Source organism: Mercenaria mercenaria, chromosome 14 (genome assembly GCF_021730395.1).
Source record: "Mercenaria mercenaria strain notata chromosome 14, MADL_Memer_1, whole genome shotgun sequence".
Taxonomy (NCBI): Eukaryota; Metazoa; Mollusca; class Bivalvia; order Venerida; family Veneridae; genus Mercenaria; species Mercenaria mercenaria.
The window spans coordinates 73,236,488-73,308,576 of record NC_069374.1 but is presented as its reverse complement, the minus strand read 5'-3'; the positions used below and the strand labels follow the sequence as shown (position 1 = coordinate 73,308,576).

The 72,089-nt window shown below is 33.9% G+C and overlaps 3 protein-coding genes across 3 annotated transcripts; all 3 read left to right on the top strand.

The window, feature by feature from the left end:
* The first annotated feature begins 1,274 nt into the window (after positions 1-1,274).
* On the top strand, positions 1,275-13,088 carry LOC123527620 (protein draper-like). Its single transcript, XM_045307223.2, has 9 exons — positions 1,275-1,372; positions 2,673-2,730; positions 3,815-5,170; positions 5,529-5,661; positions 6,362-6,435; positions 6,696-6,752; positions 8,060-8,119; positions 8,958-9,005; positions 9,705-13,088. The coding sequence occupies exons 1-8, from the start codon at positions 1,328-1,330 to the stop codon at positions 8,996-8,998; spliced, it is 1,824 nt and encodes a 607-aa protein (XP_045163158.2). The 5' UTR covers positions 1,275-1,327; the 3' UTR covers positions 8,999-9,005; positions 9,705-13,088.
* Positions 13,089-17,246: 4,158 nt separating this feature from the next.
* LOC123527615 (receptor-type tyrosine-protein phosphatase alpha-like) lies at positions 17,247-44,189 on the top strand. The gene is made up of 21 exons (XM_053522715.1): positions 17,247-17,330; positions 30,259-30,316; positions 31,253-32,614; positions 33,036-33,153; positions 34,533-34,621; positions 34,909-35,135; positions 35,772-35,865; positions 36,188-36,252; positions 37,305-37,341; positions 37,586-37,689; positions 37,958-38,083; positions 38,267-38,415; positions 39,158-39,293; positions 39,407-39,535; positions 39,822-39,927; positions 40,155-40,231; positions 40,860-40,994; positions 41,369-41,494; positions 42,073-42,230; positions 42,449-42,584; positions 43,010-44,189. Exons 1-21 carry the CDS (start codon positions 17,247-17,249, stop codon positions 43,085-43,087), a joined length of 3,594 nt encoding a protein of 1,197 aa, XP_053378690.1. The 3' UTR covers positions 43,088-44,189.
* Positions 44,190-60,289: 16,100 nt separating this feature from the next.
* Positions 60,290-70,791, top strand: LOC123527618 (cell death abnormality protein 1-like). The gene is made up of 8 exons (XM_053523885.1): positions 60,290-60,357; positions 63,245-63,304; positions 64,647-66,317; positions 67,828-67,960; positions 68,430-68,503; positions 68,952-69,008; positions 69,690-69,749; positions 70,254-70,791. Exons 3-8 carry the CDS (start codon positions 65,534-65,536, stop codon positions 70,457-70,459), a joined length of 1,314 nt encoding a protein of 437 aa, XP_053379860.1. The 5' UTR covers positions 60,290-60,357; positions 63,245-63,304; positions 64,647-65,533; the 3' UTR covers positions 70,460-70,791.
* The last annotated feature ends 1,298 nt before the right edge of the window (positions 70,792-72,089 follow it).

Sequence of the window (72,089 nt, the reverse complement as noted above, 5' to 3'; positions counted from 1 at the left end):
GATGTCGATCGCTCGAGATAAGATGTCGTGCGCGCGAGATAAGATGTCGAGCGCACGAGATAAGATGTCGAGCGCTCGAGGTAAGATATCAAGCGCTCTAGACAAGATGTCGTGCGCTCGAGATAAGATGTCGAACGCTCGAGATAAGATGTCATGAGCACGAGATAATTTAATCTAAAAAAATAAATGCATATCCTAAACATACCAACCTATTATGACAATATCATACATACCTAAATTTATGACAAGAGGGACAACTTGAATTTTGGTATAATAATTGTAAATTTCCCCCATTTGGATGGGGATATATCCTAGTCAACATCTTATGGGATAAATATTTCTCAATTAATTCGAATTGCCAGAGCGCGCAGTCTGAGCATTCAATGAATGTAATCAATATATTACAAATAAGGTTTTTCAGCAAGGCTACCGTTACTTTGATCCAACTGTTTAAGAACACAACGCATGTTTAGTGTTCAACCCTAAACAGTTAGTCGCGACCATTTCCTTACGGAACATGTGGAGACTGTATGATAGGAAGTTCTTAAATCCTAACGGGACTGAGTTATTTTGATTTCTGTATTCCGGCCTGTTTCGTCGGGCTCTTAAGGGTAAATCCATGTTGCTCTGTCTTCTGCAAAGGCATTGTGAATATGCGTTTTTTTGGTTCTTAAGAATTGCTTTACATATAAATATACACGAGAATTTTTGTGTTTTACATACTAGCATGCCTTCTGTTGACTTTGCATGTTTTAGCGATTTACCCGACGGGGATACATTTAATTGACACTGTCTTGTGACTTTGGAACATGGTGGGGGTAAGAGTGAGGTTAGGTGCACCATAAACCGGTTTAAGCCCTTCAGTGGTGTTTTGACACTGACCGTTCAAAGGAGGTGCCCCACTGTGTTCCTTTATTTGTTAGTTTTGTCCTTGTGTGATTGTTTTATGTAAGTGTGTCGGTTGGTCGTGTTCACGTTGATTACGGTTTGGGGAGGCTGCGCTTTTGGAACGTGACTTTCCCATTTTGCATACTTATCATTTTTATTTTTCATGGAAGGTCGGTGGTCGCCATGCCTGAAACAATGCCTATGAGCCCGTTTGTCCTTCTTCGAAACCGAAAGGTTGAAAAATCGTCATATGGCCTTAACTATGTCGACGTAACAATAACAAAAATCATACGCTTTTAGTCAGTTATATATGTATGATATACAGCTGCATATTTAACACGCCTTAGTGAATCCTACTTTACTTCCTGTTATACGATATATATGTACACAACTTTAGACCTAAACGATCGTAAACTTCCATGACTGTGATTGTGATCAAATGATTTATATGTACGCTTTAAAAATGAATTGGATTTTGAAAACGGTAGGTGCAAATGCTTTTTTTCGCTTATAAACCATCAGTTAAAATAAACATCCTTTGTGGATGATTACTAATTATGTATGGTTGAAATGATCTTTTTCCAATTCGCAGCACTAGAAATTTGATAAGTACGTATATGTGTTCAGCCAACCGTGCTCAAATTATATAAGTGATACATGTAGCGCTGTTACATTGATGAAACAATTTAATGTGAAAGTGGAATATTGAGCATGGCTTTCCAAGTAGAAAATATAAGATTAGATGATGCGTATACGGTAATGTTTAAGGGCATGCATTTATTCCGTTTCATGCACGTCAGTCTAAAATTAATAGCCTGATTTATAATTGCTCTGTACTAGTATCTGGCATCATTACGCTGTTAAGTTTATGTGACGTATTGGTATTAAATATCAAAATATACAGATGGTTTGCGACTGGTTTGTGACAGTTCAGTCGGTTCTATAAGCTTTTCTTACAAAGATCAAAATATTTACTATGATTCAAACTAAGCTTTTAACTGCTATTGGATGGTTTTAATTGTGATGTTTGACGAATGAAGACATCCATGTACGTTTTAAGGTACCCGTTCCTGCCTATTAACAAGGGCTAGCTCGGAAGAAATAATGGTATATTTACTGATTACAGTCACACATTCTGAAAATAAGCTAGACAAAAGTTGTGTCAAGAAACGTTAAGAGCGAAAACTGTACCTTAAAATCAACAAATGACACTTCAAACATAAAGTAAATACACTCAATCGTGGCACTCACATTTTGAGACGGTAAGAACATGCAAATGAAGCTACTATATGTCTTATTTATAACTATTGCAATTTGTATTACTTAATAAAAAATTGTTGAACAATAATTGTGTTTCTATCAGATGGGTAATATTCTTTAATATATGAGCGATACATTTTGCTTCTGTTAACGTTATAGTCCCCATGCTCTATGAGTTACGCCAATAGCTAATTTGCATTTCTCGAGAGGTGGCATCAAAATATAATAACGTGCTAATAATTTATGGTAATTAATGGTTTCTGAACCGATGTCGACCAAATTTTCAATCAAATTTAAATATGTTAAAAAACGTCTATGTACAGTAACTCTAACACCCTAGTTCCGTTACAAAAGGTACCGACCATTTCCAGGCTGTGTCCATAGTTTCAACTTGTTTTTGTTTGCATTGCTATATATATTATGTATGATGTCTTGTTTGGTTTTTGTGTTACTTCTTTTCCCATTTTACACCCCTTCTACTGTTTTACATTTGGATGAAATAAATTACGTAACTTTATTTTCAGATTTTAACAGTGTGGATTTATCAACGGATATTTCTGGAAGAATTCATGGTATATGGAGGTAACGAGTTAGATAATACAAAAAAAAAATAAATAGCTAGAATTATGTCTACTTGTTATAAGCTTAAAAGCAACCCATCGTTCAAAAAGTTTGTATTTATCGTATGCTGATAAGTTTTGTAGTCTATTGAAACAAGGAAAAAGCGTCTCCCTGAAAAAAAAAAGTTAAACACTCAGTGCACGTGCAGGAAGGATACATTATTTTACTTGATAGTAAAGTTTCATTTGCTATCTCGCATGTTATCAATCCCATCTTTTATCGCTTGGCGACGAAAACCGACTTGGATCGATTCGCTATTAGACTAAGTGTAGAAAACAATAAATATGTTTTAAATCCAATTTTAATAAGAAAATAGAATGCTTTTCAACCGTCAAAAAAAAAAAAAAGAGATTTAACTCATATACAATACTTTTTTTCATTTATCAAATTTTCAAACATTTTAAGAATGGACGAAATAAAGTATATAATAGAAGATTCTGAGAAAAATCAGTCGCTGTTACCACTATTGCACTGTACATTTGGAAATACATCTAAACACATGTATTTCTATTTATTTATTTATTTATTTTGTTGGGTTTAATGTCGCACCGACACAATTTAGCTCATATGGCGACATTCCAGCTTTGATGGTGGAGGAAGACCCCAGGTGCCCCTCCGTGCATTATTTCATCACGAGCGGGCACCCGGGTAGAACCACCGACCTTCCGTAAGCCAGCTGGATGGCTTCCTCACATGAAGAATTCGACGCCCCGAGAGAGGCTTGAGCCCACATCGGTGAGGGGCAAGTGATTTGAAGTCAGGGACCTTAACCACTCGGCCACGGACATGTATTTCTAAGTCAAGTTACATATACAGTCATTTTGTACGGGTACTTTTAATCTATTTTATTTGCTGACTATTTCAAAATGTTATAAAACTCGTAGTATCAAAATTATTGTAAAGATAAATCTTAGTAAAAATTAAATTACTTTCTTTTAATTTAACATGTTAACGGACGCATTTGCTAACTACCTTAAGATAAAGAAATAAACATAAAATATAATTTAACCATAGTTGTGTAGTAAATAAACATGGCATATTTCAGATGGTATTGAAATTGCGGAATGTAAAATCAACTGCGCATGTTGTAAAGATCAAGACTGTGGGCCAGGTAACATCTTGTCAGAAGGTACGTGTTACAAAGGCTGCATTGATGGGTACTATGGTGTTCGGTGCTATCAAAAATGCACTTATAACTGCACAAAATGTGATCCTGTTGACACATGTACTTCCTGCTACGATGGATATTACCCCGGTGCAAATAAGGACTGCACAGAAAAATGTCCCACTGGTTGTAAATCATGTAGATCAAGTAAGCATTGCACAGAATGCAAGGAAGACTTTTACAACGCAAATGGATCAACAGACTGTCAATTTCGTAGTTGTCCGTTACACTGTCAATGTGAGCAGGGTAAGTGTGTGTCATGTGAACCTGGTTACTATGATGCAAGTTCAGAATGCACCAAGAAATGTCCGTCAAATTGTGTCACGTGTTCATCAAGGGATACCTGTGAAGTGTGTAAAGACGGAAATTACAATGGCCACGAATTTGACAACAACAATAATGTACTTTTGAATAACTGTACACACGGATGCCGAACAAATTGCACCAGCTGTTCATCTTTTGATGAATGCCTACAATGTGAGTCTGGTAAATATGGCATAATTTGCAAAAACGAATGCTCAGCCGGGTGTAAAAGCAGGGTTTGCCTGAAGGAAAATGGCAAATGTGAAGACTGCTTGAAAGGAAAATATGGAGAAACATGTAGCCATCCATGTCCCTACAATTGTAATGATAATAAATGTGACAAAGAATCTGGATATTGTTTGGCATGCAGTGGAAACTATGACGGAAACGAATGTAACCACTGTAAAGCAGGATTTTTTGGGCAGTCATGTAATGAAAATTGCTCTAGTCAATGTTTGAATTCTACTTGTGATAGAGCTACAGGACAGTGTGATTTGGGTTGTAAAAGTAATTATTCTGGAGATAGATGCTGTGTAAAGAATGCTAATTGTCTTAATTGTTCGTCAAACACTGAATGCAGCAATTGTAAACCGGGATATTTTAGCGAGGGGTGTAACAAATCATGTTCTCCAAATTGTGCAGATACCTGTGAAATAAGTGAAGGCTTTTGTGCGTCTTGTAAAGTTGACTTTCATGGTCTGTTTTGCAATTTACATTGTCCAAAATCTTGTAAAGCACCACAATACAACATCAGTAGATGTGAGCAGAAAAATGGAAACTGTTCCTATGGGTGTCTTAGTGGTCGTTTTGGTCTAAAATGTAGCAGGACGTGCTACAGCGGTTGTATTGATAATATATGCATGCAAGATACGGGAATATGCAAAAGAGGATGTGAGAAACCATTTAAAGATCCTGCGTGCTATTTAACGTCAGGTAATTAGTATTTTATATTGCAAAAATGCTGATGTTTAAATTGATCACATACATTGTCACATATTACATGTTTTCTGCTTTTTAAAGAAATGCAACATTTATTTTAACAAAAAAATAGGAATGTGTAATTTTTGCTAACTCAAATTATCAAATGTAATTCATGTCATAGTCTATTACTGCACAGCAAACACTGTGTTTCAGTACAAATGGATCATTCTTCGAAATCGATATATGGAAATTACTTTCGGATTTTTATTCACTTGAAGACACATAAGTTTAGCTGCTTTGATTAATGTACCTGTACATTTCTGTCACATGCATATCTAAAACTTAAATTCTTCTCATGCACTGTTTACAGAAAGTCAGAAATCAGAGGACAAATGCCAGACAGTTATTATAGTAATGGGTGTTATCATAGCACTTCTAGTTGTGCTGGTCATTAGTTTGATTGCGTCTAAAATTGTCGTCTGGAAAAGACAATATACACAAAGGTAAGTTAAAGTTGTTGTTTAGAAAACTGTAAATGAATATCGTTTACTGTTATGAACTGATCTCTTATAATTCATGATGATGGTATTTATATTCACTGTCAATTTTACATCAATTGAAAACAAAATGCACGTACTTAAACTGATCTTCTAATTAGTATAATATTTGAACGTTTTGCATCAAAATATTTGCATAAAATATACAAAAAATAGAGTTTATATATAATTTGATATCTTAGCACATTTTTGAACGCAAACATTGCTATTCTGCAGAAAGTGTTACAATAATTAACGGGAGTTTTGATATTTTACATTCTATATTCTTCCATTGCAAGACCCTAACGTTTTAATAGTCGCAGAAATAAAACAGTGAAATTGATAAACGAGTTGAACAAACACACGCAGAGTATTTAATCTTTGTTAAATAGTTGATACTATTTTAGTGAGAAAGCTATATAATATCGACTTCTATCTATTCATGCGCATTGTTGTGACCTATATCTTTCTATTTTTACATTCAATTGTTAAAATGTGTTTTGGTAAAATGGAATATTATGTTAACAAGTTTTGTAACGACTTTTGATTTATGATTAGTGTATGAGGCTATTTACGTCATTGAGTAAACAGACGTCAATGAAATTTCTTAACATAAATAATTGATACCGATTTGTTATGATACAAAACATAACTGCTCGAGTTTCAGAAACAGTAAAGACGCAAGAGTAGCTTTCGAACATGCGACCTCATATGCAAATATTGAACAGAAGGGAGGAAACGGTTTGTTTTCAATTAAATTAACCAGATTTATTTTCAGTTTCTTTTGATAAATCTATCAAAAATTAAAAATTAACAAACGTTGAAATAATAAACATCTACTTAAGCAACATTTACTAGATGATATCAATATTGAGGTTACATTTCTAATCAAATTCGTACCGTAAAAATTGTATAAAACAAAATTGGAATTATTCTTTGGGAAACAAATATTCATATCTCTAGTTTATCCTTGATCACGAGGATGTAACATTTTATTGCAGAAGATATGTCCACTAGGAAAGATCATGTTTACTATAATACAAAGGATGGCCATCATGGTAAATATCTCTAATTGTTTTAATTTAAATGGTATTGATTGATTTCATACATTGAAGTCAGTGTTCCCTTTTAATAAGTTTTGTTTAAAAGAAACACATATTCACTGTAAATTTTGTTATAGTACAAAAGGGAAGTACTAGATTACAAAATACTTATCTTTAGTAAGCAAATCTGTTAAAGATATGAAAAAATAAATATTCAACAGGGAAAATCTCTATTTGTTTTGATTTTTCAGCCATTTGCATGTAGTATTAAACTAAAATACACAGTTTATTGACATTTCATCGACGCTGCAAGTTGTACACATACTTTTAACTATTATGTGCCATCTAAATATAAAATAACAAAAGAACAGTTTGTAAAACACATTATCCTCTACCTTCTTGGTCTGCCGGAGCGAAAGCAGGTGGGTATGTAAGTTTTGTAAGCTTTGAACTTACCAAGTGACCTCTAAAGATTTGTAGGGCACCTACTATATACTTTCTGTTATCTTCTACGAAGTTTGAAAGTCGTAAGCTTAAGACGTTCTCCAGTAAAAGGCCTAATTGATCAGAAACCGTTTTCAATTTCAATGTCACCATGATAGAGACCACTGAGGTACTAACACTATAAACTAAAGTGGTCATATCCAGATTCAAAAGTGCTCAAGATATTGATCGGAAGGGAAGCCATTTTCAGTTTCAAAGTCACTGTGACCTTGACCTCTGACGTCAAAAGCAGTAGGGATCAAAATGTGCGCACTTGTAATAATTCAATGAAGTCAACAAAAACAGCAAGTACAAGCATTATTCAATATCCAGACACCACTGGCCAATACATTTATTCACTGACGACTGGCGACCATAGTACGAAGGCAGTAAACCACGGATTCTTTCTATACCGAGCAGAAAGCATTTTCAGTATCAAGGTCACTGTCAACTTGACCCTCTTAATCCAAAGCCGAAGAGGTTATCTATTAACACAGGCAAACGCCTTATGAAATTTTACTACTGTAGGCAAAAGGCGTTCTTTAGTTATTGAGCGGAAATTGTTTTCAGTATCAATGTCATTTGTGACCCGCAGACCCCTGGACAGTAGGGCCATTTACTGACCACATGTTATCGTCCTATAGATAAATGTAGCACGCTGCCGACGGGCCGGCTCACGGACAGAGGGTCTGATGATAAATATATAACAAGGTTGTTCTGTTATCCATTAAGGTGATCATAAAAAAACTATAAGAATACTTAGAAATACATTTAAATGTATAATGCCCTGTTGTTCTCAGATGCACTTCCAGTTAAAATAAACATACACATATTTTCAGATTCCTTAACTGCGGGTAGTTCACAGCAAAGTGAATATGAGAAAGTGAATTCAGTAGAAGGTATTGTCATTTCAGACGTGTTTTAATTCTCTTTGCTCATTTTTAAAGATGTTTAACGATTATTTATGAGACTTTAGGTAGTTCTGAATGTTTGGATCGAAAAAACTACAGTGTATAATTTGATTAAATCCTCATTTTTCCAAACTTATAGGGCCTTGTGCTTAATTTTTTTGCTAGACTGATTTGAAAACTTTGTACCTCACGCAACTTTTTATATTGGTTGTCTATGGGAAAATCATATTAACTTTCATAACATTTTCGCGAATAGAAAATTTTCTAAAATATATATTTTAATGAAAGTTCTCACAGTTGTAAATAAACATTTGGCCTATAATGTGGTGAATTAAAATGTATAGGTCCGTGTACTTATTTTCAAGATATTTGACATGATTAAAGTGCACATTTCACACTAGTTTTAAGACTTTATTTTGAATTATTTAACGTGTCAGATGTTTTAAGATCATATTTTAACTTTAGAAAGATAGAAACAATGCCATTGTAATAAATTTACTCACAGTTTTCGATTAATTTATAAAATGATTTTCATTTCCGTACGCCGAATCCAGTCTTTATTCTACATTTTCCGGAAAAATGACGTTACGCCATAACTTCCGGTTTATCAAACGTACAGAACTACCTTAATGTCCAGAGAGTGGATTTGAGTATTATACTGTTTTGTTTTAGGATCATCTTAACGTCATAAAAATGATTATAATTTATATCAAATAAGGATCGTCTTCCATATTTTGTTTAAAGGCAAAACGAACTTTGACTCTACCTTGCTCTACCGTACAGCAAATGGTTTGAAATAGATGTAATCATTATATAACTATTCTAGTTTCAGAACACGAATATGAACATATATCGTCTGCTGTTTGATCACCAAGTAAGTATTCTGAATGTAAATCAATCCGAGAACATTTTCGATCTATCCTCTTTGAACCGAAAACTGACTTTTAAATCAAATAATACTGCTCTCTGTTTGGAAGGAAGAGGACGCATATATTCTTTGCTATGCACAGGGTACATTAAAAATCAGGATGTCTTTTTGGAAAGACCAGGGCTAAGATTTCTGTCTTTCTGGTTTAGTGAGATCAATTATGGTAGATGCTGAATTTGGCACCTTAAGTGGCTGCCTTTGTATTTAAAGCATATTTGAACATGTTAATTATGGAATCCACTATAATAATAATTTTACATATCAGCATCTGACACATTTTTACCTTGCTCAGTTTAGACAGGAAGTCAAGGAAATCATAAACAATGACAAATGTTCTAGCGATTTATCTTAAAGAGTATTTGTTTAGTTTCCCAGTTAATTAGGATGTTTAGTTTCCCAGTTAATTAGGATGTGTTTAACCTCCATTAGCCTGTTGTTCTTTGTTATAATGAGTTACAAACACATTTGTTTTTGTAATTTGGCGTATTCAAAAGATATAGAACTGATATCATATTGGGAGTGCACCAATGAAATATAAACAAAACAGTGCCTAGCTATGCAGATTGAATATATTAAAAAATCATATTTGCCCTTTACTTTGTTAATATTGTTTTACATTATTTTATTCATAAGAATTATTTACAGATAACACAAGCTAGAAAACATGGAGAGGACCAAAACGACTGATGTACAATTATAAATGATACGCCTGGCCAATAATGTACTATAAATGATAACAGAGTATATTCTGGATTTACAATAAATGTATATGTACTTTATCCAGTGTATGTGTATATTAAATGAAGTATTTAGTTACAATTCTATTCATTACTGATTTTAATTATAGTGTAGTACAATATATTTGTTTTTAAAGTGTTTCATGTTGTTATATTTGATGAGTAATAACATAATTACATTATGCAAATAAGTTAACAACTAACTTCCAGATCTTTGTCAAAATTTTACTTTATGGGTATATGTCTCATTATCTTTCGCATACACTTATGCTGTCTTAATAAGGATACCGTTGATAGGCAAAAATAACCTTTACAAAAGAAACATGGTTTTATTTAAAACGACCGCCTTAGCTGATAATAATGGTAAACCATCTTAATATTAATATGATTGACATTTGTTATTTTTATACACATATCAGAAACATCAAGCATGCTATTTGTCGTCCCTAAACAAATCCAAACAACAGAACAGATCAAACTGTTACATGAGCTTTTTTATCGAAAAGTGACGTATCTGATTTCTTATTATGTGCAAATTATTTTCTAGTCAACTTAATGAGAATAATAAGAATAATAGTAATAGTAATTTTACATACACTAGAGATATGACCTGTTTTTGCAAAACCTAGGCATGAAGTTTGAAAGCTTTGAAATGCAGGCAAATATCCATATATTTCCCAACAATAGATATGTTCACTATATTTTAACCAGAAGTGTATTGTTATGATTATTTAATATTTTCATATAAAAGAAATTTTAAGATCAAGGAATTATAACTCTTCTTCGACATGTAGAATATACACCTCAAAGGGACAAATTGGATATTTTCTATATGTGTTTATTTTATTTTACATTCAACAGTGGTATGGATTGTTAAACCATGATCCATTACTAGTATACTGTTCACTAAAATATAGAACATCTTATCAGTCTGATCACCTACAAATACATGCTCTAATTAAGCTCTGACCGAGACACGAACCCAGGACCTCTCACACCTAAGGCAGACACGCTACCACTTTGCTATAACAGCAGTATGTATAGCTAGACATTGTAAGTGGTGTACCGTTATTCTCTACCCGACTACATTACGTTAACTGGAAACATGTTGTGTATAACATATTTGAAGATTGGCAGTCACATTGTTAGCTAACGGCAATTTTCGTGTAAAGACAAAATATAATCTAATTTTACCAACATTTTTAATTGGTAAAAACTGTCCAAGTGTTTTAGAGTATGAACTTACTAACTGCCCCAGTGAAATATAACTTACACCGATTCTTCTGTATTTGACCTTTTAGCAGCAGGCGAATGGCAAAGACAGCGAGCTTAGTGCAAATTTACGCAATAATTTTACAAGTTTCGAGAGGATTTCAATCGATAGGAAATTACAGACCTTTCTGCATCACACGAAGTCTTTAGCATTCGCTGTCAATCAGTTGTATGGCTAAGATCGACTGTCATTCATACATTCATTCATTCATTCATTCCAATGATTCGTAGACACAGAGTCCATTGTTTACAGTTAAACTCGTTACCAGTGCACTTATTAAAACCATTATATTTACAAAAATCAAAGTACGTTAAGAACTCTTGTACGTCTCTACATACACTACAGAAAGTCAATTTCACTTATTTTGACATCATAATAATCATGATAACCATAGTGGGAGACAATCCTTGAAAGCATTTGAAAATCATGATGAGAAAATTAGCAAAACAATAAGCAAAGGGGCTTTTCTGTAAGGAAAAAATTGTATTCAATTTTGTGTCAAAGATATTTTTTCGTCCAGCATGGTTATAATAGCTTGGTTAGCAATAGAATACCATAGGATAGCTATGATAGAAAAGGGTCTATTCTGCTGTACAGTAGAGTAATTATTGTTGACAGTTGTCCAACTGCTCAAATTGGGATGGAAGTTTGTATGTTTACAATTATCAAACAGAACATAAGAAGTAATATTCAATCGTGCGTCATATTTCGTCTTTTTTGTAATTATATATAAATACGACCTGTCTTTGAAGTGCTGAATATAGAATGTGATCATCTAAATATGTTACTTTGCGTTTTAGTATAAGGGATATACGAGGGATGTTCTATTAAATCGTATACAGTTGGAATAACAAGAAATTTGTGGAGATCGATTCAGGAGGATTCCACAGTCATTTAACACGGCATTAAGAATCGTAGCCCATATGTAGCGCAATGTGCATCTCTTCTCAAAATACTCCCCTGCATGTTTTCAATGGTAAAGGAATCCATCGTAAATAGCACTCGACGTTCGGTAATCGTTGGAATATTTAATAAAGTAAACTGTCGCTCTATAGTTGTACAGTTGCAGCATTACGTAATTTGAGATACGTTACGCATGTTGTTCGACGTCTTGTATGTTGCTATTATCACCGCTTTTACGTCGTCCTAGGGGTTCCCGTAGAAAAACTGCGATGCCACTTAATAAAGTAGTGTCTGCGAAACATAATAATACCTCTCAACACGTTTCAACGTCTTCAAATTTAAAGCATATGAGGGAGTTATTTCGTTTTCTATATACTATTTTAGATTTTAGTGACTTTCCGTTGCGTCGCGGTATCTTCCGACATCGCCATTTTACATTATGTGTTTGATAACTTGCATCAATGAAAGGAATACTGTTCGACAACTTATGTTGTCGCTTTTTGAAATTTTGGCAGCGTAACGTCAAAATAATTTATGATGACGCAGATATGAACGTTAAGCAGAAGTGATATGACAACATGCTTCGCTATAACAGTTTGAAGGCAGATCACCAATACTATATCGTTGTGCCTTATAGCTTCTACCTCTCACACGTATAAAAACAACAACAACAAAAAAACATATAATTTTTTTTTAAAAGTTACTTTTATAAAAAATATATATATAGTTTCTTGGAATTCGATAAGATATACGTGTGTGTAATATAACTGTAATCAGACGTCAATAGAAATGATTTATTCAAGTGTGTTCGATTTACTGAGAAAATCCTCATATAGCATGTAAATTTTTGGAATATTGATTTGTTCCGTTGTGAAAGGTGTTGTTCTTTGTATTACAAGTGTTTCGTGCAGAATTGTTATTTTGTACACTACCTGCTTCAGTTATGTGTTTAACCTGTGAGAATTACCGAATATGTATATTAGATTTATAATTATGATACATTCATTCATTTTGCTTGCATGTTTACATATGTTTGTTTTGATTGTATCATTTATTCATAATATTGTCTGACATTGTACTAGTCCCCAATGATAACGTGACTCCCGCCAAAACGCGAGGACGAGTCAATTTTATTATAACTGATAAAATTTCACAATTCATAAAGCTTGCACATTACTTTGGAAGTAAATATTAGTATTTGTTTCATTTTAACTATCAAGTTAATATACTGCAACATAGCTCAGTCAGGTAAAATCCAGGTAACAATTTGATATAAGCAAATAGAGCTTCATAAGGATTTTTTTTCTGATTTAATTTTTTCTTATCGTTTTCATTCTTGTTCCCATATTTTCATTTCTTTCTTTGATCGTTTGTATTGCATATATGTCTTTTATAACATAATATTATGTTCATTATTCGCTTAACGGTGCATGCTTTTAATCAATATCATCTTTGATATGATGCTATACCTTTCTCATGTGCCATATCGGCCTTAGATATTTCTCTGTCGTGTTTTAACAGAGCACATGAAGGAATCTAAAAAAAATTATGCAAAAATGAAATAATAATTAAATATCGATGCCGAGTTTCGAACACACATGGCAAAAGATCTGTTTAACATGGACAGTATGCTTTACCTTTGAGCTAATTTGTAACTGGTACTAAAACTAGACATATTTAGATTTTAACATGTTAGAAAAATGTTGAATTCTCTATGTTCCATTTTGATCTATTTATAGTCATGTTTGTAAACATCAAGTTATCTTTGGGGCATAGTACCGGTATTTATTTTTGTAACCCTATTTTTGGACGGTAATGAATTATTAAATTATTAGTTCCAAAGAACACACTCACTTGATTGAGATATGAAAGTTGATTTCTGCATTTTATAAGCACCAACATTTGACATATTGTATCATATCTCAATACTGCTGTACAAATAACAAAAGTAAAAAACATACATAATATACATGGCATGGATCAGTCAATTACTCTTATAATATTATAAGTGCCGCTTGAGTAATGTTATTTATTATACCTCACTTTTGTCTGCAATGATAAATACCAATCCCGAGAAAGAGATATTTTGCCTATCAAAAACATTTTTTTAAAACGAAGGTCACTGTCAGGTCATGTGACGGCGCTGATATTTTGAATGTCATATAAGGGCAAATAACTGCTTCAGTTTTGTAGCCAAATCATGAAATGCCTCCCCTGTACACATATAGTAGTGACATCACTATTCAATGTGTACACAGGCAATTCAGACGACAGTAACTGTCAGAAAGAAAAAAAACAACAACATTTTTTAAACCTTTTTATGCACTTAATTTTGTTAGGTATAATGAAATAAACATCATATGGCAAATGACGGCTATAACGGAATAGTGCGACAGTCAAATTACTGTTGCTGTCTCCAGATATCTAATTTTGCTCCTTTTATTCTTATATATTTCATTCCTATTACATTTTATCATATATTGTATATCTGCAATAAAGTCACTTATAAAATGAGATAAGTGTCGACATTGTCTTCTTGTATGTTGTTCCATTTTTACCAATATAAAAGTATTTTCATCGTTTTTTAACAAACGCATTTATGTTCTCCTGTAGAAATAAATTATGGCAGCGTTCTTCTTTGAACTTTACTATTGATACTGAATTCTTTGCCTTTTTCTCTTTTTTGTATATACTTCCCTATCGCATAAAAGACAAATTAACTGCTCAAATGCAGATAACATTCGGTCAAGAGACATACTTTGACCCGTAATTATGACTAAGCTTTTTTTCGCTAGAAGCATTATGAAACAGTATTATATAAAGACGGACTTGTACGTTCTTTATAAGACCCTCTCCTTTTCATTAGATTACCTGTTGTCATATTTGGATATGACGTAAACTACTGACATAGCTCATTGCTATTCCAATGGGAACTTATGTCAAGAGACAACCGATGGCCGCTTAAAATATGTGATTAAACTTGTGTACTAATGAGAGTAGTCACCTTTCGAACCAGAAATAAATTGCGTTCGTAATTCAATCATCTATGTTTATTTGAAATATAAAACCTGCTTCTCAGTGTTCCGAGTGAAAGAGAATCAGGAGTTTTAAACTAACTGATGAAACTTGGCCTGAATATTTTTTGGGTTGTCTTCTTCCAAGATTGTTCAAACGTTCATCTTGATTGCAGATAAGAGCCGCCAGAGCTAAACATAGATATAAATATGTGTATAAACATGTTCATATTTCCCTGTATGTATATAGTGGAAACTTTATAAATCTTCTTGATGGCCTGATTTCAAAACGATTTCACACAAATTGTCCTTTGTGATCCTCTTCAAGATTGTTCAAATTATCCTGTTTCGTAAAAAAATGGCCGCAAGAGGGCGTGGTCTTTATGTATATATTGGAGACTTTAAAATGTCTTCTTGGAATGTACCTGTTCAAGCATGCAACGTAACATAACTCGGATGAGCGATATAGGTCCATCAGGGCTAACTAGTGATTTAAGTTACCTTCCATGGAATTGCAAGTATTTGCATCTTTTATTTGCGGTTTCAGACAATGCAAATAGCAATAGTTACATCTAAATTATATTTTGTTACTTTGTAATCGCTTATTTGTCATGGTGTACCGAAACTTATTTATAGAACGTGAAGTAAATAAGGACCCTTTACATTTATAAAGATCGCACAGTTAACCTCGGCGCATAGAGACATCTATTTGCGGGGCGTACGAAACCGAGACAGAAACGATTAACGATTATGTGGAAAAATAATCCAAAGACATACAAGTTACGGGTCAAATCATGCAACCGCATTGCCTACTGCCGTTGCTTATTGGTTACAACTGTGAATTACACTTACAGAAAAAAATATTCATCGTCTCTTTGTGACGCTAGCGTTCGCCGGTAATTTCCGTGTTTTTTTTTTTACATTTTGCATGTTGCTTTAGAAATAAGCAATACGTGGTGATAATTATAGATTCTTAAAGGCAATTCCAGTTGTCAATTTAGTATTTCTATATAAATATTGCATTCCTAAGAGGCTAATAAGAAAAATATATGAATATCGATCGAGGCGCCAGCCGAGGTCTATATTCATATTTCGAGGGGAGAACATTATTCATATCACCATATCAGGAATGCAATATTAATTTTATTATACAGAAAATTATGGTGGCCGTCTGTGTATAAAATGTCGCGGGCAACTTACAAATCCGCGAGATTTTCTGTCAAAATCGTACAAAATGTCGTGAGGAACATATAAACCGCGATATTTTATGAAAGTTGTTGGAAACAGCAAGGAAAAATTTGACTCCGGTGGCCGGTAGCGTCCATAGTTTGACTCTACATTTTATTCCTCAACAGTCTATAAAAAGTGGAGGAACAGAAAACGATCCGCGACATTTTTTTTTGCAATTTTGATACAAATTCTACAAAAAGTCGAGGGTAAAAATTAAGCCGGGACTTTTTGTTTCTCTATAACGGTCTCGTAAAATGTCGCGGTGAAAAAAATAGCGAGTATTTTAGCCGCGATATTTTATGCAGACGGAGTGATTTGAATACACCTGTTCTTTTCAAAATTGATATGAAGTTGGTAGTAGCAGTATCAGCAAAAACATGAAATCGGCAGCTGCAATAGTAGCAGTAGCAGTAGCAGTAGCACAACTGTGATATCGGCAGTAGAAGTAGCAGCAGTAGCTGTAGCAAAAAAACCCCCCAAAAACACCGTGAAACTGGCAGTAGCAGTAGCAGTAGCAGCAGCAGCAGTAGCATCAGCAGTAGTAGCACTAGCAAAAGCATGACATAAGCAGTAGCAGCAGTAGCAGTAGCAGCAGCAGTAGTAGCAGTAGCAGTAAATGTAGCAGCAGTAGCAGTAGCACTAGTAGCAGTAGTAGCACCAGCAAAAGCATGACATAAGCAGCAGCAGCAGTAGTAGTAGCAGTAGCAGTAGCAGTAGTAGCAGCAGCAGTAGCAGTAGCACGGTAGCAGTAGTATCAATAAATGTAGCAGCAGTAGCAGTAGCACTAGTAGCAGTAGCAGCAGTAGCAGTAGTAGCAGTAGCAGTAGCAGAAGTAGCATTAGCAGCAGCAGTAGGAGTAGCGGCAGTAGCAGTAGCAGAAATAGCAGTAGCAGTAGCAGGAGTTACAAAAATGTGAAATTGGCAGTAGCAGTAGCAGCAGTATCAGTACCAGTAGCAGCTGTTGCATTAGCAGTAAGCAGCGGCAGTAGTAGTAGCGGTAGCAGTAGAAGCAGTAAAACCAGTAGCAGAAATGGCAGAAGCTGTAGCAGCAGTACCAGTAGCAGCAGCATCAGTAGTAGTAGCAGCAGTAGCAGTTTTGTTACGTTTTTGCTGTGTAATAAGACTTTTTTCAAGCAATATGATAGGTTTCATTTCGTTGACCCCTATATTTTAGCGCGTATTTCAATGTGCGTCAATGCCGAAACCAACAGCTGTAAAATTCGAAAAACTGCGATAACTGTCCTATTTCATAATTAAATATGTAAGTGCGACCACTCATTTTCTTAGTTAGGTCATTTCCTATCCAATGATTATAGTTGCTATTCAATATTTAAAGAAGAAATATCGACAGGGTTCTCTTGATTAAACTTCTTTACTACCTGATGAGGATGCTAACGTTGACTCAACTATATGATACCCCTATCTTTTGTTTTCAATGTTTATATGATTCCGTAGTTATGGAAATGTAAAACAAAACGTTTCTGTTTCGCTTCCTAATTCACCATTATTGTCGCTGTAATTTTGTTTGCACACGAGAATGTCATACTTACTGTCGTCTATATTCATGTTCAACAGCAAGATATATATTTCAAGTATGAAAATAAAATTGATTTCAAAAATGGTACCTAGACAATCGAATAGCTATAATATAACTAATCGTATTTTATTTTAATTTTCAAAATCAAGCGTTTAAAAAATATATTTTATCACATGTTAGCTTTTTATGTTGAAACTACCTTCTTGCTTAAGCGACCCAGCGTCATTATGACGCTGTCAAATCATACACAATCAATCATTTCAAATTGTATTACCATTTGTTCAATGTTTAACGCCATTAAATGCATTTTCTACACATTCCTACGAATAAATAAATACTGATCGTATAATATCCTTGTCGTGTTTATGAAATTGGACACTGCCGTATCAAGCTCTTTAATAGAGAGTTTGAGATTTCAAACTTCGCCTTCCCCTTCAACGTCTCTCATATATATTTTGGGTAAAACGTCACCGATATGCGTGTATTTTATTTATATCACACGTTGCTACTAAAGTTTTCCATGTAATATCACGTAAGCCTAAAACTTCTCTTTATTACTATGCGAAATAAAAAGCTTAGTTTCAGGATTTCTGCTTATTAAGTTATTTGATTATCCATATATATAATTAGACTAAATTTGATGCGAAACACTATCAATAGGTATAAGAATAATGAAGTTTTGTATGGCTAATGATTTTAACTAAATACATTGAATTGAACCTGGAAGTATGAAGTTATCAACTGATTTTGAGAAACATTGAGATTTTGCTCAAACTTTAACTTCTACGGCATATTTGTGTCCCCAGGCGGTATCGATTATACCAGATGGGCCTTTTTGTCGTATGAAGTGAGTTTTGAACGTCCGAAGATGTGATTATCACGAAAGTCGAAACTTCATTCTTTTTTACATCTACTCTGTCCACATACTCGGCATCAAAGACTGAAATCTGGATGGAGGCACATGGCATGACAGTCATTTTACTTGAAAAATAAATAATTACGCGCAATTATCATTTGGTGGAACATTTTATTTTCACATCCAAATAAAATCAATCTGTTTCTGTTGGACACTTAATACGACAATTGCGTTTTAATTATAAACATAAAATGGTACTAGAAAGACGGAAAATTCTTCTGAAGTATCAGACAATTTCAGATCTATGATATCAAGATGAGAGACGTTTCCTGTTAGCCGTATGGGATAACTCCATACTTTAAATGCACGGAACCAGAGCCTGGCAGTGGGACATTGTGGGTTAATTCCCCCTTTGATTCTTACATTTTACAAAGAAAGTCGGTCTTGAAACTCGGCGTGACCCTCCCCCCCCCCCCCCCCCCCCCCCCCCCCCCCCGAAATGGGTGACCCCCTCTTTAATGTTGGTGTCCCTCTAACCAAAATTCCTGGATCCGCAGATGCTTTACTTATAAAATAGTATATTAAAATCATATTGTGCTGTCTGAGAGTTTGGCATTAAACAGAGTCATACAGAGTGTCATTATCACGTTGATATGATCATTAATGGTTATTAACTTTGTATGTGGATATATGCACGAGTTCTGCAGCGGTAGTATTGCGCGACTTTAGGAGCGCAATATTGTCCGCGAAAGAACGAGTGCATCTATCCACATACAAAATTGATAACCTTTTTATTACATATCCACTATCAAATGATTAATTTATATCTAAATTATCGTTCTGTCACGAAAGACAGGAAAAAATACGAAAAAATATTCTCCGAAAACGCAATAAACAAATCAAACTGACGCGCATTAATATTTTCCGCGGAAATGACGTCAACTTTGACGTCACGCGATTCTTTCCATTACAACGTTAAGAAAACATTCCACGTCCTATATTAGTCCAACTCATGACGTAATTATAACCTTCATTTCATTTCAGTCTGATAAATTACTACGTGCCAGTATCTAATAGGTCAGATTAATCAAAGTGTAAAAGTAAACAAAATGTTGCATAAATTACAAATTAAACAAACACACAATAGCAACACAAATCTAAAGAAACGAGATCCGCAATGGACAGACCGTCAGGGGAGGTAACTAGAGTCACGGATTGGGACTAGTCCGATATGAAAGCGTTCAACGTCATGATATGGAAAAATATTGCACGATCGCGGTCCATTGAAACCCAATGGAAAATAATTTTAGGTATGTAATAATCCTTTTTATTTCTTCTCATGTATGATTTACAATCGTGCATTGTATACTGACTATACTGACATAATTTTATATAAAACCTAAATGTTTGGAGCAACACTAACAAGTTTTTACATTGTTCACATTGGCTTATCGTTTTATTTTATTTTTATTTTATTTTGGTAATCGCTCTAATATCCATGCGATGATTATATTAATTGAAATGTTTTTTTTTATTTAATTTTCATTTTTTTATTTTTAAAACCTCTTGTAAAATTCCTGCCCTTTCGGACAATTGGTATCAAAATGCACGAAAAAAATGATCATAATAACGGATAAATTGAATGGGCGGATTAAAAGAAGTAAGGTTCATTCTAATGTTTGAAATCTCAAGAAATTTTAATCGAACTTCAACTTCATACGTTAACTTCGCAAGAGACGTTGAAGGGGAAGGCGAATGTTGAAATCTCAAACTCTCTAATTTATAAAACGTGACTGAACGTTGTTTTAATGTCTGTAACACGAGTCGTCAGCAATATTCTCCTGACACTTTTAAACTTCCCGTTCAACTTATAAAAAGATTATTTCCTTCAGGGCATAGTCCCTTAAACATTTTGCAGCATAGCATTTGTCACTTTCCTTGATTTTTGATTCACAACACATAATAACTGTTGTTAGATGAACATGGAAAGTTAAAAGCTAATTCAACAATATTGTACCGTATTCTGGCCCATTGAACATGATCTTGTACGTAGGAAGTCACGTTTATAAAGTTTCTTTATTTCTCTTCCTGTTTCACAGTTATAGCATTGACGTTGATCGCAAACTAAAATTTACTACTTACTGTCTGCTATGTTATGTTCGACGTGTGATAAAAAGGATATTTCTTACAATAAAAAATGAACTGGATTTCAAAAACGGTACGTACACAAGCACATTTTTCATATATGATTGCCACTTGTTTTGAATCTTAAAACTTTATTTCTGAATGAAACCCTATGCATTGTGTGTCTGTATTTAAAATAATAATGATATTATTAATCGGACATAATGTACCCTTCTGTATGCTAATTATATTCTTATATAGCATATATAGCAACAGACTTAATTGAAGGACTAGTTTTAACGTCCGTCGCCGGTGTAACGTTGTAAACTTACCACCATAGAATAATGACCCCCTGTCATTATTGATCGCTGCCGATGAGGCCGCGATCATATTGAACAGTACAAGTATTTGCACGCTGGGGAAAATATTTCATGATGGACCTGTGAATTCTTTACTTATGGGTGAAACAGGTCTCATAAGCGTAAATACGACTAGCTTCTACTGATTATAAAAACATACCGTATGATTTGTTGTGAATTAACTGTTGTTGTACTTTTAGTAGTTCAACCGTCACCCTTGTTTAAGAGCAACATTTAAAAAACACGTTTTTTTCATCCTCAAGTAATAAGTAAGTAGACTCGCCCAGTTTAATCAATCTAGACGCATAATCTAACTTACGAGCGTCTATTTCACCGATTTACATTCGGAACATTTTCACGCGTTTCGGCTTTATCGTATGTTTAACATGGGATTTTTGAACCGTCCAAAGATGTTGGAATGTTTGTCTCATTGTTTATTTTTTTAATAAAACTGTTACTGCTTTCATTGTTTACCACTTTTTTTTCCACCCTTGCCCGAAAAAACAGTAATGAGTTTGTACACTGTTCAGACAATTGTGCTCTGTTGAAATTTAACCAAACACAAGTTAACCTGCATAAACAGAAAGCATGATATGTCACCATGCGCGGATCCAGAGGGTGGTACCGGGGGTGCGGACCCCCTCTGGAAAATCTTTAAAAAAGCAAAAAATGAAGTGCTAAATTTCAAAATGTCCAGAGGGGGGTGGGGGGGGCGGGAGGGGATCGGCCCCCCTCTGAGAAAATTGGCTGTGTCCGTGCATGGTCACTATACCTGTCCAGTACTGGACATTACGGTAAACGCTTCTTTCTCGCACAAATGACAATTTCGCAACTTCTGTCCGGTTTGTACAAATTTCTGGCGGCGATAAACCATTTGACTTGTTTTATATAGAATAGTGACTCCCCGGTCATAATATTATGACCGGGGGTCATAATATTATGACTCCCTCACACGTAGAAAAATGACCCTCACATAGAATTGTGACCCCTATAGAATAACGACCCCTAACCCAAACCCTAACCCTAACCGATCTAAGGTACACTTACAACATAATTATCCCCCGCCGAAAGGCATCGGAGGAGAATATAGTAATTGCACCCGTCCGTGCGTCCTTACAACATTTTTGTGACCGCAACTCGTCATCCATTATAGGACGGAATTGATTCGAACCTTCATGGATTACTACTACCGATGCCTAGTTGTGCAAGAAGAAAAAAAATGGATTTGCTCCACCTGTTCGGGAGCTATGGCCCTTTGTTACTTTTTTCTTATAAGTCGTGACTGGAATCGTAACAGAAACTTAGTTAACACATTGTGCAATGGCTTTTACTGTTACAAAGGGGCATAATTATTGCTCAAGACGTGTTACTTAAAAGCTCTTGAAAAGTGACAAAAATCACCCAAAACTCCAGGGAAATGACTATATTTCATTATTATATTGAAATTCGAACAACATCTTATTGTCATGGGCGTCACAGGTCATAAAAAATGGGACTTCCCCAAAACCGATTTGCATATTTTATACCTTATATTGATATAATTGTTGACTTTTTCTACTTAAAAACGCCTGAAAAGTGACAAGAAAATCCTAAAATCGAAAGAAGCGTGTCTCGTCAACAATATACTGAACTTAAATAATTTCTAACGATGAGGAGCGTCACAGGTAATAAAACCACTGGGCTACCCCACACCCGTTTCGCCTATTTTTGGAGGTATATATGAGTGACATATAGGTGACATAATGAAGGTTAAGGGTATTTGACATCACTTTCAGGGGTGGCATAAACATTGTACATTTCCACATATAAATTGCCTTTTTACAATCTTGCACTCCCGAAAATGAACTACTTTACCGTCAATAGTATTTTTTCGTAATGAGCCCGCGAGCTCATGCTATTGCAAAATTAGTGCAACATGTAGGATGCAATAACAAAATGATGTTTCCTCTAAAATTTCGGACAAAATCACCATTACTTTAAATTCCAGAGTGCTTACACTACATTATACAGAAGGTAAATTAATGCTTACATACATAATTATACGTTATACCTTGCGTATAATGCAATGTCACAAAGATACGAGGCTGTTTAAGGTACTAGCTCACCGAATCTTTGAAAAATAAAACTTAAGTATGTTTAAATACTTGAAGTATGAAACTTTTATGGGTAACAAAAAGATTTAGATCTAAAACATATTCTAAACAAAAAGTCATGCACCTTTAAAGCAGGAGTTTCGTGATCTTTGCTCTAAGTATGTTCTACCGTGTACCTCGAAAGTTGCAGGGGTTCCAAGTTGCAAAAGGATTCCTTTATGTATCCCCCCTCCATTAGGTCATCTGTTTCTATTGGTAAAGGTTTGATACGATGAAACAATATCCTTTTGGTGACACCTATCCTTTTTAATAGGCAAGCGCGCTACCATTGCGCACCGAGGCTCACACAAGTGGTAAGTATTTATTAACAAATAATTTAGCTGATACGCAATATGGAAAAACAATTAGAATGAGTGACCAGTAAAAATGTGATTAGCGTCAGATCGCCGATAGCACATGATGTGAATCTTTCTAGTCTGTCATCTTCCGGTAGAGTTTATCAAATGCCATATCTGGAGAGGCAAAGAAACAAATCTTCTCCGTAAAATAGGCAATAAAAAGGACCAAAATCGATGACGAACCAGCGTATAAATCATATTTCATAATGATTCTATTTTCGTTAATGTTTTATTTCTAAAGGATGATCTCAATTTTTATCAATAAAACATAACCAGAATCATTTCAGATGACTAACAAAAGATTAGAATACACTGTTTGTAAACAAAACCAAATTATCCTCCTGCTTAAATATCGGCTCTCTATTTCTATAATAACCTTAAAACGACTTACGTATATCTTGTATTATCGTAAATTTCATTTTTCAATAGCTGTACGTTTATTTCTTAGCGGGGCCTCTTAGTTATACTGCTGTTGTGTCAGCTGTAGACGCAGCAGCAGCAGAAACAACAACGATAAATATAAGTAATAGAAACACGACAGTGACTTGAATTGATATAGAGTATATTAGTAATAGGTTAGGTGTGGGTGGTCAATATTTCATAGATAAAATCGTGGGGGTGGGGGGGGGGGTCATTATTTTATAAGGGGTGTCAGTATTTTATAGAAAAGGGGTCATTATTTTATATAAAATAATGACCGGGGGTCATTGTTCTATGGGAGTCTGTTTACAATGTTACACCGTCATATTAAACCTTCGTAGGAAATTTAAAATATATTGCAAACCAATATTACTACAAAGTGAAATTTGTCGGCTCTACCTAATCTTGGAACTAAAACAGTTTTCCATGCAGTTCGAACTTTTCAAGATAAATGTTATTATTATACCTCACTTTTGTCTACAATGATATAATCTAATTACCCGAAAAAGAGAGATTTTGACTATCAGAAACATTTTTAACCTTTTTGACACGTGACATAGCGAAAGTGACTGTCAGGTCATGTAACCGCGATGATATTTTGAATGGCATATAAGAGCAAATAACTGCTTCAATTTTTTGGCCAGATAATTGCCTCTCTTGTACACAATGTCATATTGTAATGACGTCACTACTTAATGTCTGCACATGTGATTATAGCGCTAAAGATGAATCTGTTGTATGAAATGAATTAAAAACTTTTTAAAAACTTTTTTATGTGCTTAGTTGTGTTCGGTATAATAAATAAGATATCATATGACAGCATTTATGACACGCTTTCGGCTTTCGCCTCGGGTGACATTCTGCCTTCGGGTTGACAATATTAATGTCACACACGCTGCCATATGATATTTATATAGTATTTTTCTTGGGCCAAGTCCTAATTATGTTTCAAACAAGATCAAACATAACTAAAGACAACACGTTCTTACTAGACTTAGATTAATCTGTCATGTGTTCTTCGGAAAAAAAATTAAAATAGTGAGCTTAGCAACATTATTTTACTGGTACATTCTTATAACAAATTGAGATAAATTCCAAACTTCTTTGATTGAAGATAAAAAACTTCATATTTTATGACTTTATTTATCAATAATATGCATAAACTTGATTTGTTGATATTTTTATTTTGTTTAATTATATGATATACATCATTCAGAACTAACGGGACGCAATGCCTAACTGTAGCAAACTGAAAGAAAAGAAACGAAATTGTAAAAATATCGACGCGGTGTACAGTCCTCGGTGTTTGGCTTGATCCCGTGGCACCAGTAACTGCAGAATGGCGCTCACGAGACCAAAACTTGCAAGCGATCATGTTCTACATAGCACACATTCATTTCACCGAAACCCCATGCTGGAAAATTCTGTAGTGTTTATAATATAGCATCTAATGTAGGGACATAATTTACGCAAAATTTCGCTTGGCACTGGTTTTGTTAAACATAACAGTTTGCAAATCAAACGAAGCCGAGTGTTCGCGAATTACAAATTATACGTCCGTAAACTGGGGCAGGGCTTTTTGAAATGCTGTCAGTCGTGCTCTAGTGGAATGGAAATAGTTTTGCTAGGATTTTGATTTACAACGGATCCATACAAAATGATTAAACAATGATGGACATGAATAACATGCAAAGAGACACGGATATAATTAAGGCGCAACACAGCGACTAAGGTAATATTACATTAAAAGAAATGAGTGTTTTATATGACAATAACATTCTAAAATAACTAGTCAAACTGAAAAGAAACATTAGAAAATATCAAATCCTAAAATGTGTTTCATATGCACTTTACCAGTTTATGACAAAGTTAAAGCTGCTTTGTTTACCTACGAATGGTAGCATCAGTTAAAACATATGATGTGATATGCTGTGTGACTTTCAATGGCGTATAATATGAGTAATGAGGAAGAGAATAGGTAACACGAAACATAATAATATGTGAGTGACGCATGGGAATGAGGTATGCATTGAAAGAATGCATTCTTTCGAAAAAGCGATTTGCGAAATAGTTTTGCTTTTACAGATCACCTTGCTACTTGCCAGCTTTTGAACCATCGACCTTCAATAAGCCAGCTGGATAATTTCCTCGCTTGAAAAATTTCCATACCAAAGCAAGGTTTCATGCCCAGTAAGATAAAAGGCAATTGAATGGAAGTCATTGACCTTAACCCTCGGCCACGGAAAGCACGCCCTACTCATTATATACTAGTCCTCTACCCCTTGGGTTAAAACAGGCCCCGCCCCGTGGGCACATGGTTTAATTCGACTTGTAACGGGAACAAAACGACTTAAAAACCTGCGTTTAACCATAAGGTAGACAGTGTAACTAAAAAAACAAACTTCAAGTAGGAACTATCTATTTTAGATACAATTATGTGTATTTAACTGCATCAAAGTATGTAGACTGAAAAAAGTATCAAAATATCATTTTCTGGAAAAAGTCATTTGAGCTGAAAAAAACATGATTACGGGTAAAATATTTGGAAAAATTGATACAATTCCGCTTAGACTTTATGGTAGGCTTACGTGGCTATTGACATAGAACCTCATGCAAACTGCACTTTCTACCTCTAGGCAGGGAAAACGCATGCATAATTGCCACATGGATTAGAAATCTGAATAGAAAACTATGTTAAGATCAAATAAGTTAATGCCCTGAGGAAAGAGTGACATTTTCTATGGTGAACTTTGTCAACAAACAGACGATTTTTTTGAGAGAGTTAAAACCCACAGAATTTCACAAGGTAAAATATGTTGAAAGGCTACTGCTGGAAAGAGTACAATCTCTATATATGAGTCAAAGTATCACTATATATGGGTAACATATCTAGAAATAGGGGAAATAAAAGACATCAATTCCAGGACTGTTAGATGTATGGCTGTGTTACCATGCATAGCATTTAACATAGATAGGTTACTTTTACTTTGCACTGTTATTACATGGACAGGATTAAGATTAACAAACGGTGTTCACTCAACAATTCATAATATAAACAGATTATTTCCCTTGTGTACAGAAAAGCTTAGGGTTAGTCTCTACATAAGGTCCAGAGCTTAGATATTTAGTGTGTGGCATGCTCTAGCTTGTTAAAATCACCTTGGGGTCAATATATGCCATGCCCTGGGGTACCATGTTTTACATTGACATATATAGGAAAAATCTTAGAAAATCTTCTCGTCCAGAACCATAAGGCCCAGACCTTAGATATTTGATATTAAGTATTGTTTAGTAGTCAGCTATCGAGTTTGTTCAAATCATGACCTTGGGGTCAACAGTTTTTACATAGGGAAAAACATTTAAAAAAAATCTTTTCTGAAACCATAGGGCCCAGAGCTTGGACATTTAGTATGTGGCATGCTCTAGTGGTTCTCTACCAAGATTGCTCAAATCATGACCCTGAACTTAATATAGGTCACGCCCGAGCGGTCCCTTTGTTTGCATAGAGTTATTTGTTTTTGAAGCAATAGCAAAGAAATTTGGACTACAGGTATAATGTTTTATACAGGTTTCAATACTTGTCTGAATCGTGACCTACTTACCTACATTTTCGTTTTTGAAGTTACATGATAGAATGTTGACCACATATATAATTTTTGATACAGACATCAATACTCATATTGAATAGTCTTAATCATGACCTACTGGCCTAGTTTCTTGTTTTTGAAAGCACAACATAGAAATTTAGACCATGTTGATATCTTTTGATACAGATTTCAATACTCATCTTAAATATTCTTAACCCTGACCTACTGATCTACCTTCTTGTTTTTAAAGCTACAGCAAAGAGATTTGGATCACCTGTATAATTTTGATACAAATTTCAATACTCATTTTGAATAGTCTTAATTGTGACCTGCTGACCTACATTCTTTTTTTTTTTGAAGTTACAGCAAAGAACTTTAGACCACATGTATAACTTTTGATACAGATTTCAATACTCATCTTTAATACTCTTAACCCTAAACTACTGGCCTAACCTGTTGGTTTTGAAATTACGGCAAAGAGATTTGGACCACATGTATAATTTTATATAATGTTATATATATATTAACAGTTTAACCCATATTTACTCATCATGTTTGACACTATTAATCACACTAATTGCGACTGAATTGGTACCAGATCTGCATTTTTGCTAATTCTGGTTATATCATCTCCGGACATGTTGGTATCATTGAACCTTAGAGAAATTCGTACAATATTGTCTATATGTCCAATTTACAGAATGCTTTCCGTTAAATTTGATTTGATACCCGTTGTGGTAAGATTGATGGGTGTATGGAAGTCTTTTATGTCAAATATTTTCGTCTAGGAAAGGCAGATTCAAATGATATTTTAGCTACAAAACATGCCTTTGATATATTTATGATTTTTATGAACATCTCTTACCCCAAGACCTAGGTATTTCTTTGGCCATTTAAAGACAGACATCAAGACTCTCCATGCAAAATATGTCCAGTCCTTGCATATAAAGCAACTAACTAATTGAGCCAAGATAAAAGTACTACACTACAGACTGATCAATAGTACAAAGTATGGACCAGCGATTATATGAGGAGTCAAGTAATACCATAAAATATAGTATGCACCTGATAAACTATAGGGATGAACCTTTTATAATTTGTCAGGGCATGTAATGATATTTAAAACCCTCGTATGTTTACTTTTCTCAAAATGCACATTCGGCATGGCTACTTTTATCATAAACTTTTCAAATCTAATTTTAAATCATATCACCGTTATACAAAATTACTTATCAAATTTAAAATATATTCATATCACAACCTGATAGTAGTTTTGAAGTTGCCCAAGACTCTTGGGCAGTCATTTTCGACATTTTTCAAATCTATAATATTTATCAAAATATCTAGAATAGCTGCTGACCGTACAGTTCCGAGACATACTGCATGCTTAAACTACAGCCCTTTTACAATTAGTCGGCTTGCATCTTTGATTGTGCAATGATGGTTCAAGCTGAATTAGTTTATAAAGAAATTTACTGGTTTGATACTTTTTTAATGTTCTTCTTCGTTATAACATTAAGCTTGTTTCATACAAGTTAGTTGGCTTCTGCAAAGTTACTGAGAGTGTATGTTTATGATTTCTTGGCTCATTTGGTTTATATATCTTTATAAAAACAGATTTGTGTTGTGATTACTGTTACGTGTGCTCGTGCTGGAGGGTAGTAATTTATACCACACTGTTTTGGAACATGGTAGGATTCATGATCGAGGTTTGGCTCAGCTAATTTAAAACCGATTGAAACTGTTATTGTGTACTTGTATTTGCATGTTGACCATCCACAGACGTATGTCATTGTTTTAATGATGCAAGTCTTTCAGACATAATATTTATTCAAATTATATTCGTTTTGAAAAATTAAAAGACATTCCTTTCATTGAAATATAAACTGCATTGACATTGCGAACAATGATAAAGCAAATCTATATGTTCTGAAATTGACGCACCGCCTGAATATCAAAAGTTATTGAAATTGCGTCTAAAATATGGGACATTAAGGTTTAGGAGTATATTATCAAAACGCAGAAATATTTGATAAACGAACAACATCTTTACCAATATTTTACCTGACCATTACATGTTCTGCCGTCCTGTCCCGTACGAAAGATACTTAAATATTCTGGAAAAGTTGTCTCCCTTTGAAAATGAATACCACAAAGAAATAAAAACAAACAGTTGCTGAAAACTGCGTTCCACCCAGTTATGGGAAATTTCAACATTCGCACGTTATTGCAAATGCATCAAAACGAACATATGTAACAGTTCTTTGAAATTGGTGAATTTTTAAAGGCGTTTAACTGTCCGGACGTGTTGCCCCTTTATGCAGTCCTTTTCCGGAATTCAATGTTTATATCAATATACGGACACTTGTTTCGTAAAGTAATATACATGTTTTACATGCTGTTCAATTTTCATGTGCAATAACTCTTTCTTTCTATGATTTGGTGTTATTTGAATTATTTCATCAAAATGTAAGGCTAAACGCTAAGAAAATGACATAATGCTTTAATGCTTAGCTTACTGTGGCATATTTTAGATTATCTTAGTTCCTCAGACTGCGTCGCCATTTAAATCTTGTTACATTGAATGTAAATGACAGTATCTTCCATGTTGCAAAGAACCATGTTTCCATTGTTACCTTAAATAATTATATATGAATGTGAATTTCAGATACTAGCTGTCTGGTTATTTCAAGTTATATTTCCGGAAAATTCTTTGGTATTCGGAGGTAACTATCTTTTCTCCATAAATGTTAATTATGTTACGGTTACCATATATCGCTACAAATGTTTCTAACAATACATTGGTATATTGCTATTAATGCAAACACTACTGCTTTACAGCTGAACTTCAAAATCTTAACATACTATCAAAAGTTAAGGATAGGATTTCTATCATTATGATTACTTTCTGTCTTTTATCAGCCGGTATTGAGTGTAAATTTTAAATCATATATGATGAGTATGTTAAAAAAAAACTGATTTATGGTGAAGGGATTAAAGTTTATTCAACGTTTCGCTTAGCGATATAAATCAAATCAATTATGTGATTTATCTGTTTACAATGAACCTTTCATCAGAAAAGTATTGAATAATGAAACATCTGTATTTATTTACAGTGCAAAAAAGATAATATATAGAAATAAATGTCTTATTGCCAAATCCGACTGTTTTGGTAAAATTAAAGAACATAATTTGTATAATGATTTAAGCATAAAACTGCTGTTCTTGTCACTTATCGGTGTTGCTTTTGCCAGGAGAGTAAAAGTGTGTTAACAGATTCTGGCACTCACGTGCTATTAAAACATATTTTTATATATTCGCGTTCCTTAGTTAAGCGTGAACGTATTACGGCCTATAACAGATAATTCAAAAGGAAATTACTTCAATGTAAATAAACAGCACTGACATTCTCGCGCATTTCATGGAAATTTAATGATTTAATGACGTTAATAAACAATATATTCATTTTTTTAGATTTTTTACAAGTTGTATGCTTGAGTAGCGTAACTGCATGTTCATTTCGTGTTATGACATCTTCGGAGTCCCTAGAGATTCGTTGGTATCCTTGCTGTAACGGGCTCGAGCACCAACTGATATCTCGGGAATCTGCAGATGCTATAACACGAAAACACATGCGTTATCCCTATAATGTTATGTTTCAGATGGAAATGAAATCGCGGAATGTAAAATTAACTGTGCGTGTTGTAAGAATCAAGATTGTGGTCCAAAAGGTTACTTTTCCGAAGGTAATTGTTATCAGGGCTGCCTTGATGGGTACCACGGTGCACGGTGCTATCAGAAATGCACTTATAACTGCACAAAATGTGATCAAGTTGTACACGAATGTACGTCCTGCTACGAGGGATATTACCCTGGTTCAAAAAGAGACTGCACAGAAAAATGCCCCATTGGTTGTAAATCATGTAACTCTAGTAAAATTTGCACTGAATGCAAGGAAGACCTTTACAATGCAAATGGATCAACAGATTGTCCATTTAGTCGTTGTCCGTTACACTGTGAGTGTGAGGAGGGTATGTGTATATCATGTAAAGCTGGTTACTATGATGCAAGTTCAGAATGCACCAAGACATGTCCGTCTAATTGTGTCTCGTGTTCATCAAGAGATACCTGTGAAGTGTGTAAAGCCGGGCATTACAATGGCCACGAATCTGACAATGACAATAATGTACTTTTGAATAACTGTACACACGAATGCAGAACAAATTGCTCCAGCTGTTCATCTTTTGAGGAATGCCTGCAATGTGAGTCTGGTAAATATGGCATAATTTGCGAAAACGAATGCTCAGTCGGGTGTAAAAACAGGGTTTGCCTGAAGAAAAATGGCAAATGTGAAGCTTGCTTGAAAGGAAAATATGGAGAAACATGTAGCCTTCCATGTCCCTACAATTGTCATAATAATACATGTTACAAAGAAACCGGATATTGTTTTGCATGCAACGGAAACTATGACGGAAACGAATGTAACAACTGTAAAGCGGGGTTTTATGGGCCGTCATGTAACGAAACTTGCTCTAGTCAATGTTTGAATTCTACTTGTGATAAAGCTACAGGACAGTGTCATTTTGGTTGCAAAAGTAATTATTCTGGAGATAAATGCTGTGTAAAGAGTGCTAATTGTCTTAATTGTTCGTCAAATACTGAATGCAGTAGTTGTAAACCGGGATATTTTAGCGAGGGATGTAATAAAACATGTTCTCCAAATTGTGCAGATTCCTGTGGCATAAGTGAAGGCTTTTGTGCATCGTGTAAAGGTGACTTTCATGGTCTGTTTTGCAATTTATCTTGTCCAATATCTTGCAAAGCACCACAAAACGAACACATCAGTAGATGTGAACAACAAAGAGGAAACTGTCCCTATGGATGTGAGGATGGTGTTTTTGGTCTAAAATGTAATGAGACGTGCTACAGCGGTTGTATTGAAAATATATGCATGCAAGATACAGGAACATGCACAAAGGGATGTGATAAACTGGCTGAAGATCCTGAGTGTCATTTAAGTTCAGGTAAATTAGCATTTCCATATAACAATGCAGATATTTAAATAAGTACACATACATTATTACATATTGCAGGATCTGATTTGTGCTATTGAAAAACAGTATTTCTACAAACAAGTTAGAATTTGTAAATTTTGTTATCTCACATTATCAATTTGAAAGATAATTCATGTCACACGTAAACAAACATACCCTCATAGAAATGATATGAAACATACAAATTTCGTATATGCATTTCATTTATGTTTTAGTAAATTGATTAAATTGAATCATGCAACGTCTTTTGTAAATGTTCTTTAGATAGATTTTTATCTTATCACTTGCGCTTTCTTCAGTAATTTGGAAATTCACCATATGACTCAGACTATGTACACTTTAAAACCCTATAAAACTCTTGATATCCGTTTGAAAAACATTTTCTTTGCAGGACAAAGGTCCATTGAACCTCCTCAATCGAACGTTACAGGACCCGTTGTAGGAGGGGTTGTCGGTCTTATAATGTTAACAGCCGGAGTCGTTGTTGCGATTTTCTTCTACAAACGACGGTAAATACTAACATAAACCCAAACTGTAATTTTTATACCCAGTCATAGATAATCAGGGCGTGTAGTAATACTCCTGTCCATATGTTTCCTTGCGACCCGGCGTCCCTCCGTGCATATAATATCTGACCACAGATATGATTGTATTTCAAACTACTTCAGATCATGTGTCTTGTCCACACTATAACTATATTTCGGATGCATAACTTGGCATAAACCGTTAGTATAACACGACAATGTGTGACCCTACTTCAGGTAATTTCAATGACACGTAGAGGTTAAAGATATACGGTAATTTCCATGTCCACATTATAACTTTTTGTTCAAGTAACTTGTTTCAAATATTTACCATAACTAGACGATGTGTCGCTGGCAATACCTAAACTCCTTTCTCAAAAGAAAAGGTCCCTTTGATACGTTGCTGACATTAGCTCCCTAGCGGCTTGAATTTGGCGACCTTGCTGACAAGCGGTTTTAAGTTTCAGATTTTTTTATCGTATGTCCTAAAACATTATTTTGCAATAATATACTTGGGCGTGCCGAGCCGCTAGGCTGCAAACTTCAGGTCGCTAGGTCGGCGGGCTGCCAGAGCGCTAGGCCGCCATCGTCATGCCTCTTAGACGCCAAATTTAGGCCGCTAGACCGCCAACTTCAGATCGCTAGGCTGCCAGGCCGTTAGGTCGATAACTTCAGCAAGATAATGACTTGACGATCGTGTCCGGTTTCTAACTGTAATTTGAATGGATGGCTATTGAGATTACTAGGCTCAAATATTTGCTTTAAATCGGCAATACTTCGCGTTTAACACCTAGAACCCTAGCTTTAAAGTCTTTATCACACTAAGAGTCTACTATTTGCCTCGTTCATTCTGTAAACTTTTTTGTATGCGATCCTTTATGGGATATTCAGATGAATTAACAAGACTATGTGCTATTTACAATACACATGTCAAAGCTAAATACAACATTTTCAAGGTAGTGTTCCCTGTCCGGCCCTATTCACTATAATAAGGTGAAATGCTCAAAGCAAGACGTACGCCGCATGTAAAAAGTCAAAGTCTTACTATTGGTTCAATATAACTATTCCACTGTAGTACTGCCAAGGAGCACGCACTTTTGTGCTTTAACATCGAAAGTGGCGACATTCTTGTCCCATGGACACATTTCTAATATGAATTGAATTATATGTACTGTTATTTGAATAACAATAATATCGAAATCGTACCGGACATATTAAAACTTAAGACTTTACTCATAGTATGCACATGATTATATATCAGCTAAAAGTTATCAATTCGTTTGAGTCAATTTTGATCAGTAATATCAATGTTAACGTAAACAACTATGTTAAGTTTTTCATAATACACGTAATGTTTGATTTAGATGCATAGGCAAAGAAGAAGACAGTCCAGGAAATGCTAAAAAACCGGAATCTAAGAACAAAGAAGATCATGTATATGGAAACATCCCCGGTAAGATCATACCTGACATTTGTCTTGTTAATAATTCAAGAAATATTTATTTCAGACTCATAACACCATAATTACACTCTTTCTGAAGGTAAAAATTATTTAGAATTATTAACACGTGAATTTACTCTAAATAATGTTCGGCAGAGCCTCGTTACTGCCTAAATAGTTAACCTCGAGCTAGATATTTCGATCTACACCTTCAATCTGTGTTCAAACGAATAGAATAAGTTGGAAATGTTTTCAGCAAATCTATTGAATATGCAATGCCATTGCCTTTGAAACTGCAGACAATGCACTCTCAGGGAAAGAAACACAGAACAAACATTCGGTGAACAAGTCATCACCTGTAATAGATATTGATGACGTTGAAATAAACGAAAAATCTGATGGTTTAGCAACCAAACCTGACGGGACGTATTACAACACTGAACATAATAACCACAGAGTGAATGTTGACAATCTACTTGCGTATGTTACCAAGGAACACGTTGATTCATTTGAAAATGAATTCATGGTAATTTGGACATTTTTATTTAACCTGCTATTTCATGTTTAAGCATAAATGAGTTTAGTATAATGGATATGAATGTGTCGTGAAAGGTTTATCCTACGTATGAATTTACCGTGAAACCTAGCTAAAATATACGAATCTGTGAGTATCAATAATATGTTATCTGATGTAAGAACTATATAGTATAAAATGGATAAAAGCGGTCAAAATATGATATGTCTTCTTCTTTCTCTTTGAAAAATGCAGATTAACCAACCAACATAACATAATTTGTTATAAAATGTAAATGTAAATGTATATTGCATAGCGTGGGATAAAATCCATATTTTAAGCAACTTTTATGAAATTATGTTTTACATTTGTAAAGCTAAACATCACGGAAAAGTACCTGTACGAAAACTTCCTTGTTCAGTCGTCTGAAAAATAAAAATAATTTAAAGATCGCGAGATGACTCAACTAATATTGTATGAATAGAATTTTATATCACGTCTTATGTAATAGGAGCGGTGTATTTTTTTGTTTGATGTTGATATAGATCTTCAGCAGCGGAAAACAAATATCAAAATTACTATTAACACGCCGTTACGTCACGATTTAAGTGCAGTTATAATAATTATTATAATTGTTAACTATTACAGAAGCTAAATAAAGGGTTAGACTTGACAGAAAATTGCACCGTTGCCAAAAAGCCCGAAAATATTGCGTTGAACAGGTACAATGGAATATACCCCTGTACGTATTAAAGACTAAATGTACTAGTAATTGAATCAGTTTATTACAGTTGTCCTTGCAATAAATCGCATTATGTATTCAATAGAAAATACAACGATTGAAAAGTAAATATCAAGCATTCTATAAAACATATAGGCCACAGTTATAGCTGGTTGAAAAATATCGAAAGCAGATGCTCGATTTATCCTGAATTCTCAGTCTGCTCTAAACTTTAATTTCACAACAAATGCCATGTGTATTCTGAAGTTACTCAAATTTACACTGAATACAACAGTTTGGTTGCAAAACTTTGTGTAAGAAGTGTAACTCGTACCTATTCCAGATGATCATTCTAGAGTGACTTCGCCTGGTCAGCCTGACTATTTCATCAATGCATGTTACATCGATGTAAGTATATAGGTCTGGATTAATATTTTAAGAACAATTTTTGTATTCGTCTAGGGACACTGAATCACTTGTCCCTCATGCCGTGGGCTCGAAAACTCTCTTGTTGTGTAGTATTTTTAATGTAAAGACGTTATCCAGCTGGCATATGGGAGGTCGGTGGTTCTACCCAGACGTCCGCTTGTACATAAAATAATACCCGGATGGGCACCTGGGATCTTCCTCCAGTATCAAAAGCTGGACAGTCGATACATGATCAATAACTTTGTCGGTTTTACGTAAAACCTAACAAAAGCAAAAAGGTGTTCATCGTATTTTAAGATTTATCGTCGGGTATATGAATCGGCGATTGCCATTGTTTTGACATTTAAAAGTGCTAGTTTAGATTTAAGTTTCATGCACACAGGGCTGGGATTTTCTGTGGTTGTTGCCCTTGCATTCATAATAATATATTATTTATGGCAAATTTGATTAAATCATAACTTGATAGTTGCTCTTGTTCCTTATTGTGTGTTTCCCGATTCAAAATAAGTCATTTTACGGAAAAAAACATAATTTCACGGTGCAAACGATAAGACTTATCCAAGCTTTTATCGTCATTTTTGTTAACGGCTGTTTGTTTTCTCTTGTTTTGTTTCAGTGCGCTTCTATTAGAAAGAGTGCTTCAAAGAAAGTATTTCGTTTCACTTAATTTATTCTATAATTTGTAAAATACGATATCGAAGGAAATAATCCATCTACTAATGGTTGTCGGTGTAGATTTGAATATCCGTCTCTCAGGTAGCTGTTTTGGCGGTAACTCGGCACAGCCTCGTTGCAGCCGGAACAGCTACCCTCAAACCAGATAATCCCATCTGCATCGACAGCCAATTAAAATTAAAATGGCTATTGATATTCTAGTAGATACCAATACTTCTATTATATAATAAAAACAGCACTGCTGTATCATGATATATTCGTATAATTTGAATGTAAAAAAAAAAAACATGAAATCATTTGCAACAATATTGAAAAATAATTTCCATGCATTTGATAGACTGGTTTCTTGTTTTTAGGGTTACAACAGAAGGAAAGCTTATATCGCCTCTTTAGGTAACTTTTCACTATTCAACAATGTAAATGGCATGGAAGTCTATATTTCTAATGTGATTAGTAATTGTTTGGTAAAGAAGATACAAAAGTGCAATTTTGCGGCCCTGTAATTTATTCCGGCTTTGTTCGTTTTTGCCTTAAAAAGCATGTGTTGGCTGTTTATTGTGTAACAGAATGTTTTCATACATTTTATTTAACAGTTTTACTGAGCAGTTTAAATAATACACGAATCATTTTTGTTAAGGACCTACTGCAAAGACTACCGATACTTTCTCTACATTTTGGAGTATGGTTTGGAATGAGAAATCTGACATCATTGTTATGTTGACAAATCTCCGTGAAACTTCGGTATGTAAGTTACATTACAAACTTATTTAACAACATTAAGCGTCAATATATCTGTACCACCTGACTGCATTGAGACAAAAAATAATTATGAATCTTCAATAAAGTTTATAAGAAATAATTTCTAATACTTATAAAAGGTGGCACCAATTTCATTAAAAAGAACAGATGCAAAAAGAAAACATTATAATTTCTCATAATCTGTAGTTGTTTGTAAGTTGTTCTGTTACATTTTTAATAGTGTACTGTGTACATTTTATTCTATAAATAGGGCATGAAGTGTGAACGATACTGGCCAAAAGTGGAGACAGAAACGTTGTATGGTCAAATTAATGTAAAATGTCGAAGTGTAGAGGAATATGCTGAGTACACAGTCAGAACGTTCACCATTTCAAAGGTATTTGGAAGCACGATGGATATCAGTAACTTTACACACCTTCGTTAAACTGAAATTTCTGTTTGTGTTTCTTTTATGTATTCTCGGCATCTAATCATTTAAGTCATGGACAAAACATGTAACTGACTCATATCTGTATGTAATATGCCATTACGTAATATGTATTTAAATGTTTCGTCTCAGGGTCAAGAACAGAGAAACCTACTGCAGTTACATTACACGGCATGGCCTGATAAAGGCGTGCCCTTGGAGGTAACGAGCCTTGTAGAATTCCGACAAAGGGTAAAGGCAGTTCCAGTGACGTTTGATGGTCCTATTATAGTCCATTGCAGGTACATGACATTGTGTAATTTACAGAGGAAACGTGACGTTAAAATGTTGTATTTTATTTTGTTCTGCATCCATTTTTTCCAGTCGGCTTTTTACGTCACATGACAGTACATTATACACTGTATAAAAGACAAATAATAATCTAGCACCATTTGTCGATATGGATTTGTATGTTTATAAAATCTAAAAAGTAGATCCATCGGAAGCACCGAGAACAAGGCAAAATTGCAGACTCGGTTTGATTGAGTCTGTTCACGAGCAGTAATGAAAAATGCAAAACTGCCCACGCCCCTTAGCACCGGCTTAAGCAGTATTCATTCTATAAAACGATAAAATCTGCTGACCGCTTATCGTAACTGCACGAAATTTAATGTCAATAAACCGGCCGGTGCAACATTGTCATCATTGTATACATTGACATTGTTAAATTTTTAGATCTCCTCCTTCTGTAGGGCATGTCCATCTGCTGTTGTTGTTTTTTTTTTCACAAAGAATAAAGCATGCAATATAAAGGTTGTAAACATTGTTCCGAATAGGTTAAAATATAATTTGTTCATAGCTGAAATAAAAATCGATTAGATTTGGATCTTGTTCTTTTATGTGTAAGTTTTATATTTTAAAACAGTTCAAATAAATTTTGTATTTTTACGTGTACCTTAATGTTTAATGCAAACTTTTACGATCTGGATAGCTAAAAGATATGTATTTCTTTACTTTTTCAATAATTTTGTTTGATTTTCAAAGTGCTGGAGTAGGTAGAACTGGCACCTACATTGCTCTAGACCAGCTTACAGAGGAAGGCAAGTGTGAAGGATCTGTTGATGTGTTTAACTGTGTAAACAGAATGAGGGAGCAAAGGGTCAACATGGTCCAGACTGCTGTAAGTATAAAATTCCTTGTGTCATTAGAAATGTCAATTAATAGATCATATTCCAATAATGTTATGTTACATCTAGTCCAATTTTTACTTTCAATATGTTTGTTAATTTATAGGAGCAGTACACATTTCTTCACAAATCGCTTGCACACTCGCTTTCATTCGGTTGCGAGGCACTGACAGCTGAGCAGGTACAAGGAATTATGTACCAAACAGATGACAGGATGTTCACAAAGCTGTACCAGGTACTCATAAGTAGAAAGTGAATTTCATGTTTTAATATAGTAATCCCAGTTCAAATTCTTTATAAACCACTGATAAATAAATGCTAAAAGTTATGTATATATATTGAAATAAATATGAACACTTTTGCTATATGTTCCAATGTAACTACGTATAGATATTGTCACGGGATGTCTATAACACGCTATTTGAACGGAAATAGAAATATGAACAGATTGTTAGTTACGTTTTACCGGTAGTAAATTAAAACATGTCAAAATCGCATTTCATTCATTCTTCTTTTTAAAGACATTACGGCAAGAAGTTGATATCGAGAGCAAAGAAGAGGTAGACGCACGTAAGGAGAACAGACGAAGATATAAGGACAAGAACAGGCGACAGTCTGATATACCTGGTAATTTAATTGGCCATAGGAAATATAATTAAATTGTTCTAATATATGAACGAATCAGTTGTTGGTATATAAAAAGAGTCATTTGTGTCAGGATCAGTGTTACTATTTTGTAAATCTAGGCAATGGTATAAAATGGTATTAGTTCATGTAAAAAAATTATTGCTTTTTTGATACTTAGATATAGTTTTAGATCTTCTTCCTCAAGCAATATATTTTGAAATTCAAAGGAGGCAGTAGTCAAGTGCGATTGTACCTCTCTAGGAAATACGGACAACATGACTACATCAACGCCGTTTTCATAAATGTAAGTATGTTTTCTTTTATAAATTACTGTGCTATGTCAGAGAACATTACAATTGTCTGGCCTGAATGAAAGTTTTGTTCATTATATTTGTTTATTTAAAAATGTAACGTGTTGCTTTTCAAAATATATTGACGTACACAATTGTCATGGAATCAGGAAACAGAATAGTTTCACTATTCAGGACGAAATACATGCACTTGTTTGGAATTAGAAATAAAACAATGTAATATAGTACAAATTAACATTTGAACCGTGATTGTATAGTGCGTGCTTGTTTAATACAACATGAAAGATTTCATGAACATAATCAAACCGAGGCTGCTATTGGTTTTGCTTGGTTGTGTTCTGTGCTTCCAAAGGATCGTCTTACAGATTTTATCATTTATGTCAACATCACTGACTTGATCAGTTTCTTCAATCCGTTTACATTACAAAAATAATCCAGTTAGAGTTATGACATTTGAATGACTTTGTCTTCGTTTGCCTAGTTGTTTTCGTCTATGTTTTTTGTGTCTATATATTCAATATGTAACGACAATGTAGGGACCCTTCTAGAATGCAGGTGCGTTTCATTTGTTTTCTTGCTTGTTTACAACTAAACTCAGTAATAATTAGACTATAACTATAGAGTTTTAGGATCAAGAACCTGTTCATTGCTGCTCAGTCTCCGCTTCCAGGAACTGTTGAAGACTTCCTCAGCATGATATATCAACAAAACAGTACATGTGTGGTAGCGTTGGAGGAGCAACACAATCAACACTATGTAATAAGTATTTCTTTTTGTTTGCAGTATGGAAATTTCGTTTGTAGATGTTATTGTGAGAGTTTCTGTTTATAATGATAATGTTTGATACATGACAGCGATCAAGTTGTTTTAATGTCTACCTCACAGTAAATTCTGACATCATTTAATCATAAATTAGCATCATGGCATTTTGTGTTTGATCAGTTTACATATAATTAATATACTAAATAAATCTGCAAGATTACCAATCAACATCTAAACTGATAATAGCTGGTCTACGTAAATTGTTAACACTAACAATGCAACTTAACATTTCATGTCATCCCGTAAACGTTCATCATAAACATTTTAGCTGTCTTAAATATTTGTACAAGAACCAGTTTTTTTTTCAGGATGTTGGAAAATATCTTCCTGCTGATAATGAGACTTACACATTTGGTAATTGTACTGTAATGAGCTCAAAATGTGAGACAAAACCACAGTATGTTTTGAAGAAATTATCCATTCGCAATGAGAAGGTAAGAGACCGAAGTTGCTTGAAACACTTGTCACTTAACAAATTGATCACTTACCGAAATTGACGTAAGAAATATGGCTCAACAATTGTATACATTAGAAATGAACCTTTTAAGTATATATAGTACATTGACGAATCACAAAATGAAATAAAACGTAGAAAATATTATATAAGCATTAATTAATTTGAACAAGTTACGCATAAAAATAAATGCCTACAAATTATCGTAACATGGTTTACCGCAAATAACAAAGGTTATGAGCATATCAGAATTGCACGCTGTCCACATAGTTTCTAAAATGAGTTGCGTTTTATTGAATGGATGACGGTGTCTGTTTTTAGTCCGATTTTCAATATGTTTACCTTAGATACCAGATTGTATGTAAGGTACCTAGGCAAACTGGAAGGAAGCACAAAACACCCCAAACACAGCCATAGAGCCATGCATCGCAAAGTAGGCCCACAACAAAAAAAACAGCAACGGAAAAATATTGTAGACGGGTTGTTTCAAAAATACAACAAATACATTTTAATTATTTCGAACTTATTTCAAACATTTTTTTCGCATTTTGTTCACAGGGTGACGAGAAAACAGTTTCTCATTTCCAGTACAAAAGCTGGGGAAATTCTAAGAAAGTTCCAGATAGCGCGGAAACATTTGTACAGTTTATAAAAGAAGTAGAAGGTTGCATCCGCCGACGAACGGAGGATACACCTCACATAGTAGTTCACTGCTTGTAAGATACATTTAATTCTTTGTTTTGTGTAAATGCATTTTTCCCACATTTGTCCCTTTCATATCTAAGACGGTAAATATGAATTTGAAAGCATGCATTTCTAATAATTGCAAATAAAGAAGGTTATTAAGCTTGTGACGTTGTTTTTGTTCTTTTTTTGCATAAAGGCATAGTAAAGGGAAGATGTAATATTAATATATATAAAATATTTATTTAAGAAACGGCTACGAAAGGTCTGGATTATTTTGTGTCGTGTACAAAATGCTAGAGAAACTGGAGGCAGAGCGACAAGTCAGTGTTGTGAACACTGTGAGGAAAATCAGAACACATCGGAAGCAGTCTATAAATTCTGTGGTAAATTTACTGATCACATTAACAATCATAACAGTTTAAAAGTACGTCGCATAAAAGTGGAACAAGGATAAAGGGATGTTGCACCTTTCATGAACAAGCTTTGCTATTATTTTGCATGGTTCCATTTTATTCTTCAAAACGATGCTTCTTATAGAGTTCTTCCGTTATGTTTCCGTAAATACATTTTCTGTGACATTCTGACTCGATGTTAATGTCTCATGCTTATGTCAGTGTGAGAACAAGTGCTTGCATGGAATCAAGGGACGATGGGAAACTTAAATGACTGCCCTTAAATACTGCAGTAGGTTTACATGAAGTCAATAAAAAGCAAACCAACATTTGTTACAGTAAAAAGATCTTCTTCTTAAATATTTTGTAGCTTAATTTATTCTTTGTTATTGCATTTGTATTAAATTTTATTTCAGGAACAACTCAAGTTTTGTTACCAGTGCATTTCTGCCTATATGGAAATATACAACACCTACTCAAACTTCGCTACTTGAGAAATTGTGTACAGCTCTTATTCAAAATAGTTCTGATTGTTTAAGGCAGGAAACAGCGAACAGTAGACTGATAGAGACATAAAGACAATTTACCAATAATTGTACATTAAGAATGAATCTTAAATACTTACAATTACATTTTGATGTACATAACTATTTGCTTATTTTTGTTTTAACTCCCATATTTATTTCTTGTATTTTTGAAGTGTTTTATGTATATTAAAAGAAACTTTTAACGCCCTTTGATATATGTTTGACGTTTTCTTTCAGAATTCTATGCATTTTTTTCTTACACATTTAGACAAATATGTTGTTAATGACATAGCAAAATTTTAACAGAATCAGATCGTGCACAGATATCACTTCATCTATTTTGCAAGATCTGTCAATTTCAAATTAGTCACTACATCACACATAAACGTAGTGTAAATTTTAACTTATATATGGTCTTATATCACCAATAGATTAATTCTCAAGATACAAGACATTCAAAGACTTTTTTGTTTGTTTTTGTCAGCATTTACCTACCGTATAACCAGATTCTGCTCGTTTGTTATGTGTATTTCTTTTAAAGTTAGTTTAGCCGTAGAATACATAAAATGATATTATAACATATTAAGATTTTGTTGAAATTTTGATATATGATTTTTCTATATATGTAGGAAATTTCAAAGGCGTAATTTTATTAATATGGAAGATACTGACAGATATAACAAGGGGCGTTAACAGTTTTATAAAGTGTATATTAAATTAAATAAAAGTGTGCTATGGATGTTTTTCAACCAAGTGTATATAAAGCAAAATATATCATTATATAATACAAAAGTCTGAAAGTTATTAATATGAGTGAAAGAGTAATGAGAGTTATTCATCATTTTGTTTGTCAAGTAATTGATATTGTTTCTTTAAAGGGAAAGGAATGCCAGACAATAAGTTACTTCCACATGAAAGCCATCCTCAAGCCTTTCATAACGCTGAAAGAAGTTTTAAATTTTAAAATCGGACAACTATTGAAAAAGATATGGAAGTTTGAAACTTAAAAAATGGCTACAGGAGGCAGCCATTGATGACGTCGTTTACATATTGTTAAATTCTTTATTTAGTTATTTATTTAATTGGGGTTTACGGCGCACCAACACAGTATAGGTTATATGGCGCCAAACAGGACTACAAATTTTGGTTTCACATCTTATTTACATCGAAATAAAAACATGAGGTATGGAATCAAAATTTGCATACCTGCTGGAATCACAGAGTTACAGCAAAACCAAGTATTTATTTAAAAATAATCTTTATAATAGATTAATTTGCAATTATTCTTGGGTGCAAGATGTAAAACATGTTAATTTCTTTCATTTTAGTTGGAAAAAGTAGAGGAATAATTTTACAGAAATAGATAAATTAAGTTCAAATATAAATTAGAAATTTTGCGAATCCGCCATTTTCTTTCATCTTGCTATGGAAACAAAATGACCGTCATTTCAATCAAACATCGAAATGTTAATAGCTTTCTTATTTTAAGCAGATTTTGAAAATTCTTTCACTTCTTTAAACAGTTTAAGAAATCCTAGCAGATGGAATTAACATCGTTGCCTTTCCCTTTAAATGCTTTAAAATATATGCTCATTAACATAGATTATACTAACCTAACACGCACAGATATTATCTAAGCAGAAAATCAATAAAATGTTTGAAAAACTGATCGATTTATTTTATGCTAACTAATGAAATACTGTATTCTTTCAGTTAAATATTTTCATATCTCATCGCTCCGACTGTGAAAATATGAAATCTATATTTTCACTCTGTGAGAAATATGAGCTCCGCCCCCTCATACATTGTGTATGAATTTTAAATTATTTGCTTAAAACAGGATGAAAATTATAGTCGCACTTTGTTCTTTATAATATATTTCTCGATTCAAATTATTTTACTTAAAGAGAATTCCATACCGTTATGCAGCAAAATATAAAACAAAATGGAACTTTATGTTGCATGCGTCTTTATAACGTCACAGCACGTCTGACGTCATGTCTGTTTACGCGCGTCTGTTTCCCGCGCTGAGATTAAAACAGTTGCAAAATGCATTTCTCAACGTAATTGAGCATAAAATAAAAAGAAAATGTGTTTGTTTTTCGTGAATATGGAATATATCTCACCTCGAAGTGAGAAAATTTTCACATTTTCACATTTCTCGGTGAGATATATACCATATTCACTCAAAATAAACAAATATCCTCTATATATTCTAAGGTGCTCAAAATGCGATAGTTCCTTTCATGTTTTTGTATAAATGTTAAGGTCATACAGATACATAATACAAAGATCCATGCAGCAAAACAATACATGTTACGTAGCGTTTAGCTAACATTTATTCCAAGTGGTAATAATGATTTGAATAACTTTAACAAAATGCTGCTTCCTTACCTTATTTAGGTTCACTAAGTTATAGCCTTTGATGGGGACGCGAGGGATACTGAACATTTCATATTCTCTCATGAATCGAGTCACTTATCGTTCCGTAAAGTGGACTTCTGTGTTTCCAAAAATGACGATTTGAACGTTTATACAGAGCAGGGTCTATACTCTTTACCAGCAATTTTATATAATAAATACTGTTGTCTCCCATTTACTACTTCTTGAAAAAAACTGTCAGCATTTTAAAATAGAATATACCTTAGCCGTTTAAAACTTAAATATTTCAATGCTGTTGCTTTTAGCATCGATCTCTGAATTAAATTTGAATTCCTTTTCCTATCCTATATTTCTATATTCAGTAGAAGAACATCAGTTGATATAGACCATATAGGAATGGCAACGTTTGAAGAAATCCGCTTCTCAACAACATTTTCACGATTAAGTAGACAAAAACATGAAATAACTCTTCCGGTTCGATTTGAGATAAATTGTTGTACTAATTACTAGGCCTCTAGCATTGCTTAATGATTCGTTTTAAATTAAAGAATGTAAAACTGTAACAAGAAGTGTTTGTTATTATAATTAATAAACTGTAGATCTAAAAAGATATTCGTCATGTCTATCAACTTGGAAGAATAGTTTCTGCATAATAGGATCGTAAATAGAACCTGGAAAGAATTTAGGGAAGGTTTAAGTTGTTATGTATTCTTACCGTCAATAACGGACGGCCACAGAAATTCTCGTTTTCATACTATCTTAGGTTTTCAGCAAATACACATGAAGTGTGCATTAAGTTTTGAAAATCTGCTGTCCTTACATGTGCTATCTTACGAAATGCATAGCTAATCTTATATTTTATGTCTATTCTAAGCAAGGTATCACAAAAAGATAAACCTTAAGATACACTAAATGAATACAAATAACTGCAAACCATCGGATATGATTATATACTTATTTGCTGGCGGTTACGTCATTATTGAAATGTAAACACATTTCAGGGGGTATCTCAGCCAGCAATTCCGATTCGTTTGTAAGGCAGCAACGAACTGATTCTTCTGGCGTCTACATGTTAAAGTCATAAAAGGCACTGTGTTCCTTTATTTGTTCGTTTTGTCCTTGTGTGTTTGCTTTGTATGAGAGTGTGTGTGTTGGTCGTGTGTGCGTCCGCGTGCTGGGTTTGGGGAGATTGCATTTTTAGAACGTGCCTTTCCCTGACGGATATTCAGCCTTGTTTTTTTTTTTGTATGCATTTAACACAAGGTGTATTAAATTGGCTGCTACTTAGCTAAGCTGAAAAAAATATTTTTCATTTTCGCTCATACTAAGTCAAATACTGATGACAGAATAACGGACTGATTTAAAAATATTTAACCTGCATTTTCATGTGAATTACTACAAAAAAAGGCAACTTCAGAAATTCCAAAAAATATATATTATATAAATAAAAATCATGCATGTTTTGCTTGACAAGATATTTTACGCTGAATATTTACGTCTAGACTTACAAGCCAGGTTTAAACAATCAGAAAAAGTTTGAATAAGTCAAGAGATTATAACATTTCTAAAACTTCCTTTTCGACTTATGAAATTAACTGTTATATTTAGTAGTAGCACAATGATTCTATCGTGTGTGGTTTTGTTTATTTTGTTTAGTTAAACTTTCAATAACTATTTATAGCAAGTTGTGGTATGCCCTGACCAAGCTCATAGCAGTTCACAGTATCCAGGATAGTACTAACTAGGTTACATTCTACCAATTCAATTCCTTATTTATTTCATATCAATAACAAAACATTCAGACCTCATTTTCAGCACTTTAGAGCATTTCAGTGATATGAAAACCATATATGATCATTTAGTATAACATGTCTTCTTATCAAAAATAGAAAAATATTGACATGTTATGTTGAATATAAGACAAATAATCTGTTCTGAGAAACATCACCCTCTAAAAATGCCCCCATGAAAACAGCCGTTTAGCAGTTACGCGTAGGTAGACATTTTTCGCAAAGAATAAATATTATTCCAAGAAATTTACAATGAAAATGGTCTAGATCTATTCTCAATACTATAAGCAATAAACAGAAGCCAAAAATTTAACTGTCACCTCCTCATGTCACTCATTAAACCAGATTTCATCCATAGCATGGAACTACATTTTGGACTACTTCACATGTAACACTGAGTAGTCACTTCCGGTTTGGTGTAATCCGTCCTAACTAGACTAAGTGATGTTCCGATTGTTGCCGATGTTTGATTAATCATCGCCAAAGTTTCAAAGTCGGCGACATCGATTCTGACCAAAAAGAATCGATTCTAGTCACTAATTTTGTTAAAAAATTAAAATCCCGCTTTCAGGACTTTTTCAGGTACTTCTTGCTGTTTAGCTTAAATATTTTTGCTCTTTTATAATCTTTGGGTTAGTATTTCAAAATATCTGCTCTTTAAATTGGAGAACGCTGTCAGGCCAGCTGTCATGATCGCAACAATAATAAAAAAATTGTTGCCCTGGCAGTAAAAAATCAGACGCCTTGAAATATTTTGGGTTCTGCATTAAGCCTGAATGCCTGGTGTTGGCTCCTTTTAAGGAAAACCTTGATACTACTAGAGCTGTTTGCAAAATATGCTTTAAAACGTACATTAACGAAGGTACCCCACCCACTTTTTTCTAATTGGAAATAATTTTCAGATTTTATTTGACAAGCTTTTATTATTCCTTCAATACAAAATAGTAGATTTACTTAAAAAAAGATGATAAACTAATTCCAGACCTGCTAGCAATGTCCCCATCATATATTCCATGTCAAATTTGGCAGTGCATCTAGCATGACTTGAATCCCAGGCCTTGAGTCATAGAGAAAATATGAATTCTAGTTACTTTTGCATTTGGTCCAATAGTTCCTCCCAGGTCACAGTTTGGACTTATTTGAACAGCCGGTTAAGCTATCGGTTGGTTAACTTTTAAGGCTATATATCGACACTTTAGAAAAATTTGAAAAACAAATCTTTGAGTTAAGGACTGCCTTTATAGTGAAATAAAAAAATCCCATCGAGGCAAATATTTTGAATCAAGATCTAACCAGCAGATAGGTTAACAGTCGGTTAAAGATTCGAACGTCTGGGCCATAATTGCCCAACAGTTGCTAAAGGTTGACAGTACAGCAGCTGTGTCATAGAATGCTTCGTAAAAATTCTTCATAAAATGTAATATAAGTAGTCATACAATAATCTGAAAGTCTTGAGAAAGGTTTGCTGTTACTACCATATTGCCAAATTACAAAGTCTGTATTTATCTTTCAGTTTCGATTCTTTCGATTAATCGAATCGGAGAGAGATCAGAATCGGACCGATTAGTCGATTCTGCTTCAGCTGTCCGATTCTCATCACTAGACTACTAACTACAACAAATGTAAACAACGGCAGCATTAAGATGAAGCATGTGGCCGTCAACTCGAAAATGATTATGCCCTTGATATTTTAAACATTTAGAAAGAAACAGGCTAAATCATGCTCACAATAGATCTTATTACAGATTTCATTATTTATGTCATTAAAAAGCCCGCTTAATACATTATAACGCATTTATTTGAGGATACGTTTGGCAGGGAGTCAAGACTCACAGTTAACACATTGACGATCTTGTACTTCACGAGGAGACGAGAAAAGGGCTTTTAACCCTGGTCTCAACACAACAACTGGAACAACAAAGTGTCACTAATCTATATTGAAGGCATTTGCACTTCTAATGGCGCTATGTATACTTGAAATAAAATCTAAGAAAAAACTGGAGTCTTTAGTGGTCTGGAGAATAAATATGGTCATAGTTCACCTACCGTCAGAGCATACATGTGTGTCTAACATAATGATATTTTTTCCAACGTTAACGCTGCGCAATGTCAAACCAATATCTTCATTTTGTCGATAACCAGTATTTGGTATTTTAAGTGGCAATGTATGTACGCACATATAATATCATATAATCTCAAGTATCATACCGGAAGAACGGTACTATATATGCATTTGGTGGTGTTGTAAACTGAAGTTAACAAATAGTCAGTAGGAGAAACTTTTCGTTCAGGCAAAGAAGTTATGGGTTTTCACTACTTGCCGAATGGGAAACTTGTTACTAAATATAGTGACTTTTTTCCTGTTCGAGAAGCAAACTCGTCATTTTTTTACTTGTTTCCATAAAAAAGCCCAGTGCATAAGAATATACATGGCGGCATTAAATGAAATATGCCGAATTATATTTAGTTACTTTATCTAAATTTCTATCGTTCAGACTTTTTTTGCTGTGTCAACAAAATATGTGTTAAACTTTTTCATTCTTTTTAATTTCAAAGCTTCCCAAACAGGAAACGGAACTTCCCAAACGGGAAACACAGTTACGTATATTAACAATGAATTACATTCAGTCAGAATTATGATCCCTTTTCCACACAAATTTTATTTTGTTTTGTTTTTAGGTCCGTATGAAACATTTAATGATGTATACTATTGCATGAAATCATTTTGGGCCAATATAATTTTAAGCAACATAGTGCATGTGTATGAGTATAAACTGTGTATTCTCAGAAATAAGTGTTACACATCTGGAAATAGTATTTTGTTTTAGTAATCATCAAGTAGGGCAATGTTAAAATGTTTTATTAGTATTATTTGTGTAGCGTAAGTACAGTTAAGTTTCCAATTTGGGAAATTTCGAAATTATGTTATGAGCAGGAAGCGGGTTTCAGGTATCAAGTTTCCGGTTCAGGAAACACCCAGAGGTTGACTTCCCGAACGGAAAATTACCCTTACTGAATGTTTTGCATTTTCAAATTAATCAAATAAGCTCATGCGAGTGAACCATTGATTCATTGAAGAGAGGATAACATCTATTATTACTACTATTAGGTTAAATGTCGGGCTCTTGTTGTTCTAGTTTATTGAATAAATTATTCATTAGTGGTAAGTGCCTGTCCTAGTGTTAAAACAAAAAATGGGCTTATATTTGTTAAGTTGACAGTAGTCGAGTACGTTTGTAAGTTTCCAGTAAGGATGGTCAGCACGACTACATCAGTGTTGTTTTCATGTAAGATAGACAGCATGTTTTGATATAGCTTTAGTGTTTAGTGTTACATTGACCGTCGACTTAGCTGAAAGAAATATTTGTTCGTTACATTTGTTTATTTATCAGATACTCTTTCCAGGCACAAGATATTAAATAAGATATACATGTTTTTGATTCGAACGTCGTTGAATAGAATATGTATGTCTTATATAACACAATATTCTTTTCAACATTCAAACTTTATCTATAAATTATTTAAACTTGATTGGTTTGATGTTTAGATTTTTTTATTACTAAAATCATTTCTTTAAATTAAATACACGGTATTTAGTCTAAGAATAAATGTGGTGGACGTAACTATGCGGTGATGTATTGTATTCCTGTATTTATTTGTTTTGTTCGTGTCTAATTGTTTTCGTCTATGTATATTTGTTTATCTTGCCTCCTACAAGTTTCTTGCATTTCTATTGGTCAATAGACGTCACGTGGAGACAGGATATATTCCATATCCTGCTAGTATATTTCAGATATGAATTTTGATTAAAACAAAATGGCTGCCACACTTCTGGCGTAATTGAATCAAGTCAGATTATTTATTAGCTCCAGCGATAGTATCGTTTCCGAGAGTAAATTTAGTGTTTTCTTGCCGATTTCATTCTACCTAAGTTGAGGTTCATGAAGTTTGACAAAAGTTAACCGTAAAACTCTGTATAACTCTGTATGCGATACACGGAAGTTGAAATCTTGTTTTGGAAGTTAAACAGTTAAATCATCGTGAAATAAATGAATTGACATATTTGTTACTCAGCTGTTTTTTGTAGGATCATTTAATCTACGTGCAAGATAAATGAGTTAACAGGAAACGGGATGAAAGCCGAAGTATCAAGACATTTATGACAACGTTAAATCCGGTAACTTTCGAAGGGATGGAACAATAAGTTTTTAGTGTTTCTGATCTAAACCAGTTCATAACCTGTGTAAATGAGCTTTTATGTTTCGTGATTTAACCAAAACACAGGTCATTGTGCATTTTATAACTGGTGTAAATCAACTATAAACAAAACGTGATGACCAAACAAATGATTGTAGGATTCCAGTCTGCACAGTAATTAGCTTTGTTAATTTACAAAATGTGTTGATTATAGCATGTAAGTAAAGGGTAGTCGGCAAGATAAAATCGTTACACTGCTTGTTGGTGTATATTATTAGTTACACTGCTTGTTGGTGACAGGATACGGGATAAACGCTGTCGAGGAAATCCATATCAGGCGAGAGCGAAGCTTCGCTCTCGCCTGATATGGATTTCCTCGACAGCGTATATCCCGTATCCTGTCACCAACAAGCAGTGTAACTAATAATATACACCCATTATGCACGCAGCTATGCATAGAAGGTACCGTTGCTATTTCCGTTAGATCTTTGACTAAATATTTTTACATCTGATATCTAAATTATAATCAGACTAAACTGAGCTAATTATAATTCTTATAATTTGTTATAATTTCTGGTCCTTTTGGAATTATTGGGTCCATTCAATGGCGGTATTGTATTGTCCTCGGGGTTGGGGTGTGATGGGTGTTGCACATTTCATTCTTAAGGACAGGCTGGATCAAATGGAGTCTGATATCACTTTGTCTAGTTGTCTTCTAATTTTCCAAACTTGATACAAACAACAGAAATAGTACCCTTTCCGAGTTATGTTAAATAATAATTACTGTTGCCGATCCTTACTATTTCCACACAAACAGATTTTTTGTCTGCTTAGCTAGTGATTTATTATTTTTGTTTTATTAACCGTTAGCACATGAAATGAATCTGTATCTAGACGGTTACTTTTGTCATCATAATAAAAATATAAAGCAAATATTCGTTGTTTTGCCTGCAATTAATCAGATCTCAGACACCCATCTGTCTTGGAGAAGGTTGGTGGTACCACACAGTTGTCTGTGTAATGTTCGTTGGGGGTGAATTTCGTGTTCCAGTACGATTTAAAGCTGCAGAGTCGTAATATGAATTAGGCTCTGTTGATGTTTGAACAATCTAACAAAACATAACATGTAGTCACCATTTGATATAAACTTGAAGCGGCTTTAAAGATAAAGTTTATGCAATGGCCATTAGCTGATATTACAAATTCAAATTTCTGTAATCAAACTGTTACATGCTAGAACAATAATAATTGTCAAGTTTCGTAAATGATATTGTTTGTCATACACTTTCAGGAAAACTTTCAAATCTAAAAGGGATGTTTTGTCGCTCAAATTTCATTCAGACAAAATATTTTATTATTAAATCTATATTTATAGTCCTTTCCATTGGTCTAGATGTATTCACATGATCAATGATAAAAAGTCGTATTGACTCGAAGGCGGAGCCAAAAACATGTATTGACCTCCAGCTGTGCTGTGACGTCATCACGGTTTGACGTCACAACAATGTGACGTCGTACACAATTTACCACGAAAAATGACCAAAGGCTGCAGATATTTATATTTAAAGTTTATACTTATAAGTATGATATCGCTTTTATCAGGTCGATAAATCCACATATCGACCTCACCAAAAGGCAATAATTGTACAATAGTTTGAAATGGTCAGCTGAAATTGTAGATTTGATGCGACAGTGAAGGACTTTCTTCCTTTTTCTACTCATACACGCAAAGACGAAAACAATCCATGATAACTGCTGTGGTACATCTGATAATTATCGTATTTTTTTAAAACTTGGGTATGTTCTATGAAAAGGGATTTGTTAATATGTGAAGTTGGAATTTCTTTTTCATTTATCTCTCCGACTGAAAACTTACCAGTCATTATAAACAAAAAGAAAAAGTACATATATCTGAATGTCATTAAGGGACCGACCTAGTCCATCCATATGATATTCACAATCCGCTAAATCTATACAAAACTACGAGTCTATCACCAATCTTTTGATGGACCTTATCATTCCAAGACTGCTTCAAGTTCTGAACAAACTGTCTACTAGGATAATAATAGAAAATATCAGGATCAAAACATGACAAGTTTCTTTTCCGAAAAAGGGGGTAGTAAAGTGGCGTATTTCAGACTAATCACCAGCATTGCTATGACTTTGGCAAATATCGCCTTAACAGTTGAAGATTGATTCCATAAAAATCACAACGAATTATTTGTTTTTGGGGTTAAGATAGAAAAATTGGAATTCCACAGGTAGCTCAACATGACAAAAATGAACAAGTTTTAGGCTTGATTTAATTGAGCATATTCATGGACGGAAGTGGTAATGCATGCTACTGCCCACATCCTCTAGCCCCGGGTTGGGCAGAACTCAACATTTACACATGATACAAGTACCAAAGTCACACCGAAACATTTATAGGTCATATGCCAACTTTCCAACTTTTTATGGTGGTAGAAGACCACCGGTGCCCCTCCCGTCAAATTTCATCATGGGCGGGTACCGCTGTAGAACCACCGACTCTCCATAAGCCAGGTGCATGGTAATAGAGTGACGAAGTAAAGTCTCTGTAGTAGAGTGCCGATTGGAAGAAGTGGAGTCTTTGTAGTAGAGTGATAAAGTAGGGCCTTGGTAATTGAGTGGTAGATTGCCGAACTAGAGTATTTGTAGTAGAGTGTAAACGTAGTCTTTGTAGGAGAGTACCAAAGAGCCTCTGTAGCCGAGTGTCGAAGAAGTCTTTGTGATAGAGTGCCGAAGTAGTCTTTATAGTAAATTGCCGACGTACAGTTTCTATAGTGGAGTGTCGAAGAAGTCTTTGTAGCAGAGTACCGATGTACAGTTTCTGTAGCAGAGTGCCGAAGTAGTCTTTATAATAGAGTGCCGATAAAGCCTTTGAAGTAGTTTGTAAAAATGTTCCATATTAAACCGAATATAATAGACTTTTTTCACGTAGAGTGCCAAATTCCTAAACCAGATATGATAATGTACTTTAGTATTAATATTTCTGCCAACCTGGTCCCTCATTTTCTTATTGTCTTCATCTAATTGTAGATGTGAATAGTTTGATAGCTTCAAGTCGACTATCAAATTTGACTGTGACGCCGGAAAGGTCTAAAACTTCCTGTGTGCAATCACCCTCTTAAGCAATGTGTTATTAACTGCAAATCATATGTAGTAAATACAAGCACCGTGTACGTTCACGTACGGTAAACCGGTAAACGTACATAAGGGAGTGGTTAGAGTACAATAGGGTATGTTTGCCGTGCCGAAGAGCAGTGCATTTTTTGTGCATTGCTGTGAAGCTTTTAACAGAAATCACAATGAAACAAATTACAAAATATGAAAACTAAATAATAGTATTTAAATACTGATAAATGCTCAGTGTAAGATTTTTAAAGCATGTCTGACTATTTGAGTCAGGAGACTTTTGAGATCCTCTGTGATGATTTTAAAACAGTGTAGAGGAAAAATGCCACATAAACCATTATTCCCGAAGACGCGGGTACAGCTGTAATGGAACTTTAGCGGTGAAGATTTTTTATCAAATATAGTGTGGTGTAGACAATAGTGTGTTTGACAATGAAATTTTCAAAGAAATCTCAAGTATTAATCTAAATGCGACAAATAATCAGGATAAAAACAACCAAAACATTCCAACCAGTTCTGCCCTGAAAAAAAATACAAATAATGATGACACTGAAATAGCAATGCCTATAATGGTTACACTATAAATCTGTCTGAAACAAAAGATACATTTAAAAACATAATTAATAAATATGTGCCAGAGTTCAACGATATACTGATAGTATTAAAAAATAAGATGTCAAAAAAGATGTTCAAGTATACGTTTTGTGATTGTATGGTTCCTGCCCAGACTCGAACTCGGACCTCCTTTCAATGAACTAAAAGGAGTTCTTTGACTTATCAACTGTAACATATTTCACATAAATCCATAAACATGACACAGAAAAGACATTTTGTATTTTGTTTTTGTATTTCACATCTTTTATTTGCAGTTATTTTTATGTTCATGAATCAAACATAATTCTAATAAACTGTGTCAAACCACTTAATATGTATGGTAAAATGTCATTCGTTTAGTTCAGATATGTTATTAAAAAAATCCGTTTCCCTTAACATAATTATGTCAGCGTATCAATATACAACCAAAATACAATTCAATGTGAATTATTATTTTTAAATATTTAAATCCACTAAAAAACTTTAAATAAAATGTGTCTACAAATTCACAATAACTGAGCTTGCAATTTTCAGACAACATAAATTTTAAGTAATTAGAATTTTGCAAGTTTAACATAAGTATTTCAAGTTATTATTAAGATTCTCATCACCACACGCCCTTTGTATTCAGATAGAGAGATATACTCCTCACACTGCATATAAATAATGGTGTGTAACATCTCGCCATTAATGAATGGTAAACAAACAAAAACAGGGGAAGGTTTGTTTGCCATACGCAAAGCTACATCTTAACAATGGAGTAACCCCGATGGACATTAAAGACTTCCCGTTGAAAATTATAAAATTTATAATGACAACCATTAGGAAGTCAAGCTCACGGTCACCAGTAACACACACTTGTGTTAGACCAAACGCATTTATTTATCCAACCGCTGTTTCAGCTCCCACTTCATCCACTGGCTTCCATAATGTTAGCTACTCTGTCAGGATCAATTTTTATGCACTAGGAACAATGTATCTCTTGCATTTCATTGTTAAAAAGACACAACTAACCAAATACTGTCTAGAGCAACATCAGACATCAAAAACGTCAATGTTTTTATGCAACAAAATACAAAAATACAAACAAAAAACATGATTTAATTAATGTTATCAACGTCAGCAAGTTTAGGTCGTTTCTAGAGGGCGCGAGGGGTGTTGCAAAACAGGCTCTTTAAAAGTCTGATATATATTGCTTTCTTGTTATTTATGCTTCCGAAAGAGCTCTCGCAGGTTTTTATAACTATCACAACAGCAGTGTTTAAATGTCTTGTGGTGGCTTTAACAATTCTCCCCGTACTAAGAATCGGTATTCATTAATACTATAATAGAATTCCGTTTACGCCGGTGCTAGGGGACATGACGGGTGTTGCAAATTTTATTACTTCTCAGGAACAGACTCGATCAAACCGGGTCTGAAATTGTATTGTTTGGTTGCGTTTCATGCTTCCAATGTATCTTTTCACCGATTTTATTAGTCGCAAACAGGCAATTGTTGTGTATCCCATTTTGAAATTATTTGGGTTTAAATGGTGATTAATAAATGGCCAACTAGAAGAGTGACACTTCCACTGTACTAACTAAATCAAATTGATGCTTAACATTTGAAAATGTTTTATTCCATGGGTATTGGCCAGAACTATTTTGCCGTGCTTGATAAGTTACAAACGGTGCAGCTATTGAAGGGAAACAATTTTGGCGTAAATCAAGTTACATAAGATCTAAAGTCATTTTCATAGAAATTGGAAAATCTAATACAAAGATCGTGCCTAGATGGAGAACAAAATTTGCTTGAATGTCTATTTCAAACTGGATAAATGTTCTCCACCTCTGCACATAAGTCAGCCGAACAAAGACATTCCGGTGTATGAGGTGAAGCGGGAAGGAGCCAGATATAAGAAATCTAGGATTCTTCATCGAAACATGCTTCTTCCCTTCATGACCATATCCGGAAATCAGATCATGAACAAGGACAACAGGCTAAAAAAGACACCTTAGCAACTGATGATGCAAACAACAGAACACAGCCTTATGTTATTCCGATGCGACGAGTTCCTGGAAGCATGGGATTATCACCACCATCATCCCCAAATTCAACAGAAGACAGACCCAAACGGCAACGTAAAACGAGATTTCCACATGACTTGATAGAATGTTATAGATGTATATCTTATGTATATGTATGTATTGTTTTTTTATTGTGTGAAACTGATATGTGTATGTGCTTTTGCATGATTCTGTTTGTAGATTTCTGATTTTTTCGGTGTATGATGTTTCAGGAGTATTAGCGCAGTTGGTTCTCAGAGTACTGTTGCATTTGATTTGACTTCTGACAGGCTATATCTAAATAACTTATAAATGTATCACATGCCTGTTGTTTTTATACATACTTATTTCTGATAAGTAGTAGTGCATACTTACCTTAGGTAATGTGTAATACTTACCGTAAATACTTACCGTGAGTAGCTGTATGTACCTGTAAAATGTGAGGACGATAGATGTAATACTTACCGTAAATACTTACCGTGAGTAGCTGTATGTACCTGTAAAATGTGAGGACGATAGATGTAATACTTACCTCGTTATATATATACTTACAGGTAGTTAGAGCTTATAACTTGGTAAAATTGGTCTTAGACCGTATCACTCGCGCTCGATGGTGCACACTGCGAATACTTCGACGTGATATTCATTGATCGTTTATTTTTCTCTTATTTACTTTTATGTTTGACATGATATTTAAAACATTTTCTTGGTAGACCTAAGGAAAATGTCGGGACGACATTTCTTCAAGCAGGGGGAGTATGTCATAGGGTAACATTACAATACATATAAATAAAATGAATAAAGTGGTTGTTGTTTTTCATTATGTATATTCCTTTATATTGTAAAATGACAGCTTTAAGATAGTTATATCCATCATACAGTATTCCCTTTACTTCTTATTTGGTCTATATATATCACCCTTACAATTATCCCGTTAATCCTATTATATTCCCCCTACTTATCCATGCTAACCGTGCACCTATGCCCTTATGAATCGGTGATCTGGACAAGTGCAATGCATCATATGTTTATCCTTCCATAAGGTGTATACAAATAAATATTATCTTTGATAAATTTACTTGCAGGTTAGTGACTGTTTATTATTTTAACTTAGGTTTTCCTCAATAAGATTGTAATTTGACATTTTAAATAGTTGTATGTTTTTAGTAATCATAATAGCATTGTATATTATCATTCTATTGTTTTGTTATTGAATGCATCATGGCACTTGCCATATGTTTGTCCTTCCATAAGGACATACATGATATACAAATAAATATTATCTTTCATAAATTTACTTGCAGTTGCAGTCTTTTATTGGTTCGACCCGAATTACAAGAACATACAAATATTTGACGGAGACGCCTCAGCCGGGAGCATATAATAAGGATGACATAATATATATAAAGTCACCACTTCGTCACAAGTGACCTAGAGATATATGAAATTATCAAACGGCAGATTTCTTAATACGCGGCGTTTTTGAAGAATTTAGATGTCATAGAATGATGTAGGTTTCCGCCATCCTCCGAACAAAACCTATAGGCTGATCACAAGTAGTCCAAATATAAATAGTACTAATCTTTTTTCCTTTCCTAGTGCCTTTTCTCAACAGCAACGTGTTTACTTTTACCCTACCGCGTTTCAGTATGTATCACTTTGCATTCTATCGAAATCGGCATGTTCCTATCGCATTCTATGTAACAATGGCGGCGTAAGAATCTAATATTTTGAAAAGAGAAATTGAAAGAAGCGAAAAGGAGTAAATTTAGCAGGTTGTAATTTGGCGAACTGTAGTTTTCTTATATAAAAGTTAACACCCACTTTTCTTTTTGTTTTTCTAAATTAGCGATATAGTTCTTTATGGGGATATAAGTCTCTGAAAATCTGAAATGCTAGAAAATGTCGAAAACCCGTTTCAAAGTGAGTGAATTTTATATAAGATAAAGAACAGCCGGATTTAGTCTTGTTCAGCCTATAGTTCACGAATGGTGTCGGCCCAGTACAATTTCTCCTTCTTTGCTGTATAGTAAAACAAGCACTTTTGGACATGGATTGTGAATTTCCCAACAAAATTGCAGCATTGACAGCTCTGTATTTCTGAAGAGCAATACTATCCCAGTCAATATATCACAGAAAAACACCACCATCAACGATGAACTTTTTTGTTACACATCAAAGTATCTAGTCCACGTTTAAATTTCCCACTGACATCTGTCATGGCCGCCAGTCTGGTGTAGTTTTTTAATCCTTCCGCATAGAAATGTAGTCCTGAAAAACACACATAAAACAACTGTTAAAGACATCAGAAATGACAAAAAATGTACACAGTATCAATAAATACATTTGGAATTTAACATGTCAAAGTAGGGATAGCGTTAAATTGGGGACTTCAAAATTTCAAAGAACTACTTCCTAGGATACAACGACCCGGAAGTACTTCAATACCGGGGTGACACCGAATTCGGATGTACGGTATGGGTACGGTGCGGTGATTAGAAACAACCAAATTTGCATGGTGTTATAATATGTTAAATATCGACCCGTCCGAAAAAAAAAACTACCGCGAACGCCTTTAAAACATAATGAATAATAATATATAACACGATACTGTACTTATATCGTTGAAAGATTTCGGATCATCGTTATGCTGCAATTCTTATAATTTGTCATCTGACAGTATCGGACTTTGTATGACAAATACCTCATTTACTTGTGCTTTTTGGATATGTCAAATGATTTCAAACTGACATATGAACGATGGCGATATTGGCTCTAGCTTTTCTCCATTTTTTCCTTCTGTTTGTACTGCAAGTCTGCACTATATTGTTTAAGGTAGGTAAATTAGGGAATTTTACGACTGTATATGTATAGTTTCTCTAATATTTAAACAGAACACTAATATATTTGTCTCAAATTGAACAAGCAGTATATATATATCTCTTTTGAGTGTATCGATTTCCTTCCGGGTTGTGAAACGTATCACACATCTCATATGTACAAAGATGCATTTTAATGCTTTGATGGACACTTAAATTCGACGATATTTGTCTGCTATACGTTCGTCTAATGGTAAGTGTTCTTTATCGTTTTCATATATAGTGTCTATAAAGTTTATATCATTTAAAGCCGGGATAAAGACGTGTGTGTGTTGTATATACCGAGAGAGATAGGCATTTTCCGGGGGTTTTTTTGTAAACCTAAAATACTCTCGTACAACGGTGTTTGTATGACTGTATTCATTACAGTTCTAATTCTCTATTTCATTCTTATGCCGCCTTAAGCTGTTGAAACTTTTTCGGTTACAGGTATATCTCGATGTTCCAAGTTTGTCTAATGATAAAACTTCTTTTAAATTACCTCTTTTATATAACGAATGCAAAACATAGATTGAGATTAACGAACATTCAATAGCATCTTACCTCTTATAATGTTATTTAAGGTTAGCTATATACCTATGCATAATTTAATATGAAAAGTAATGTTTTGTATAAATATGTGGCTGATAGTTTGTATTGGTTGCACAATATATATTTTTTTTTCATTTTACTTCCTGTAATTCTATGCATTGTAATGTTAAGGACATATTTATTATCTTACATTAAAATGGTCAGAGAGCTAGATAAGATGTCGAAATGGTTGAGAAAAGATATCATGTGTTCAAGGTAAGACGCTTTGCGCTCGAGATATGGGCACACATTCGAGATAATACGTCGAGCGCTCGAGATTATATTAGAGCGTGTCTGTTTGGTACTAGATAGATCATTAAGGCTAATGAAGACTTAAAGCGCAATGCAGAAATCACATATGATAATTAAAGCAACTAACACAACATCGGCACAATAATATTTTAAGAACTAAAATACAATACCGGTGATAGTGGCTATTGCCTCTATTCTTCTGTTTTGTCATACGAAAAGCGAATCTTTTATTCAAAGTCAATGTTACTCAATATGGGATGTACATTTTCCTCTATTTCAAAAATCCACCTTGGTTAATTGTTCTATGAAACCGGTTTCCATGGAACATTTGTTTGAAGTACATCGGTTCATTTTCTATTGTTGCCTACGTTTTCGTTCACAAGAAAGGAGCCATTTGATCAGAAACGACGCTCGCCTCACTGAATGTTCTCTTTGAAAAACTAGAAAAACATGCATTTCATGCAATTCCATGTTTCTTTTTTTTTAATGACTTCCAATTGTCTTTCATCTTCAGTTTTATCTCTTTTGTAGCCTGCCCAAAGCAACATAAAAGAGACTCAAGCTTTAATGTTCACATAATCTAATGTTTATCATTAAACTGCATTTTATCTTTAGATTTATTTTAAAATATTTGGAATATTTATTATATTTCAATTGGTTTAATATACGCTGTTTCTTACTCTAAAAACAATTTACAGTTATACGGTACTTGGCCATACATCTTATTTTATATAAAAATAAATGAAATAAACAAATTGAAAATTATAAGGTTCTTTCAAAAGGACTAGGGCCTAAGAATTCGCAATGAAAGTTATTAAAGTAAATTTCATTTATTTGATATAATAGAAATTGTGATGTTTTAGTGTCCTTAAGTCGGTGATATGTATCCTCTTAATATAACTCAAATACATTTTGGGTTGATAAGATTATTATATAGTATATAGCTGACGAACACGTCGAATAGGCTTGAAAAGAAGTAGTAGAGTGTCGCTGATTCCCAGGAATCCGGGAAGAAATCTTGGATAATAATTAAGTCAACAATTTGTAAATAACAACAGTTACTAAACGGTTTGTGATACTATATTAATACATGTTTTAGATATCCAAATTATGTTTCCTGTAAATTGTTACTAAACAAAAGTTATTGTTTTTGGGTCAATATGTCAAAGGTTTACTGTGACCTCTAGGCTGAAAATTAGTTTCTGAACTCTAATTCATCAAATGTAAACCCCTATTGAATTTAGGGTCAATGATCCCCCTCTTCCCAAACGAAGTTAAAAAAAATACTCTTTTGTTTTATTTTAATTGCTTTTTATTGTATTTTTCAATATTTCCCCATTCCTGCCAACTCTGTGTCGCCGTGTCCGCTTCTGCTGGTAAGTAATAGTATTATCTTGTATTTAAAAGCCAAGTTAAAAAGGATTTAACATTTTCAGAAATGATGTTTTGAATATTGGACGGTTTTTAATTCACTGAAACCTTTTCTTTCAATCACATAAACTGTCACTTTAAAAATATGCTTACAATATACGAGTTTAAACATGCTCAGACTCAATCAAACCGAGTCTGCTATTATTCTTCTTACTTTCATTCTTTGCTTCCTTAGGATCTTTATACAAATTACAAAATATTGCTTTAAGAGCTCTCAACTTACAAAAGGCATCTGCAATATATGTTTGTCCTAGTATTATGTAAATTTCTCAGCATAACAAAATTGGACAATTTAAATCTACATAAAATGTTAAAAAATGCAAAATTATATGTAAATAAGCATTGTACTATAAATATAGAAAGAGTGCGTGGCAAATTAAGAAAATAAAAAAGTAAATGACAGGTTCCTGGAAGCATTCAGCAAAACAAACACATTCAAGCCGAGCCACTTTTAAATTGCCACAGCAAAAGAAAGATGAAATATGGCGAAATACTATATCTTCCTTTCTCAAAGTTGTTGTACGAGTTTTGTTTCATTATTTTACGTTCAAACAAGTTTATAGCACAATAAGAATTAACTTCCATAAATATCGTTTTATTAAATGTAAACGCAAAAAATCTATACTCATGAAATTTACTACAATTATACATATAGAATTGAACGCATTGGACAACATAGTTATTTTTCAAAACAAATAAACGCAATTAGAGCTGTTCCACAATCAATACGTTGCAAAACGTACGTGTGTTTCTTATTTCTAGTCCCTTGTGTGATGAAAATACAATAAATGATGAAAAACAATAATATCAAAGAATCTACTTTTCAGTTGACGGAGAAATGCTTCATTATTCCCTGACAAGTTTTTGCATTTTGCATTTGACGGTTGGTGAGTTGAACTTTTATACTAAATTTTGTATCCCGTTATACTTATTATTATTTTCATTCCCCATATAGTTTTAGGAAGGAAAAAGGTGTTACTTTATTTTTCATAGAAACAGCATTGGTGTGATGCTATCAAGAATGGCCTTTTCCGCGATATTGCAAGCGCAGACACAAAACTTCGCTGTTTGAAAAATTCTTTCAAAACCGGACACCGCAATTTCAAAAAGGACATTCAAAAGGTAAAGGTCAAAATTGAATTGAAACGAACGTACGATCATTGTTCATCCGATTTAGCCATATTCTAAATGAAAAAAAAATAAAATAAAAACAGGAACTATATTTTATTGGAGGACGTATTAAAATTGAACGAGGGCGGTTTTTGATTTGGCTTATTTATTAAGATGTTGAATAGATCGATATCCTGACAATTAGTTTAATTTTCAAAATGTAGCAAAATTCATGGATTTTCAAGTGTGGTTTAAACCCGTTTAATCGCACACCCCAAAGTATGCATTTTTTGATACATCTTGGAAATAAGTTTCTTTTTATTCTATAATCTTTTTATCTATCCAATCGTGAACGTTCATTTGCGACACTTGACCGTACAATATATTGCCTTATTGGACGCACGTGCGTACAAAAACCCTCTATTTTTTCGTATTTGGACGGTAAAAAAAGGCCCATGTTGAACATATTGTGATAACGCCCGAAACGCGTGAAAATGTTCCGAATGTAAATCGGGTGAAGTAGGCGCTCTAGGTTATGTTAGATTATGCGTCTGGAAATTAGGAAGGCAGAAATACAATATTTAGTGAATCATTTTTAATTTAAACTGAATTAAAATAAGTATAGGTCTTTATCACAGAGATTACTAAATGTGATAACAATCATTAAAATCTGTTTTACTTCAATTTGCATTAAACAGCCCTTCTATGTTATACTAGTGTAATGTAGACCACCATGCGGAAAATCATACTGAGCCTCAGTGTTGATATGCAATGCCATACTAACATGAGCCCGTGCAAAGTGGCTCGATATTCAGGCATTACACGTGCTCAGATATGTAGTGATGTATACCTCCTTTTATGATCCAGACTGTTCACACTTTATGTTAAATTATGTATAGAAAATGCACAAGTGGTAAATTTCCAGTTATAGTGTTTATAAACATTTTACACGAACAACTTACGTCAGGAGCATTGTTAAGTTGTATAAATGGATTGTTAATCTTTGTAGAAAAGGTATTTGTGTAAAACAGATTTTCATTATGAAGAAGTTAGATGTTTTAATAGTCAAATATTCAGATTAAAAATGTAAAACACACTGTAATATTGATTACATTGTAGCTTTAGCCTTGGATTGTGACAAAAGGACCGACTGCCAATGTTGTATTGATAAAGAATGTGGGCAACATCCGTCCTATATCTATATACACTACCATTGTCGCAAAGGATGCATTGATGGTTACAGGGGCGTCCAGTGCTATACAACATGTCCAGAAAACTGTAAAGCTTGTATACAAGACGCGTCAGCAAAATGTACTAAATGTATTGATGGTTACTTTCTTAGAACGGAAAAAGACTGTAAAGGGAAATGTCCTTCCAACTGTGAAACTTGCGATTCACCATCGCATTGTACTAAATGTAAAGAAGGTTATTACAGCAATGGCACCAACAATGACTGCCGATATACTTACTGTCCGGCTAACTGTATGTGCGAGGAAAGAACGTGTACTAAATGTAGAAATGGCTTTTATAACACAAGTGTATTATGTGAAAGTACCTGTCCTCAAAACTGTGCTTCTTGCGTTTCCAGTGAAATATGCAAAGAATGTATAGATGGACATTATAGCGGATTTAAATTTGATAGTCAAGACAATGGTAAATCGGAAACATGTGGTCATAACTGCAGACCGTCTTGCAAACGTTGCATATCATATGACGAATGTACACAATGTGATGAGGGTAGCTATGGACTAACTTGTGAAAAGAATTGCTCAGTAGGATGTGATACAATTAATTGTTCTCACGCTACTGGAGAATGTGATTGCCGCGAGTCTTTTATCGGCACTGACTGCACGAATTGCACAGCGGGTAAATATGGATTGTTTTGCAATATGCCATGTCCGTCGACTTGCATGGATGGTTTATGTGACCAGAATTCTGGAGATTGCATATTTGGGTGTGTAAATAATAATTTCACTTGAAATAGATGTTCCGAATGTATAACTGGTATGTTCGGTAACATGTGTGATGAAGCATGTTCTGATAACTGCAAGAATATTACCTGCGAACGGGACAGCGGGAAATGTTTAGATGGATGTAGAGGCAATTTTAATGGTTCGTTTTGTAAAGATTGCGTGTCAGGTATGTTCGGACCGGAATGTAAATTAGACTGTCCCAAAAGATGCCTTGATGGAATATGTCAGAAGAATTCTGGACACTGTATAACTTGTGACGGACATTTTGCTGGGGCTAAGTGTAATAAATGCATACCTGGATTTTATGGTAGCAACTGTAAAGCACAATGTTCTCAACACTGCTTTAACAGTACATGTGACCAGATCACAGGAAACTGTAATAGAGGCTGTAAAGGCAACTTTTCAGGAGATAAATGTTGCGTAGAAAATGGCTATTGTTCAAAATGCGACACAAATAATAAATGTAGAGAATGCGAAAGTAGTCACTTTGGACTGTCGTGTAAAAAAGATTGTCCTACTGGTTGCGCAAATTCTTGTAAGATCAGTTCAGGCGTTTGTGATTTATGTGAAAAGGATTTCTTTGGTCCTTTCTGCGATTTGAAATGTTCTGATACTTGCAATAAAACAACAGATGTTAACATCTGTGATCAGTTTTCCGGAAAGTGCATTGCTGGATGTAATACTGGTGCATTTGGTGATACATGTAACAAGAGCTGTAGTGAATATTGCGTAAACAATCCGTGCGAACGAGAAGGCGGATTCTGTCTTCATGGCTGCACTGGTGGCTACGATACTTCAGTTTGTTCTACACACTTAGGTATGCAGATTAAAGCATGTTTATTAAAACCTTATTGAAATAACTCTTTTGTAAACGGTAAAAAACGACAATTTTCTAATACAATTTAATTACAAAGATACCAACTAGTTCTTTTTTTTTCATGACGTTACTATTGCTATCATAGGGACATCATACACAGAGGTGGCGGCGAACACTTATTTTACATAACGTTGACATAACATCAAACAGAATAATAATGAAATTACTCCTTATTCTGGATCAGAACAAATGTACACGTAGAACATGACTTGCGATATTAATGGTCTCTTTCGTCACAGAGGAATTATATTGTTCTGCTTATGCCGGTCAGTCGATCAGACGGGTGCTCAGTAGATAGTTAAGTTTCTAACCAAATCCTGAATAACGCTTTGGTTAACAGAAGTCAAAATTCAAAGGACGATGCGCCATGTTTAGAAAACTATCCTTACTGCTTAAAGGGCCAGTAGACGAAAGGTCAGGGAAAAACGTTTCTGCTAAAATACTAGAGAAGAATTTGGTTTACTTCAGTCGAACTTAGTATGACTATTGTGGTTAATAGACAACTGCTTTTATTTCAAGGATCGATTGGTCAACGTCAATGTCAAATAGCTTGTGAAAGGTTAAAGGTCAAGGAAACAGGAGTTTTAGACAGACAAGACAGTCACTGGAAAATTTAAAATTACATTAATCAAACGTCATGTGATGTTTGTTTACGGTCAGAAGATGATAACAATTGCTCTGAGAAAAGGTCAAGGACACATTGATCCAAAACGGTGTCCATACATCATCTTGATAATTAAGGCTTTTAAAGCCATATCGCATTGAAAGTTTTTTCCCAGAATAAATCGGATTATAATTCCATAATTATTTCAATCATTACACTAAGAACAAAATGGCGGAAATTGTGTGTTTTTATTTGGAGTGTTTTATTCTAACTTGAAGTTTTTCCATATGGTTTTACAATACTGTTCTAGTCGGAAGCACATACATGTTATCTGTTACACGGAGACTGATATGTTGGTAAAAGATGTTAAGTTGAATAATTAAAAAGTAAGTTTACGTTATCTTTATTGATTGTTTCGTGGTAAAACTATTTTTTCTTTGTCTAGTGTGTTTTATTTCTGTTTTATTCTTGGAGCATTCAATCCTTTACATATTTCGATGTAACAGAGGTGTGCTTAAGCCGGTGATAGGGACGTGAGAGATGTTTCTTTTTTCATTGCCACTCTTGAACAGACTCAATCAATGGGATTATGTTATTATCTTTCCGAGTTGTATATTTTCTAAGGATCTTTTAAAGTGTCTTATTTAATGAGTCAATTTTACAAAAATGCATATTGTTTTTGTATAATTGATACACATATTAGGACTGAAATTACCACCGTTACTACTTGATATTAGATACAGCTTGCGTGGTGAATATCGCTCTGGGCTATGTTGTTGTACTACACGCATATTGTAAAACTGTGACGTTCTTCTTATTAATCGTTCTATTTTATAATTATGCCAGAAAGCCAGAAGTCAGTGGACTCTAAGCAGACAACCATTATAGTGATGGGCGTTATCATAGCCTTGCTAGTTGTTGCAGTCGTTAGCTTGATTGTTTCTAAGTTTGTGGACTGGAAAAAACAGTCTGCGCAAAGGTAAATATATCATTTGCTATTTGCAAGGAAAAGGTATGATGTGAAACTGCGATATATACATCATATATTACCTGAAATGCAAGTACATAACAGACACGTGATGATACACAGTAAAATATACTCTTTATACATAACTACCGTTATAGGAAAAATATGGAACAACCATAGAAATGCATGGCTTTAATATATCACAAAAATTATAAAATATTCTATTGCGTTTTAAAATTACTATTTTATATCACTACAGATATTTCGTATTTATTAATATCATGAAACTGACTAAACAAATGAGTTTTCAGTCTTGATCTAAAGCTGGCTTCAGACTGAATCTCTTTCAGATAGCTAGGTAGTACGTTCACCATTTGGGACCAACGACGTCCAGATCTGTCTGCTAATTTTGTTCGCATATATATCTTGACAGTCTTTCTTTTGTTAAGCAATAAAAAGTGATATATTTTTGTGATTTCAGAAGTCGTAAAGATACAGATAAATCTTTCAAACATGCGGCCTCGTCTACAAATATTGAACACAGCAGGAGGGACGGTTTGTTTTTAATTCTGCAAACTGTTTTAAATTTATTCATAACTGCTTGCCAATATAAATAAACTGTGTATTAAAATGTGTAACTAGTATCAGTTTGAATGTATGCGGTATGGGCGTGTATATTAACAGTATTGGAAGAACTTTTATTTTTTTTATTTGTTAGGTTAGGTGGTGTGTACTAGAATATGCAGACTTAGTTCTCGTGCTAGGCGCGTTTTCGTAACTGGCCTGATATTTTGTTATGGTAGTGGTGTGTGTGTATACATTCTTGCAATATATAGAAACTGTTTGTTGTGGAACAAATTTGATATAATTTAAGAACAATTGATTTAAATGGCTCTAGAAATTAATTAATTAGCCTTTAGAAAGTACGAAGTCGTATCATAACGCAGAACATTTTACAATTGCAGTTATGTAAAGTTGTTTTTTTTATTGTTTTTTTTTTTAGAACATATGTCTACTGAGCCACAGACTGTTTACTACAATGTCATGGAAGAAATCAAGGGTAAATAACCTCTGTATATATGATCTAGGGTGAAAAGACTCCATCAAACCGAGTCTATTATTACTCTTCTTGGTTGCATTCGTTTCTTTCAAAGCTTTCAAATGACCTTTTTACCGATTTTATTGTTCCATCTTAATATATCAATTGAACGAAAAAGTAAAGTACATCTTTTCAAGTTATGTTATAAAATATCAGTTCACTTAATTTTGATTTTGGTGATTGAACACTCATAGAAAATCCAAGTTATTACTTGCATATCTGAAACTACATTTACTTTAAGAATTATAATAGACAGTCAAACAATGTGGGTAATTATCATTGCTTTCGCGAAGATACGTCGTCCAAATAAGACATAAATACTAGTACAAAAAAACAACAACACAAATGTCATCCAAGTATGACACAATGCATGATTTGTAAGCATGAGTATCATATAATCAGAAGTCAACATTCCTCATTTGAATCGCAGCACTGCTGGTCATTTATGATCGTAAACATTATTCTGAATTTTATTATCATATGTGAATAATTTGTAAATGATATGATACCAATTCAGCTATAACAGTATGATGTAGTAAACAAGAGATATTGTGTTCTAATCTACTGAAATAATAAACTGAAAATGTATAGAACTTCTTTATTTTCTTGCCACACTGTGTTAAAATATAGATTTATTTTCAGACTGCTGCAGTGCGAACAATTCAAATGCAAGTGAATATGAGAAAATAGAATCAATTCAAGGTATGATCATTAAATGCATGTTTCTTTAGGAGTCTTATTTATATGTGTAGTTGTTTAAAAACTGTTGTCCATGACATTAAGGAGTGCTGTTTCCGATCAGAGTCTTGAAAATGGATTGAACACGTTTCTGTTAGAAAGATGAAAAGAGATTATCTAAGCTTTATTTATATATCTGGTTACTCTTTTCTATGATTATATTGTTTATTTTATTTTATTTTATGTTTTTTTTTTTTTGTTTTTTTTTTTTGAGATCTGTTTTATTCACTTAATTTAGTAATTCATATCAAAATTAGTTTAGATTGGATTTTTTTTTACATTTTTATTTATATTATGATTGAACACGAATACGGACATATTTCGTCTGCTGTTTGAACTTCAAGTAAGTATTTTCACGTAATAGAATCTGATATAAACATTTTGTACTTTGAATGTAGTTTGAAACTCCTATATATGTATGTTGAACAATTTCATAACTTTTAATTGACATTTTATTCTTTTGAACAGATATGAGAAGCCAGAAAATGCCTAGCAAAATGCATCTGTATGGTCTGATTGAAACAGATACTCCTCATATATCATTAACCGGAACTGAATATATTATTGATTTACAGTATATATCATATTTATGTCGCAGGGTCATTTGTCTGTATATATCCTATATGAATTACTATCAAGCTTTTTCTCATTTTTCCTATATTTTGTTCCTATAATTCCATTTCATATCCATTATACATCCACATAAATATCATTTTCTGATATCATTAACTAACATGTTGTTTAACCACGGTGACGGGCCTCAATTTGAATGTATTGATATCACCGCCAATTTCCGCCACGCATGCGCACAGCCAGAATAGATTTTGAAGTGAAGACTTGAATCTTTGTCTCTCTTGGTAAAATATTACATTTGCTGTCTGCGTGTGTCTTTCAGTCCACAGAAATCCCAGAAGAGAACACACGTTAGCCCGTATCATATTACATGAAGGGTGACAAATTGGTGGCCAGTGTGACTTTTGGGCGACAGTTTTGTGGACGAATGGTCGCCATTTTTACGTACCAACTCATGACGTCAGAGGGGCACCCCAGTATCAGCCAATGGATACGCCGTAATTGGTGGACCACAATAGTGCATACGTCACTGGAAAACTACACGCTTTAACGGGATTCCCTAAGTACATGTATCATGGCCGTGTGTTTTGTATATAATTTTTATTCATCAGAAAAATACATTCATCCATGGAATATATAGTTAATACCGGTAACAATCATTTGGATATCATCTTCTCTTATGCGCGCTTCAGTAACTTTTGTTGACATTCATTATAACAGGATTTAATCGTCGTTGGATTATAAACTTTGGAAACGTCAAAAGTGACAGCTGACATATGATTTTGACATTTTTTTCAACAGTGTTCAAGAAAGTGTCTTATGTAGTATTCATTCCATTTACCAGTTTCATTCACTTAGGTCTTATTTATTGATAGAGAAATTGTAAGTTTTATTTGCTCTGGTAGTGTGAATATTTTTCATCATATCATACACTGTTTATTATTTTTTTCAGAATGATTTGTGTATACTGTACCTCTGTAGTACCTGGTTGTGCTGTCACAGTCACTGAGTAACAGAATCACAGCTCAGCATTTAGATTCACAGACAGTTTGGTGTTGGTGAGACTAACATAACATTCATTACCATAAATATTCCAATATCACACCCATATATAGTATCAGAAGTCTTAATTATTATCAATACCCAATATTCAGTTCATATAGCCAGCTTGAAATCATCCCATCATGTCTGGGTAACTTGAAAAAAAAAAAAAAAGGCGGTCTGTCAAATTCTTTAAAATATTACTAGGTTTATACAGTATTTGATCAGCCCTGTGACTCTGGGTATGGCATATGACAATTTTAGTCAGTAACAGCTAGAATGTTTGTAATTGTAGTGTTAGTGTAAAGCTTTGCATGTTTGGTGGTGATTAGTGCAAATTTCACTTTGAGTTGCAGGTGATTTCACCAACAGTTGTGCTGTAGAGAGTAAAATTAAATTTGAGCTGAAAATATTTCAGTTTGAATTTAAAAATATATTGAGAAAGAGTTTAGAATAATAGCAAGTACAGGTTATTTTGAAGTGTAACATGAAAGTTGATCTTGTTTAAGCAAATACTGCTTACAAGATACTTGAGTAACATTTTGTGACAAATAGGCCTAATACAGTAAAAAGTACGGTATACAGAAAGGAACATTAAACTTGAAGCCGTTTCAATTTGATCAGTTTATTTGAAATTTCAGGGTAGCTTAAAGGTAGATCTTGTTTGATAATTAGTCAAATAAGTGCTGC

Bases quoted from the DNA above. Each gene is read 5' to 3' on its own strand.
- LOC123527620 (XM_045307223.2), top strand. From the start codon at position 1,328: ATGATTTATATGTACGCTTTAAAAATGAATTGGATTTTGAAAACG. The intron at 1,373-2,672 runs GTAGGTGCAAAT...CTTTATTTTCAG, and splicing joins TGAATTGGATTTTGAAAACG to ATTTTAACAGTGTGGATTTA. The intron at 8,120-8,957 runs GTATTGTCATTT...TAACTATTCTAG, and splicing joins GAAAGTGAATTCAGTAGAAG to TTTCAGAACACGAATATGAA.
- LOC123527615 (XM_053522715.1), top strand. From the start codon at position 17,247: ATGGCAGAAGCTGTAGCAGCAGTACCAGTAGCAGCAGCATCAGTAGTA. The intron at 34,622-34,908 runs GTAAGATCATAC...TTGAAACTGCAG, and splicing joins TGTATATGGAAACATCCCCG to ACAATGCACTCTCAGGGAAA. The intron at 36,253-37,304 runs GTAAGTATATAG...TCTTGTTTTTAG, and splicing joins TCAATGCATGTTACATCGAT to GGTTACAACAGAAGGAAAGC.
- LOC123527618 (XM_053523885.1), top strand. From the start codon at position 65,534: ATGTTCGGTAACATGTGTGATGAAGCATGTTCTGATAACTGCAAGAAT. The intron at 68,504-68,951 runs GTTTGTTTTTAA...TTTTTTTTTTAG, and splicing joins TGAACACAGCAGGAGGGACG to AACATATGTCTACTGAGCCA. The intron at 69,009-69,689 runs GTAAATAACCTC...ATTTATTTTCAG, and splicing joins TGTCATGGAAGAAATCAAGG to ACTGCTGCAGTGCGAACAAT.